This window comes from Notolepis coatsorum (assembly GCF_963971535.1).
Source record: "Notolepis coatsorum genome assembly, chromosome: 10".
In the NCBI taxonomy this organism is placed as follows: domain Eukaryota; kingdom Metazoa; phylum Chordata; class Actinopteri; order Aulopiformes; family Paralepididae; genus Notolepis; species Notolepis coatsorum.
In genome coordinates this window covers 40,880,773-40,952,861 of record NC_140174.1, presented here as the reverse complement: position 1 = coordinate 40,952,861, position 72,089 = coordinate 40,880,773, and the positions used below count along the sequence as shown (strand labels likewise).

The following is a 72,089-nucleotide window of genomic DNA, read 5'->3' as shown; positions in this document are numbered from 1 at the left end:
GCAGTAAATAATATCAATCAGGTGAGTGAGCTGATGCCAGATCTGCCAGATCTGGATCAGCCCACCGGTTGGCAATGTTGTATTATGAAGGGGTGTATGGAAGGAGAGTTGAGACGGTCCGACACCTGGATCAGTCGAACAGGGAGAAGGGTTGCCGTCCGGTCCCGCAGGACCAGGGGAACTGTTACAAGGCGGTAGTGCTTTAGCACGCGTTTTACTAAAAACGTCCGCCAGGTCCCAATAAATCTCAGGCACGCCTGCTAAATCGGGATTAGAAGCTATGAGAGAGTCTGCAATGCTCACCACCATCCTGGAGAGAGACAAGGGAGACAAAAGAGAAGAGGGGGAAGGGGCGGGTGAACTCTCGCCTGAAACCGACTTGACGCCGCTTCCCATAGAGAGTTCACCCGTAGCCCAATTAATACAGGGATTATGCTCTGCTAGCCAAGGGTGACCTAAAACAATGACAGAATGAGGAGACATGACGATATAAAATTGTAAACATTCCCACTCACTACCAGCCACCTGAATACGCAGCTGCACTGTGCGCTGGGTAATGATCCCACTACCCAGTGGTTGACCGTCCAATGACTGAACCGGAATCGGTACCTCCAGTGTCTCCAACGGGACCTCCCACTCAATTGCCAAACCCACATGAATTAAATTAACCGCCGCCCCCGAATCAACTAATGCCCTGGTCTTCCTGAGAGAATTCCCCCACCCAACAGTGACATCAAAAAAAGTATGTGTATCATCAATGACAGGGGAGAAATGCCCACCTGCTAAAACGTTCCCCAAGTTTAGCAAGCCCCCCCGTTTCCCGAGAATCCCAGACAGTTAACGAAGCGATGTCCAGTGTGACCACAATGGAAGCAATGCTTCTGGTCAACTCGCCTCTGTCTCTCCGTGTCAGACAGGCTCAGAGCGCCCAGTTGCATTGGCTCGTCACCCAATCTCTCTTGTGAAATGTAATGCTGGTTCGACACCGGAAGAAGGGCGGAAGAGTACCTGTGTCGACACTCCTCTCTCGCGTTCCCTCTCCCGGTGTCGATTGTCCATCCGTATGGCCAGGTTGATGACGTTATCCAGTTGTTCGGGTAGCTCCCGTGAGGACAGCTCATCCTGCATCCGCACAGAGAGCCCTTGCACAAACAAAACACAACATGGTATTTCCGGCCAGGCTGCCTCCTGAGCGTAATCTGCCACAGAGCGAATGCCTTGCCGGCAGGAGGTAAGCCGCCTACCGGCTTCATAGATGGATATCACCCGGGAGGTGTCGAACACATGTCGCAACTCCCGGGTGAAGGCATCCGCGCTGCGGCAGATCGCTGACCCATTTTCCCATTCTGCTGTGGCCCAAGAGAGAGCACGACCTGTGAGGGGAGTGATTATATAAGCAACTCTGGACATATCAGTAGGGAAAGTACGAGGCTGTAATTGAAACACAAGAGAGCACTGGGTGACGAACTCCCGACAACCCTCCGGAGCTCCTCCATAACGATCAGGCGGCAGCTCCGTCAACCCAAGACTGGAGGCAAACGACCCAGCTCGACGCTTACTTCCAGCTGGCGTTCGACGACGACCCTCAGTTGGTCCCTCTGAGCCTCCATTTCCTCCCGAAATCCTTCTGTGGAACTCATGGTTGGTGGGAACTTCTGTTACGGTTCAAGGTAGGAATTGAGTTCCAATAGTAGAAGGAATAAGGAGACAGAGATGTGGTTGCTCTTCTCGAAATGTGTGTTCTTTTTATTATAAGAATCACCAGAGCAAGAAACTGTAATGATAACAAAAACAGACACCAGGCGCAAGGACGCGGCAAGGGGGGGTGCGGCGGGGGCTGCAGCACCCCCTGCTGGCGGGGAGTGTAACTGCAACTGCAAGGTTGTTTTGGCCTTTATTCCATTGTAATACAGACGCTACTCAATGTCACAGAGCGAGCGGCACTGCAGATTTACCCTACTCTTGGAATTCATTGCCAGATCCTCATAGGGGCGCTGTCTCGATAATGCAGTGTTATTAAAGAAGCCGCAAGCGTGTAGCCGACGCATGAACCAGTTGGGATTCGAATAGACGTAGCCTGGAAGCCTGAAAGCGTCAACGTGGAACTGGAAATCCGTTGGTAAAAGAAATAGCATGACCCCCCCTGGACCCCCTGGAATAGTTTTTGGGACAATTCGCAGTAAAGGAATATATCTGTCGGCGATGTTGTATGCGGGAACGAATTGCAGAGAGGGAGGACTGACTGAAGTGGAGAGTGTGTTTACTTGTGTCTCAGAAAAGAAATGTCTCAAAAACGAATATCTGATTTCTTTAATAATAATAACCTGGACTTGCTGCATATGCATCAGGATATTCTGGACTCACTGGACATTCATGTTGTCATGAAGGAGTTTATTTCCACCACTCCTGAACGCAAGACCACCTTCTACCGTCTTCGGAATAGGTAATGTGTGTTTATTATCGCTCCTGCGGGGATTGTTGTTGTGACAGTCAGTGACACACACACACACACAGATCCTGTGCGGTGTGCGAAACGAAAGTCCAAACGCTAGTTGTTGCCGCTTGCGTCTAAATCGACAATAAATCGTCTTCTGATTAGAGAAAAAACTGCTGCATTTCGTGTGTGAACTGTCCACATGTTGGTGTTCAAGTTTGTCTGTTGTAGTGTAAAATATTGATCTTTCAAATGAATGGAAAATCACGAATGATGCGCTTGCCACCCGCTTCGCGCATGCATTTAATATGACGTTATTATTATTATTTCTCTCTGACTCCGACCGCCGCACCCCCAAGTTTGACTCACTTCCCGCGTGCCTGGCCAGGCGTCAACTGAGGATATACTTAAGGAAGAGAATTAAATCATAACAACAGCGACAAGAGGTTCCAGCACTTGTCCTGTGGCCGACTGCACGCAGGTTCTGTTTGAAGATCCGACAAAGAGACAGAGAACATGAGATTACTATATGGCCACATTCCCAGCATACCACACTCAGCAATGAGTGACAGCAAATCACAGGTGACAGTCAATCAGTGCTACAGAGAACAGGGTGACGTACATCAGAATGGCGGTAGGGTTCCCAGTCCTGGAAGAGGACAGAAACCCAGAACGTTACAGGAAGCAATCTTCTGCACACTTGAATAAGAGTCTTGGAGGAGCAGGTGCTTTGGAGAGAGACCACTTTTATTGGGACAAAGAGAGTATTAAGCTTGCCACTAGAACTTGTTTATTGAAAGGATTGAAACATAGGGGTGGGGGAAGAAATCGGATACAGCATAGTATAGTATCACAATGTTTTGCAAGGCAATAAATATTGTCAATCTTTTTTTCACTGCAATAAAAATTATTGAAGAGAGGTGAACAGACTGAAAACCTTATCTTACCTTACCCAATGTGCAGGCAAGGAGACACAGTAGCAGGGCTTGAGACTAACGATGTCCCGTCGTCCCCTGGACGATCAAATATTGATTTGGGACGAACAGAAATCTTTGCCGGGACGCAAACGGGACGAAGAGGATTTTTTTTTCTCTCACAGCCACACTCTGCTGCTTCTGCACTTCTTGCCCCTCCTCCTCTTCCCCCTCCCAGACCCGTGGCATGTCAACAAATCGAGTGGATGAGCACCGTCCTCAGAGCTCCTCTTTCAACATAACAAGCATTAAACAAAATGGCCCAGTCATCTATTCACTTTTGTTTAATACATGAGGCGTTTTCTAATGTTATCTAGCTACTGATAGCTCCTGATATCAACGTCTGATATAATCAGTTTGGTATTCATTTTGCAAGTGCTGGCTAGCGTTGGCTAGCGTTGGCTAACTAGCTATCGCTCGTGAGCTAACGTTAGCTACCGAGCTAACGTTACTGTTTAAACAAAACTACACAGTCAACTATTTTTAGGCATGAGGCATTGTCTAACTGGCTAGCTACTGATAGCTCCTGATATCAACAAATGCGCATTTCAGTTTAAGAATGATAGGGATGCGCCAGCATGAGACCTAGGTAGCTAACGTTAGCTTACGTTAGCTCACTGTTTTAACGAAATGACCCAGTAAACTAAATAGTTCACTTTATTTAATACATGATGCATTGTCTAATGTCATCTAGCCGGCTAGCAGTAGCTACAGATAGCTCCTGATATCAATGTCTTATAACATAATTGACATTATTCGTTTTTGCAGCTGAACATTGGCTAATTAGCTATCATGCTCCATAACAACACTGCGAAGATGGAACATAGGACCCGGGGAACATAGGACCCGGGGAACATAGACATGCTCCCATTTTGACTTGTTGCGTGGTGGCGATGTCTCGCAGATAATACAACTACAAGTATAATTATATAATATATATATTTATAATTAAAAGAAATTACCAACAGGGAACTGCATCCAACAATACAACCCCTGAGTCTAAGGTAAGGACACATTTAAATCACAGAAGTGTAATGTTAGTCTATTGGAACTGTATGTTATCGACACGTTCTAGTTATAGCTGCTTATTATCTTTGTGCTTACAATAATCAAAAGGTACGGTACACAGTTGGTCTCACCCTCTGTGCCATTATCAGCACAAAATATGTCCCCATATGATCAAATCGACGTTGATATATTATATATATATTTTTCTTTTTGTATTTCTGTATTTCGGGACGGTTCTGGGACGGTGGTGAAAAAAGTTAGTCTGGAGCCCTGCACAGTAGGCAGAACTGAGCAAAACCCAATATGGGTATATTTAATAGGGTGGTCGAATGTACAGGCATGGGTCGGTACACAGGGGGAATTCTCGTAGTGTCCAGGATATAGACGGGGGCATGAATGTCATACAGATGGGGTGAAAAGCAGGAGCAGTTGTCGTCAGCCGGGCGTAGGTCAGAGCAGTACTTTGTGAACCAGGCCAGTGTCTCCAGGTCTTAGCCGCCAGGTCAGTGGGTCTCATTCTCCAACGGACTTCAGACCAAAAAAATTTGCTCTTAGGGCCATTTAAGACATTTTAGATTTTGGGATTCCCCAACCGTCCCTAAGCTTGGATTTTTTTTTTTTTTTTTTTTTTTGCGAATTTTTTTATCGTACAAATATTGTCATATTTATTTAAATTATGATTAATTAATTCCAAGGAGGCCTGTAGAGTTGACATGAAGGAATCACTATGATTCCTCCCAAATAAAGCCAAATCCAAGCTTAGGGACGGTTGGGGAATCCCAAAATCTAAGATGTCTTAAATGGCTTAAAAGAGCAATTATTTGGGGCGGCTACGTGGCGTAGTGGGCAAGGCACTCGCCACGAATGACGGAGACGCTGGGCTTGCCTGTTCGAGCCCAGCGCTCCACATTGCTTTCAGTTTAGCTGGTCGTTCATACTAATACACATTGGCCGTATTAGGGGGTGGGAAACTGATGGGTGGTGATCGGGCGTTGTGGACAGCGACTCCTACAGGTCGGTTGGTGCGCCTGCGCAGTAGAATCAGGAAGTGTCGGGGGCAGCGTGAGCCTCCCACGCGTTACTCCTCGCCACTGGGAGATCGAGCTGCGCAGGTGAAAAGATGCGACTGCTGTTACCTCAAGTACCGGAGGGGACTTGTGCTATGTATGACTTAGTCCACATTGCAGCCGGCTTGTGGGAGGCAAGAAACAGCGTTCGTGACAGGGGAGGGTTGAATTGGATGATACGAAATTGGGATGGGAGAAAATATAGAAAATGGGAGAAAAAGTGGATCAAAAAAAAATAGCAATTATTTTTCCTTAACTCTGTTGGAGAATGAGACCCACATGTCCCCAGGCTTCACCATGCAGGCTAGGAGAGAGGATGAGAATAGAGAATAGGTCAAGGTCGATGAACAAGAGATCCAGGCGAACAACTTAAGCAACAGAGTAAAGACAAGCACATATAACATGACTAACGTGGTATGAGAGTTTACGATCTGACAGCTTCTTTACGTTTGGGGCGGGTTTATATATCCAGATGCACTCTGCCTCCAGACCGTAGATCAGCTGTCTCGTGACACACCACCTGTGACTAGTTAACGATAATGAGAGCAGTAGAGTGGGGACGAGAACAGAGAGAGGCAGGAGCACTGATATGGTAGGACCATGACAATAATATTGTATAGTGGGACCTCTGACGATTCCCACCCCTGAAATGTTGGCTTTCAATGAACAAAATTGTAGTTGCAAGCTTAAGACACTGTGCAGGCTTTTATCACTTTGTCCCAAGTGTTCCAACATAGGTGATTTGATTTGCAAGGGCAGGGCTGGTTAGTAGAACTGATCTGCAGGGCTGGTTAGTAGAGGTGATCTGCAGGGCTGGTTAGTAGAGGTGATCTGCAGGGCTGGTTAGTAGAGGTGATCTGCAGGGCTGGTTAGTAGAGGTGATCTGCAGGGCTGGTTAGTAGAGGTGATCTACAGGAGCAGGACATTTATTTTATTTTTCATTTATTTTATTTCGTACATGGGGGTACAGTTCATCTTTGCACAATATCACCAACATCTTTTTTTTTGATGGTCGAAAAGGAGCAGGATGAAGAAAACATATATGTTCACATATAAACTTCATATAAACTTCATATATATTTTAACATAATGGTCAGCTCAAGTGCACCTTACAGCTTCATACCATAAAATAATAATAATAATAATAATAATAATAATAATAATAATAATAATAATAATAATAATAATAATAATAATAATAATAATAATAATAATAATAATAATAATAATAATAATGATGATGATGATGATGATGATGATGATGATGATGATGATGATGATGATGATGATGATGATGATGATAATATAATAATAATCATTACCATAATTATAATAACAATAATAATAATGATAATATGACCATTAATAATAATAACAATAATAACGGTAATAATAATAATAATAATGATAATATTGCTAGATACCCAAATAAACTAAAACTAAAAAGAAAACCTGCATCATGAGCCTCAGATGCATAAAAAATAATAATAATCAGATACAGAGACATTTATACCTGCTGTTCATATGGTCTCATTGTTCTGTCTTTTTTAGTCATCTCAGCTGTGATTTGCCACATTTTCTACCTGCTCCTCTTCGATTCCCTCCAGCGTGGTTTAGGCCTCTCTTAGACACCACACACTGTCTGTGTTGAATGATCACAGTAAACGATCCCTAATAAACACAGTTCGATTTCAAGTAGAACTGGGCCGGACCGCTGTGTGCGGTACCACGGGAGTCTGGGAGAATTGAAGGTGAGGGGAATATATAGGTATTTAGGTACTATAAGAGCAGGGGAGGGGGGGTTGAGGGAAAGAGAGAGGTGAGAGGGAGATGCAGACTGAATGGAAATCTTTGAACGTGGCAGCTCTTCTGTCTCTCTGGACATCTGAGGTTTCACCTCCTGACCTCTGCGTCGTTTATACGATACATACATAGTTTATCATGGCAAGCAAGGCTTAACCTGTTCCACACAATGTGAAAATCCGCATAAAATATATACCTAGGTAAATGGAATATTGCTCCACTTCTACAAGGGCTATTTGCATATTCTTGGTATCTAGGTACATCTATGGACCTCAGGGAATGTATTCACAGTGTCAGAAATATTGTGTCTATTACTAGGCTTGCTTAAATTGTGATGAAACAAAGGAGAATATGAATTATGATTTTTCTTTGCATCTTTGACAGTGAATAACACCATGATAATAATAATTGACATAATAATAATAATAACCTTGTTCAGTACCCTCTTGAGATCATGTGTACAAAAAATCTAAGGAAAGTAATAAAGGGAAGATGATAAAACCGAAGGTTCTGTAGATACAGTACTGAATTCTCCCATCCGGACCAATGCAATTTGAAATATTATTATAGAATATAGAATAGATGCTTATACATTACCTTATTATAGCTAATTCGCACATTTATATATATATACATATATTATCTTTCAAATGCCCAAGTTCAATTTAGATTTAGTATCACCAGGCGTGCATAAGAACAGATAATGATATCTACTGTAATCTAGTGTACTTTTTTATTTTCCCCACAGTGCAACCGTTTTGAAACTAATTTCAGATCTAATTGTTCCTACATGCTAACAATAGGGAGGAGAAACTAACTGCGTTTCAATATTTGTCAAAAACGTTACCTTTTGTGGCTTATTATCGCGAATAATAACAGTTATTGACATATTCATAATTCAACTCTGAACTTTGAACCCCCATAGAACTTGAAGGGAAATGTAGTTCGGAAAAATTCCAACGCTGGTCGACAGCCGTGCATGTCCTCTACGAAATGGCAGCAAAAAGACTACAATTCCCATGGTTCATAATTTTTTATTTTTTTTCAAGCTTGGAATGGCGATCGAAAAATCACTCTGAAAAATATGGATCTATGATCATAATGTCATTTAGGGGTCGGTACCGACCCTGGGGGGAGGAACAGGTGTTTACAGAAATCAAAGCGATCTACAAACCCACAGCAACAAGGGACATGCAGGTGTTTTCCGAATCAAGGACCTTAGTCCAAGTCGATAGTCCAAAATAAACACAAAACAAGGATTATCTTTTAAACTGAATTAAATTGTGGGTTATCATTTAATTTGAACCAAACTCAAAATTTTGTTTACAACTAAGCAGTAGTCAATTTAAACCTCTCTTTAAATCTCAGCTTTTACAGTAGGTGTTGTTATTGTTAGTTACTGTAGGTTTTTCTGTTTGTTTGGCCTAAAAACCCATTCCTATTTCAGAATCCTATTTTAAATGACTCCATTTCAACCGGCAGGTATTTCAAAGCATAATTTGATGGATAAATACTATGGTTTTGCATTTTTGACAGAATAAGTGAAGCTCGAGGATCAATAAATAATTTTCCAGTCAATCAAATGGATTATGAATATTCATATTCTCTAGAGCCACCATGATAGACACGCTGCAATTACATGTACACAACCTGGCCGTGGCCGTGTACACATCACTCTGGTTGCAGAACGACATAAGAACGTCCCAAAAAAATCCAAATGAAGACGTAGGAGTGTGAATGGGTTTAAATCCATAATGCAGATATAGGAAAATGTCTGAATGTAGTGAATGGTTGAAGTGTGTCAGCTACGTGTGAAAGTCACATTGTTTAGCACTGCGGAGGCAACACATTATCACCCATGAGGAGGAACAATGTGTGACCTGAATATAGTGACAACAGCTGTGTTGTTGACTTGTTGTTACAAATAAATGGAGGTTTTTCAGGCTGCATACCAATTTCCCACGCCTATGTCCCTCAAGCGCATAGTCAACGTTGTACTGTAATTTGGGGCAATTTACTTAGGTCATTTTAAAGGTGCTGTAAGTTGTTTGTTAAAATAAGTGGTCTACATGTTAAAATAATAGCTCCGACAGCCACCACTGATATAGTGTCTGGTCAGTAACATGGGTCTCCCAGTCCCTCCGCTCTACAGTAAACACAAAATAAGTTTCTTTTGCATTTTTGCAGTGTGGAGTTCTCTCTCCTGATTGGATAAAGTTGGAACGGGATACCAGAAAACGTTTGTGTTTACTGCAGAGCGGAGGGACTGGGAGACCCATGTTATTGACCAAACACTCTATGTCTGTGATGGATCACGGTTTATGTGGGTTTTATTTTAGTTTATTCTAAGGTGCTTTGGCTTTATTTCGTCTTTCTGTGAGGGACAGCTGTCAATCACTGGCCTCTGCAGTTAATTGCCATGTGGCATGGCAGGTGTGTGGGCTTGATTGCCACCTGATTGGTGTCAGGTGTTCAGTGCCTTTAAGTAGGTTTGGTTGACTGTGTTTGGATGCTTGTCCATTTCATGTTTTTCCCTCAATAGTAGAGGAGTGTCCCAAGCTCATGCTTCTAGGGTTTTCTCTGTCATAGTGCTATTGTTTTTCTTGTTGTTTTCAACTGCTAGGCAGTGGTGGTTATTTGGGGATTTTTACCCAGTTATTTTATACTGGTGTTTTGTGTTTCCTACAGTTTTTATCTTTATTTATTTTATTCTTGTGTTTTCCCCCACCCTCTCTCATCGCTCAGTGGTTCCAGTGGTGGTTACCCCTGGTAACTTTAAGATTCCCCTTTTTGTGTGTGTCTCCGTGTGTTTCCTACACCCCCCCCCCCAAAATCCTGACAATATCAGTGATGGCTGTTGGAATGTAGAGCTATTTTAGAGCTATTATGTAGAGCTAACACAAAAAAAAGATATATCACTTACAGCTCCTTTTAAGTGAGGGAAAATGTTTTTGCGAAAGTCCTTCTATTGACTCCAGAATATAGGCATACTGTTTGGTGGAGAACGGTTTTTAATCTCACAGTTAACCAGATGATTGCAACAATTCAGTTATATTATCGTATAGCTTACGCTCTGCTCTATTGGAACTATCCCTTTATCTAATCTAATAATGAATACTTTTCTCCACATGCACACACCCATCCGCCTGGCCACACCCACATCCGCTCCTCTACATAAGCGGGGTCGTGGCCACACCATCAGCTCCTTCCCTATTTTCACCACCGAAAAAAGTGTCTGTAACACACCACTTTAAGTTTAGTGCCGAAATAGTTGTTGGAAAGGAGCTACGTTGACATTGTATCTTTGTTTTTTCTCTCTCGCAAATTTACGAAAAAACTAAGATAATGTCTTCACCGTCAGAGGGTCTAGACGCTCACAACGTTACCCTCCACCAGCGCTTCACTATCGCAGCGTCCTCCGTGCGTCGTGGGGCGACTCTGGCTCCGCGGCCGTGGCAGCCAGGTGCGCCTGGGCGGCGCCCGGTGGTGAGTTTGCCTCGCCGAGGGGCTGTTGAGCCTCCATCTCCTGTGAGATGGCCAGGTTCCAGTCCTGGTTCCCCCGCCAGTGGACAGGACGCCTATTGCTTATTAACAGCGGAGGAGTGCTGCCGAGTACTTCCGCGTTTTCCCTGATTGGCTGCGACACGCCCCGCGGCAGGCGCGGCAGCCGCAGAGCGGAGCGGCAGAGCTTGCGGCATTATGTAGCCGTAATCCGCCATGATTTTCATTCGAAGCTTAGCTCACCTGGCAGCGCTGCGGTCCTGCGATCCTGCGGTCCGTTGGTGACAAGTTCGAATCCCATAATTTTTTTTAACGTGTATTCTTTCGCCGGTTAAGGTTAGGCATGGTTAAGGTTAAGGTTAAGGTTAGGCATTGTTTCGGAGTTGGTTAAGGTTAGAAGGGTTAAGTTTAGGCGCTGTTAAGGAGCTGGTTAAGGTTAGAGTTTGTCTTAGAGAATGGCAATATTCTTTCTATGGTTAAGGTTAAGGTTAGGCACGGTTAAGGTTAAGGTTAAGGTTAGGCATTGTTTCGGAGTTGGTTAAGGTTAGAAGGGTTAAGTTTAGGCGCTGTTAAGGAGCTGGTTAAGGTTAGCGTTTGTCTTAGAGAATAGCAATAGACAGCCTATTTCCGCACTGCCGCTCTCTCGCGCTGCCGCGGTCACATGGTCACATTGTCACATTCTTGCACTCCTCCGCTGTTAAAAAGCAACACGCGGACAGGACTGCGGTTCAAAAGATACAAAAGGGGGCGTGGCCTAATAATCAGGGTGAATCCCCTGAAGGGGAGGAGCCGAACCATGGGGGCGTGGTCAACATAGACCAATGAAAGAGGATATCCCTACTGATTATGATGTCATAATAGCACATTCTAGAACATTTGTGTTCTATATATATAGAACAATTCTAACAATTCTCTCAGAAGATCTCATTCTGAAGAAGAATCAGGACTGACACATAGACTGAAGCCTGCATTTCTCAAACAAGATGCCTAAGGTGAGTGTCCACAATGGCTAGCTAGCTGTTCTACTTGAATACTGAATGTTAATATTGAATCAGACACTATTGAATACTGAATGTTAATATTTAATCAGACAATATTGAATACTGAATGAAAAAAGACTAATTTAATCAGATGAATCACTTTATTTGCGGATATTAAAAAATTTATACTTTTTAATTTTTTAATTTTTTTTTATTAAAAGCGAAGGTTCGAACGTCTGTTTAATCAGATTAATCACTTTATTCAAATTGAGGATTTAGTTTGAGGATAAAAAAATTAAAATAAAAAGTATATTTTTTCTTTTTATTTTTTTTTTAAATTAAAAACGAAGGTTCGAACGTCCGTTCGAAAAACCCTGACGAAGTTTGAATCCCAAAAACAGGCTTCGGGGACAGCCTTACCATACATAATTATTTATATTATTCAAATGGACCTCAAATATTCCGTTGTGATGTCACAGTATGATGTCATAATAGAACATTCTATAACATTTGTATCTATTCAACAATTCTCTCAGAAGATCTCATTGTGCATCTTGAAACAGGGACAGATACACTAAACAACACATAGACTGAAGCCTGCATTTCTCAAACAAGATGCCTAAGGTGAGTGTCCACAACGGCTAGCTAGCTGTCCACACGGGGAAATTGTGAAAGTGTGGGTGATGCCTGTGCACCTCCGGCCAACGGGAGAGGGTCTATGAATTGTTGAATAGATACACAAATGTTCTAGAACAGGGGTTCTCAACCTTTCTGCTGCCAATGCACCCCTGTGTTCAATAAAATATTCCAGGGCACCCCTACATACGATAAAGACTTTTCCGGTCCTGTCTTTTTTGCTACAATGATGACAAAAGTGCTTGCTTTCAAAATAATGTTTATTTAAGAAACCGGGAAACACATTTATGTGTATATGCAGGCTATATAATGCATTATTAACACTTTCAGTGCCCACAACGTGATATAACGTTTTATCAGCCCCCCCCTGAATGCCCACGATGACAATTATCGTTTTATTTTTTTATTAGCGATCTGAATTCATATTTCATCAACCGAGTCTCCTGTTGGTACACCAGCCCCATCAGCAGCTCAGAATGGAAAAAAGCGCCCCCTATCGTCTATCCCTGGAAACTGCACGTCAGTCGCTTAGACTGACCTTGGATCAGTGATATGTAGAGACGGGGCCAGCTGGCTCCCTGAGCTGGCGAGACGTCTGCTCAACATGGAAGTTATCGCGGGACGGGAATCAGCCTGGAATATATAGTATTGATCGATTTTTGGAATGGCGATCAGGAATTGGAATGATCTTTTTGGAGAACATCTGATCTGAGGTAAGGAATCTATTTTACCAGTCTTGGGATAATCAGAGTTGTATTTGCTGAGATCTCAGCGTTTGCCCTATGTGTGTGTGTGTGTGTGTGTGTGTGTGTGTGTGCGCGATCGCTTTGAGGAAATCAGAGAATCGATTTTTCCATTTTCGCGGCCCCAGCGTGCATACGTACACATATACTATCGATAATCTAGCGTTTATTTGAAAACGATTCATAAATAGGCCGAAAAATGACAAGGTTTTTGTGTATTCTAGAATATTCCAGTAAACGTCTTTTATCATGGAACATTTATATTTTCCTTGAAAACTAGGGCTTTTCAAAATGCTATAAAACGAAAATGAACCGATAAAAAAACAATCCGCTTCGACAATGTTGACTGGAAAACGAGTCATTGATAAGCGACGGGCAGATTAGACACATAGCCATAATTTAAAACATAGATTAGGCGTTATTAACGCCAACATTGAAGTGGATGGTGGGCATTCAACCGGTAAATCAAGATTAAGCTTGGGCTCTGAAAGTGTTAACAGGTATTTCAGGTCTAAATGGCTTACTACTGTTGAGATTACACTGCTTGTAGTAGTAAATCAAATAGCATATTTCTTTAAATAAAATTACAGAAAATTATCACTAAAGTGCTATCTGTTGCAGCTGCACACTTTTCCATAAAAATTGCATATTTGGATAAGTGTGACCATTTCTCAAAAACTGAAAATCATGTATTTTTTTTTAAATACAGAAAAGGATCTCCAAGTTACCATTTCTCAAAAAATATAAATAAATACAGAAAATAAGCACTCGTTCACTCAGTGGACATTTCTAGCTCAATGCGAGGTCTGCTGCTGCTGGCTAATAATACGCGGGGAGATCTTTGACATGGCAACACGCATGTCATCCTCAAGGCTCAACTTGGCCCTATATTTTGTTTTCAGAGCTGTCATGGATGAAAAGCCAGCTTCACACAGATATGTGGTGCTGAATGGTATGAACACCTTAACTGCTGCATCATGAGATACTTGGTACTCAGCACCACACTCTGAAACTAGCTCTCCAGGTGGTATCAGATGAGATTTCAATGAGTTCTTCCAAGAGTTTGGATGGAGATGTGTCAGGAAGCTTTGTCTCAATGTTGTCTGTAAATTGTATCCAGAGTAACTTGGTGATCCTTTTCTGTGTTTTAGTAAATAATGATTTTCAGATTTTGAGAAATGGTCAAACTTATCCAAATATGGTATTTTCATGGAAAACAGTGCAGCTGCAACAGATAGCACTTTAGTGATAATTTTCTGTTATCCAAAAGTAAGAAAAAAAATAATAAAAAGAAAACTTTATTTTTAATTTTCTTTAATCTCAAGGCACCCCTGGTAGCTCTCTGCGGCACCCCTGTTGAGGCTGTTCTAGAATGTTCTATTATGACATCATACTGTGACATCGCAAATGTTCTAGAATGATCTATTATGACATCATACTGTGACATCACAAATGTTCTAGAATGTTCTATTATGACATCATACTGTGACATACACAAATGTTCTAGAATGTTCTGCCATTCATTCCTTATGACCAACATTTCCCGTTTAAAGTCTATTTGTAGCCAAACGGTGCGGTGAAACTTTCCAAAAAGTTATAGCAACTTTCGAGTTGAACCAAGCCGGTCGTTTCTTTATTTTTTTTATCCACATTTTCTCCCATTTCTTTTCTATTTTTCTCCCATCCCAATTTCGCCTCGCCAATTCTCCCTTCAATTCATCCCTCCAATTCACCCCTCCCCTGTCTCGAACGTTGCCAGACCATGCCTCCCACTGGTCGGCTGCAGTGATGACGAAGCCTTGCATCACGTGTCCCCTCCGGTACACGAGGAGGCAGCCGTCGCATCTTTTCACCTGTACAGCGCAATCTCTCAGTGGCGAGGAGTAACGCGTGGGAGGCTCACACTGCCCCGGATACTTCCTGATTCTACTGCGCAGGCGCACCAACCGACCTGTAGGAGTCGCTGTCCACAAGTCCGATCCCCACCCACCGGCTTTCCCACCCCCTAATACTGCCAATTGTATTAGTAACGACCAGCCAAGCCGGAAGCAACGCAGAGAGCTGGGCTCGAACCCAGCATCTCCTGCGTTAGTGGCGAGTGCCTTGCCCACTGCACCACTTAGCCGCCCTCAAGCCGGTCGTTTTGATACCTTACACTTGTGTGTGGTGTGAAAGCTCTGGCAGGAGTTACTGGACAAAAAACGGCGGAATAAATAAATAAAAATAAATAGTATAGATTACAATAGTGTGGGTGGTCACCTCACTGTAATCAATGTGGACTGTAGTGTAGTATAGTTGTAGGGAAGGTTTTGCCTTGGCATTGAATGCACCTTCTGTACATGCATTCCATATCACTTGAGCTGCAGACACAGGACTCAACTATTTCAGTTGTGGATGGTGTGGCAACAATCCCAAGCTGGTGAAGCTTCTTGATTTTGAATTGGAAATTCTTGTGGATTTTGCAGGCACAGGTTTCTCTTTGGGAAACGTTGGGTCTCATGGTCCAAAAGGGCTTCAGTCTGCAGAACTGAGCCCTTGAGAGTTTGTAGCGAGGATGATGACTGAACATTTTTACATGTAGTCTCTCCATAGTGTCGGTCAGTGCCCTCTTCCTGAACACTTGTCCTTTCTTGCGGACTTCCCCTGTTTTGCCATTGATGATGGTTGAGTTGTCATCCTGGTGCAAGAAACGACTCACAACATGTCCCATCAATCGTCTTTGGCTGTTGTTGGGCAGGGTCTTGGGCTCTCTCCGGTGGGTGGCTCTCTTCTCAATGGTGCCTATCAAAGGTGCTGGTCCTTTTTTGTTTTTTCTTGTAGCCTTCTAAGCTGCTTCGTTAGGTTAGAGTATTTCCGGGACTGGATTTCCAGTTGATCTTTTGTCGCGCCCCCAGTTTTGACCTCAGTGAGGTTATGGTTGCCATCCTTTTTCTTCCTGCTTTGGGGGTGGAGGTCTGCTCTGGTATTGGGCAGTTCAAAGGTGGCTCGGGAGGGCTTGGGACTACCTGGACATCCTGCATCCTCCTTTTTCTTCTTGCTTTGGGGGTGGACGTCTGCTCTGGTGTTGGGCAGTTTGATGGCAGTTCTGGGGGGCTTGGTGGTAACGGTATAGGCCTCCATCTTGCTCCGGTACCTGTGCTGCATCTGGCTCATTGGTGGAGGGAGGGGTCAAATCCAAGATGGCATTCAGTGTTTTCTTTTTAGCATAATGCCTGTTTGAATTTTCTCTCCATTGTTTTTGTTTCCTTTCATATTGTTTGGAGGTAAGATCTTCCATTTTCTTGATCTTACCATTTTCCTTTCGTTTTTGATATCTAGAAATGGAAAGGAAGCATACCATAAAATTAGGAAAAACATATATGGACAGACCCTACACTAGTGTGTGTGCATATGTGTGTCCTACAGTAGGGTTCTCCCTGTGTGTGTGTGTGTGCGTGTGTGTGTGTGTGTGTGTGTGTGTGTGTGTGTGTGTGTGTGTGTGTGTGTGTGTGTGTGTGTGTGTGTGTGTGTGTGTGTGTGTGTGTGTGTGTGTGTGTGTGTGTGTGTGTGTGTGTGTGTGTGTGTGTGTGTGTGTGTGTGTGTGTGTGTGTGTGTGTGTGTGTGTAGGTGTGTGTGTGTGTGTGTGTCTGTGCCCGCCCCGGACTGGCCATCGGGAGCACCGGGAGTTTTCCCGGTGGCCTGGCCTGCACAGATTAAAAAAAATAATAATTATATATTTTTTTTATTATAATTTTTTATTTATTTTTTGGCCAGGCCATTGTTTCTAGTTGTGGCAGCGGCGCGGCGCGATAGTTAGATAACCTAGGTGGGTGGGGAACAACCAGGATTTCACTGTCTGCGACAGAGTTGGAGAACTATCTGACTCTCTATCCCTCACGCGGATCACACACACACAATGGAGCCGTGCTGCCGCTTGTGATTGGTGGAGGCGGGACCAGGCGATACAACTGATTGACAGCGGAGGCGGCGAATGGAATGGCAGATGGCACACTCCCACTTTTCTGAAAGGAGTTGTTAAATCTGACATTACAAAAAAACATATGTGGTGGTTATGATTGGGGCTGAAGTTGAATAAACAATTTATGAAAGAGAAAGTCAAAATAATTCCAAGATAATTCAAAGATTACACACCTTTGCCACATTGGTTACAAACATAATCACTGCAAAGTTATCAAAAAAATAAGAATCTGATCAGACACAAGGGTTGTTGTCTAATTTCCTCAAAAACATCTAGTCTAGTTAATGTGATCAATATTATTTGACAATTGATGCTTTTTGTTGGACATTTCAGTCAGTGAGCTCATACTTTGAGCTCATTTTATAGTTAAAATGATTGAGACAACGCAATCTTCTGTCTTCGTTGTGTGCTCACCACACGCGATACATGTGTCACTATTCTGGCAGTGGCTACTGTTATTATAGTATTGTAATGAAAGGTCTGTTATTTAATGTTTGTGTAAAGGGCTATTTTAACTGTTGATGGGTAGTGCATCAGTAAAGTGAATATGGTATTGTGCTCTTACTCTGTTTGAATAGGTGGAGAGAGTGGTTAACTGTATTATAATAGTAAATAGAAAAATATGTTGTGCTCTTGCTTTTTTCTTTTTGAAGGTGGAGAGAGTAGCATTGCTAGTGCCACAACAGTTTTATTTGAGGTTCATAACAGTACATTGTACTAAGCAATTGTTGGCTCATTAGTTTATGATTCACATGCACTAAAAATCACCAGAATGCAGGAAATTAAGTCTTTGTAACAAAAAATTTCCGGGTGGGGGACCCCCAGACCCCCGCTTAAAAAGTGGCCTGATTGGGGCTATATTGCATCACGTGTCCCCTCCGGTACACGAGGAGGCAGCCGTCGCATCTTTTCACCTGTACAGCGCAATATTATATATTATTGTGTGTGTGTGTGTGTGTGTGTGTGTGTGTGTGTGTGTGTGTGTGTGTGTGTGTGTGTGTGTGTGTGTGTGTGTGTGTGTGTGTGTGTGTGTGTGTGTGTGTGTGTGTGTGTGTGTGTGTGTGTGTGTGTGTGTGTGTGTGTGTGTGTGTGTGTGTGTGTGTGTCCTACAGTAGGGACTGAATGGCTTACAAAGTGCGAGTGTGTACACATCCTCTAGTAAGGGCCAGAAAGCTGGACATCCTATCAACTAAATGGCTTGTATGAGGCTTCCTATAAACTAGCATGTTTGCTAATGACCGTACCATTTCCAACCCCCCTAACCTCTCTCTCTCCTTCCTTCTGTACTCGTCCAGCAGGTCAGGGTTGTTGTAAACCTTTTCTCTGAATTTTGCTAGCCTTTGCTCATGCTTTCTTTTTCTCAGTGGCTGACTGTCTGCAATGAAACAGGAAAGTTAGTAAATTACATCAAAATGAACTGTTGATGATACACATTTTATTATTACTATGTAATTACAACCTTATGAACACTTAATGTGTGTGTGTGTGTGTGTGTGCTGTTCACCACGAACCCCTGCAGGTGGCGAGGCGGCTGTGCTTTTCTCCTCACCTGCGGTCGCTGCATTTCAATGCCCACCGAAGCGCACTGGTCACTGGCACACTCCCAGATTGCATTCCACGTTTCAATGTTGCGTTTCTCGTTGAGGGCATAAATCCACAGGACCACCAGGCCTTTTGCCACCAATGACGGCAGATATGGTAGCCAACGGTATCTCTTCTCGCCCCACTCCACTCTCATTGTCATTATCCGCGTCTTCTGCCGAAGATGAACCCTCCGCGGGCCTCGCCACTACCCGTTGTTGTTCTTCCTCTTCTTCATCATCGTCCTCCTTGTCCTCGTTATCTTCCATGGTTGGCATCACAATGTCCTCCACCACGTTAGCATTTCCATTGCTGGAATTAGGAATGTGGATCTCCAGCCATCATCATCCACTGCTCTCCCTCGCTTTTTCCCGATAACAAACGTAAACCTAAAGCGGTCCATAATTTGCTTAATATAACACACAATTAATTTCCAAACGTATTGTATTTCACCTAAATGTCACCATATATGGACAGACCCTACACTAGTGTGTGTGCATATGTGTGTCCTACAGTAGGGTTCTCCCTGTGTGTGTGTGTGCGTGTGCGTGTGTGTGTGTGTGTGTGTGTGTGTGTGTGTGTGTGTGTGTGTGTGTGTGTGTGTGTGTGTGTGTGTGTGTGTGTGTGTGTAGGTGTGTGTGTGTGTGTGTGTGTCTGTGCCCGCCCCGGACTGGCCATCGGGAGCACCGGGAGTTTTCCCGTGGCCTGGCCTGCACAGATAAAAAAAAAAAAAAAAATTATATATTTTTTTTATTATAATTTTTTATTTATTTTTTGGCCAGGCCATTGTTTCTAGTTGTGGCAGCGGCGCGGCGCGATAGTTAGATAACCTAGGTGGGTGGGGAACAAATACAAATTATTCATTATTATATTGGATAAAGGCATAGTTCCAATAGAGCAGAGCGCTCGCTATACTCATATAACTAGGGTTATAGAATAACCTGACGTTCAGTTCCCTTTGCATCCAAATCCAATGAAGCTATGGAAAAGTTTGTGATGAGATTTCATTCTGGACTCAGCAAGAATAATGCACTCAGTGGAGAGAAAATCTCCACCAGGTGGTACGCCTAGCCTATATTCTGGAGTCAATGGAGGGCTTTCGCAGAATGTTGAGAAATGTTACTCATGTTGGAAGAAACTATGGTTGCTATGTGAAAAACAACATAGTTATTTATTATCTAGTCTGGCTAGATTAAATATCCAGTCAGTTTGTTAATTGTGCCCGTCTCATCCTCTGAACAATATCCAGTCAGTTTGTTCATTGTGCCTGACTCATCCTCTGAGCATCACAGGGTGGACACAAAACGGCACAACAAGTAGTTCAACAGACCTGGCAGGTGCAGGAGCCACACATTTCCTAGCTTTCTCACAGAGCAAACAAACACACCTACAATATAGAACAAATACAGAGACCATCTATTACCATTATGGGTGCCGGCCAGAAATCCGGAAAATGACTGTGGATTGCCAGCGCTATTTGTCTATGGAGAAATTCCCCTTCTTTGCAGGGCTATAACTTTTTAAATTCTATTGCTACATTGCCATTATTAGGGCCCATTCAAAGTCCTATATGTATTGTTCATTGTGTAGCAACGTTAAACTTTTTCATTCACATATTCATAGTAAAGTATGGTCTAATGTATAAGTATGTTTTCATCTCTTTCTGCAGCTTTCTCCAGAACGTGATATATAGCCCCAAATGCATTATATTGATGATGAAATACAGTTTGATGGCAATCGGGGCGATATAAAAAATTTCAATTGGACGTACTTCTAGAATGATCTACGTATGATCTGATGATGACCGGATGGGCGGGGGATCGTTTATAATTCCGTGGGCAGCGTTATATCATTCATCTAGTGTGGGTGATATGTTCATCATAACAGTTTATATGGAATACGATCAAAAATAACGCTGAATCTTACCGTATCCTCCTCGCACCGTTGGGCGATGAGCGTGGAACAGTCATTTACCTATTATGGTATGTAGAAATATCGGGTCCATTTCCAGCTTGTATAATAGTATATATGTCCAAATCATGTTGTTTATCGAGTTATTGGCAATCGATCGCTATGTATTGTGTCGAGATCGAGTCCCGGTAGCCAAACAGAGTGCCCGGAAGTAATTTGGCCGACCAGCACAACCTCCATAGCACTTCCTGTTTGGCGATTGCGCCGATCGGCCACCAGGTGGCGCTCCTGAACCGCCAGAGAGCTCAGTGGGTCCTCCTGGTGGATCTCAGGCCAGCGGAGGGGAAATATGAATCTGATCGCAGATTTTTGAAATATTGATATAAGGACGCTGTAAAGCGTCCTCCGGCAACTTGAACATGGCCGGGAATGACGTGTTAAAGCGTTTTCCGGCAGTCAAAGTGTTATAATTACCAGTATCCAAACACGCGCACAACATACTCAGAGATCGTCCCTTGTTTGCTGGAGTAAAGAAGGGGGGGAAAAGCCCAGCTGTTTTGACGAGTCACTAGCCTACCAAGGAAGGACAGCTGACAGACAGTAGCCTACACCAGTGGTTCTCAGTAATAATAATAATAATAATAATAATAATAATAATAATAATAATAATAATAATAATAATAATAATAATAATAATAATAATAATAATAAATTGGATTTAAAGAGAGAAGCGCCTTTCTCAGACTCAAGGACACTGTACAAGGAGAGAGAAGCTATATAAAAGAAAGGGTAAACAAGTTTGTTGTTAGATGGCATGCTTTGTAGCACCTCCCTCTGCTTCAAAAGGACACTGTCACACGAAGCGATTTCACTGGATGTTCCGGACACAATGGAAGTATAGATATATTCTTCGGCACGGTGGTGTAGTGGTTAACACTGTCGCCTCACAGCAAGAAGGTCCAGGGTTCGAATCCCGCTTGGGGACCAGGTTTCCATGATGCCAGTTACCCAGGTGGGGTATCTCCCAGGCCTTTCTGTGTGGAGTTTGCATGTTCTCCCCGTGCTCGCAAGGGTTTCCCCCCCCGATAAGATAAACCCAATGGAAAAACATGCACAACAACAAGATCGCTAACGCTGTGGCGTCCTTGACGAAGACGGACAGGAGCACTTGGATTGGTCCCCTGGCGCGGCTCACGTGGCGCCTGTTTGCTCCCGGCTGCCCTTGGGGGGGAAGGACGACGGGATGGGTTAATCGCAGATACGCATTGTATGCATGGTTCGCATGTGTGCCAAATGGTGACCTCGGAGCAGGTCCTAAATTATTATTATTATTATTATTATTATTATATTCGTAACTAATCATTTAAAAAAGATACAGTCAACTGGAATATGTTAGTTGTTTACACATATGTTGGATTATGTAATTGGTTTGTCATGACCCATTGTCAAAACAATAATAAATTGCTGGATTTATATGAAGTTTGTTGTTAGATGGCATGCTTTGTAGCACCTCCCTCTGCTTCTAGACACGGAGGCAATTTTTTTTTAGTTTTTACCTACTTTTTCTGTGGATGGTTTTGTGAATAAATCTCCATTATGCTTCAATTACTGTGTGTTTATTGTATAGCAATACGGTTGGGTGAATTCGGCCATTGTATAAAAGCATTACATCACTTGAAGTTGTGTGTTATACTCATTAGATCACGCCTAGGGGGGTCTAACGACCCTCCGCTGCGCGTCGGGCCTAACAACCACCCCTAGGTGTGATCTAATGAGTATAACACACTCCTACGCGTTATGTAATGCTTAACTGCAGCTTTTTTCTTGATGAATTGAAAATGGAGGACCCTTATGTAAACAAGACGAAAGTATTTTTCTGGTCTTCATCCTCTTAGCAGTTGTTTGTATTGAGCTGTACTGTATTGTACCCATTCTGCAATATGTTAATAAAGTTTTCAATCAATCAATCAAAGCTGGTGTGTGGTGTTCACTTAGTCACTTGTATTATGCTGCCACCTGGTGGTGATAAAAAGTTATTCCAAATGGGCGCACATGGTCATCGTTCCCGATAGCTCTTGGTCGGCCAGGCTGGTGGAGTTAGCACTCGATTGGCTACTACAGGACAGGTCCTGAACAGGTCTTGAATCACCAAAACCACGAGAGGTCCTTCCTCATAGAGTTATGATAATGCACAAAAAAGATTAGACTAATCTGCTCTGTAGTTTGCGAGCTACACACACACACACACACACACACACACACACACACACACACACACACACACACACACAGGTATATAATTAAGCTTGCTGCTCTCACGTACTGTAGTGTCACCCCCCCCCCCCCCTCTCTCTCTCTCTCTCGCTCTCTCTCTCTCTCTCTCTCTCTCTCTCTCTCTCTCTCTCTCTCTCTCTCTCTCTCTCACACACACACTTTATTTCTATCGCTCTCTCTCTCTCTCTCTCTCTCTCTCTCTCTCTCTCTCTCTCTCTCTCTCTCTCTCTCTCTCTCTCAGTTGGTTGTTGCCTATAAGCAAATGTGTGCATATGTTTGATCAGGCAACCTTTTTCAGTCACTCACTGTGTGCTACTCTCTCCATGAAAACAGGCAGTTAGCGAGTGGGTTTCTGCTGATCAGTGAATGACCAAGACTATGAAACAGGTTCCAAGGGGCTGCTTGTTTGGACAGGCTGTCGTGTATCCTTTATCCTCACTCAGCATTTACATGAAGACCAGTAACATGGGGAATAGATTGCCTGGGTGGGTTTGGACACAACCTTCACCATATGGGCGGCTGGGCCACTCCATTATTCTGATGTCAGCCGTGGACTCAGTCACAAAGTGATGACAAAACCTGCCTTCGTTTCTAAGTATGCAATCTAATATGTAATACGTAAATGCACGTCTCGTTTCCTCCATTACATTGAATGGGGGGAAATGCCAGGGATTATTTACATGGCGTTCAAGGGTTATCCCAAAGTGGGAGCCTGTCACTATGGTAACAGTAGCAGATGGAAATGTGGCCAGGCAGGTGGACAGACAGACAGGCAGACAGGCGGACAGACAGACAGACAGACAGACAGACAGACAGACAGACAGACAGACAGACAGACAGACAGACAGACAGACAGACAGACAGACAGACAGACAGACAGACAGACAGACAGACAGACAGAGTTATGGAAATTATTAAAGACAAAGGATGAGCCGTTGTGTAATCATTCTGAGTCGAGTTATTAAAAATTGAAACATATAACTTCCGGTTTGCGACGTTCTGGTGAGCAGCCACATGAAAGAGCTCCCGGTCAATGAATATCAAAAAAAGGAAGTAAAACAATTCAAAACTAAATAAAAAGAAGATTCGAGGACAAAAGAAAGAAGGAAGAATGAACAAGAGGACAAATGAAAGAAAAGCAACCCCAGATGAAGTAAATACACAGATGGAAAAGACTCAACACGAGGCAATGATGCAACAGGTAGAAGAAGCTAGCGGGACGCTGAATGTCAATGCAGAGAAGCTACAGGCTAACATACGAACTAGCTAGCTTACAAGCTAACATAGAGGCTAACCAGGCCACCACGCAGATTGGGTTAGGAGCAATGCGGAGCATACAATGTAACACTGAAAAATCCAACGGAGGTGGCAATGAAGCGTCGGAGCTATGTAGAAATAAAGAAGACTCAAAAGAAAGGAACCAGGTCCCGACAACGTGCAGGAGGCGGCGAAGGGACATGGCGCGGAGAGGATGGAAGGTGCCGGGAGGGGAAGGAGAGAGGCCTACGCTGACACAGAGGATGGAGAGGGCGCGCAGGTAGACCAGAGCCGAGAGACGAGGATGAGGAGAGGAGGACAGGGGGAGGAAAAGAGGGGACCTGAACCGATTCAAAGCGAATCAACTATGAAGAACGACAAAGGGACACGGGAAAGGGGTATGAAGGGACACGGTGATCCAAGGAAAGACAAAATCAACGTGGAAGAGTACCCAATACAAACATACACACGTGGGACCTGGGGATGAGAATAGATACAACAGAGGAAAGATAATTGAACAGTTACCCCAAGTAGTATAAAACTATAACACCAGAATTTAGAATAATTAACACTATGATTAACAATGCACACGTTATAGGCAAACGATTTGAAATTTATTTAAAAAAAAGGGACACGCTGATTAGGAAACATGTTGGGGAATAATACACAATGGACTGGTATGAAGGAACTACAGGATTACATGTGACACACAATACAAATGAACATGTGCATAAGAAAGACAAATTCAGAAAATTGACCGGGAGCTCTGAGGCCGTCCACAGAAGGAATGTTGGACTTATAGTGCGCATTTCCCAACTAGCTCTCACTAGGAGAGCCATTACTCCTCACCCTTCCAACGGGGAACAGAGGGATACGACTAAGATCCTCTAACACAGGGGTCTCAAACTCGCGGCCCGCGGGCCAATTACGGCCCGAGGGATGATATTTTGCGGCCCCCTACTTGACATCAAAGTTTAGTATTAATGCGGCCCGCGCGCAACTGTTTGCGCAGTCGTTGCGCGAGAGTTGGACGTTTTATTTATTTTATCACTTGTAGGCTACCATAGCGCAGGCTCATGTCAGCAACGTTACGTTAGTGACTTGGTTGAAACGTGATTCCGGAGTGATATCAAGTAAAGTGGAAGGCAAATGCATCCTCGCTATATCCTCTGCGACTGCGAGCAGTGCTCTGCATGTCCGGCTGCACTGCCACTGTCTGTCTGTGTACGGGTCTGGTCCAATCACATTCAGCGTCCCGTCAGCGGTTTTCCCCCTCACCCACAGTCTGCGAATCAGAGGCAGAGTAGGGGAGTAGGGCGGGTCTTCACGGACTGCATGTCGTCTCTCTCTTTCAGTAATAGTCAGAGCAGAGTTGACAGCGCATCTACAGTAAACTCGCTCCCAGTTTTATCTCTGTGAGATAAATGTAGCTACTAGCCTATTTTCGCCAGCAGGCAGCCAGCAGAAAAATATGGCATTTTCAAAGATGGTCAGTAAAAGAAAAGTCGACTGCAATTCAAAGGTGAATGGACTGAAAAATATGCGTTCATCCTGAGTCCCAGGCAACCAATGTGACTATATGCCAAGAAACGGTAGCTCTTGTGAAGGGTGGCAATTTGAAAATAATGTATGACTGAAGTGATGGAGACCATGTTTGAAGGCAAACAAAAGCAAATCCCCCTCAGATCACACAGCAACCAGAATAACTGAAATACTGGCTGGTGATTTGATTAAACAGCTTTGTGATAGAATAAAAAAAAATGCTCAGTGCATTTCCATAGCTGTGGATGAGTCCACTGACACCACTGAGAAGCCTATGTTATGGGGGTGGATGGCGGGAGGGGGGGTCCCCCTTATGGGGGTCTGGGAGGCTGAACGCAGCCATATTCAAGGGGCCCATGTTAGTGCATTGTTGTGTTATGGATGTCATTGTAAGTATTGTCTAAGTGTTGTTTGTCTATAAATGTTAATACAAATTTAAGTTTAAAAAAAAAAGCTATAGAAACATAGTTTATTTCTCTGTGGCCACAGTGAAAAGTGATCAGTTTACAGACAGACATGTTAACACACAAGCGTCTGACCAGAAAGTGACCAAGAGGTCTGGTCAGACGTACATTAATACACAATTGAAAGACGTAACACTAGACATTCAGATATGACTAAAAGGTAAACAAAATGGGCCCAGTTAGGGGAATCAATAACAAGACTTTATTATGGCTTGGCTAGGGAGAGAAAATAACCTTGGCACATTGGAGTCCTTTAAAGAGACACACACAGACTGTAGCCTAGTTGTCTGGGCTGTTTACTAGTTGGTCACTTTACTAGTCAAACTGTACAAAGATATAATATGTATTTTCACACAGATGTAACATTACCATAACAACAGACAGGCAGACAGACAGACAGACAGGCCCGTCGTGTTCCACCATCTCCCTCCATACAGAAGCGGCTCTGCTAGATTCACTCCGCTATACCAACAACACACATCCCTTATTGACAATATCAACACCACCACACAGACAGAGGAATGGTGTTTGTGTTTGTGTATTTCTGCCCGTGTGTTTGTGAGCGAGTGGTATTATTTGTTTTCCTTTTATACATAGATGGAGAGGTGGAGGGACGAGTCACCGGTCCTCAGACTACCACTGTGAGCGTGAGGACGTGGCAACAAGCACCCGACCAGGCAACACAGTGTGCCGACCAGGTAACCAGCTTCTCTTCTCCTTCCATTCTGTCACCCGCTGCGTGTTATACGCAATGTGGATGTTTTTGTTCTTAACATAATTCAATTGGGCATAGAGTCAGATCAGGGGGGAAAAGTTACTATGTGTATAAGATGACTTCAATTTGGAAAGAATTTGCAATGACGTCCTTTTGTGTTGCATCGCGTCCAAGTCGGTCAAGTCAGTGTGTGTGTGTGTGTGTGTGTGTGTGTGTGTGTGTGTGTGTGTGTGTGTGTGTGTGTGTGTGTGTGTGTGTGTGTGTGTGTGTGTGTGTGTGTGTGTGTGTGTGTGTGTGTGTGTGTGTGTGTGTGTGTGTGTGTGTGTGTGTGTGTGTGTGTGTGTGTGTGTGTGTGTGTGTGTGTGTGTGTGTGTGTGTGTGTGTGTGTGTGTGTGTGTGTGTGTGTGTGTGTGTGTGTGCGCGTGTGTGTGCGCGTGTGTGCGTGCGTGCGCGCGTGCATGCGTGTTTCATCATTGGCTTTCCTTTCCTTATTAATGCTTTCTGATGGTTTAGCTCATCTGTCCGAATGACAGACAATCGTTACACATGAGACTTATTTTTGTTATTATAAAGCCTATCGATTGACTCGGGAAACGGAGCGATGTCATCCGGGACATTGCGTCCTTGTGTTGTGTTAATTACAGCTCAATGAAAGGTAGCAGCCTCTCTAAGACAAGGTAATGGTATTACTATATTTTCATCGACATCATTTCATGGAGATGTAATTAACACAAGACAAGGATTCAATTCCCCCCGATGACATCACCGGTGGCCATATTCAAACTCATTTAATCTCAATAACTGTCAATAAAGTTTTTGGATGTGTGCGAGATTATGTGAAAAATAAATCAGCATTGTTTTTTGGCGAAGTGCCCCATTAATCATCATTACAAGTAAAGCGTCACCATAAACTGCAGCATAATCATCATCAACTGGTAACTTCAGACTGCAAACCAAGATCTCTCTCGCCTCTCCTTCTTCCCAACTCTGTGTCTCTGTGGAGGAGAGGATAGTGTCTCATTGTTATTCTGTGGGGGGGGGGGGTCGACTTTAAGTCACGATGTGCTCTGGCTTCGCTGGGCTGCCTTCCATTGGTGCTGGGGAATTTGACTGTGTCAAGCCTGGGGAGGGTCATCTGACGTGAAGAACAAGCAGCCTGACCCTGAAGGGAGAAAGCAACAAGCCGACTCTCTGTTGGAAAGTTATATTAGAGAGCAAAGTCATTTGGTCGATATGTCCTGGTATATGAAGTAACCCTATGGTTCCTGTATTTTTTTTGTTTTTGTTTTTTAAGAATTAAGAAAGGGAGCTTTTCCCACAGCTTTTGAATTGATATGTACACCGGGATTCTTGTGACTGACAGAAAAAAGGGGAAATCCCCACATGCTGTCTTCACTTTCAACACAGGTCACAGGATCTTCATCTGGCATCTACCAGTTTCAAACAATTTTTTCGATCTTTTACGTGCAAGATGCACGTAAAGCATTTGATTACTTACTAACACGATGTGCAACAATGGGCAACAATGTCTGCCTGTGCATAATAAAAACCTATTTCTTACAATGTGTCCTTTGTCCCTGCAGCTCCCAGACAGGCGGAACTCTGCTGCAGGGGAGGAGGACAGACCTTTAAGCTGGCATGCCCTGAGGAGAGGGACCATCAACAGGGTGTCGTCTCTCTGTGGGGGAACTCAACCCCATGACTTAACCACAGGGACAACCAATGTCGAGCCATACCAGTCACACCATCCTCCGTACAGGACAGCCAACACAGAGTCCTATAGGACACACACACCACTGAATAGGACAGACAGCACAGAGTCCTATAGGACACACACACCACTGAATAGGACAGACAGCACAGAGTCCTATAGGACACACACACCACTGAATAGGACAGACAGCACAGAGTCCTATAAGACACACACACCACTGAATAGGACAGACAGCACAGAGTCCTATAGGACACACACACCACTGAATAGGACAGACAGCACAGAGTCCTATAAGACACATACACCACTGAATAGGACAGACAGCACAGAGTCCTATAAGACACATACACCACTGAATAGGACAGCCAACACAGAGTCCTATAAGACACACACACCACTGAATAGGACAGACAGCACAGAGTCCTATAGGACACACACACCACTGAATAGGACAGCCAACACAGAGTCCTATAAGACACACACGCCACTGAATAGGACAGACATCACAGACACATATAAGACTCACACACCACTGAATAGGACATACAATCCAGAGTCATATAAGACTAACACACCACTGAATAGGACATACAATCCAGAGTCATATAAGACTCACACACCACTGAATAGGACATACAATCCAGAGTCATATAAGACTCACACACCACTGAATAGGACAGCCAGCACTGAGACATATAAGACTCAGACACCACTGAATAGGACAGACGTCACAAAGACATATAAGACTCAGACACCACTGAATAGGACAGCCAGCACTGAGCCTTTCCATTCATATACTCCTCTGAATAGCATAACTAGCATTCAGCCCTTCACTTCACATACCTCTCTGAACAGGGCGAGCAGCGTCGAACCCCTCAGGTTACCTGCTCCTCTGCACAGCACAACCTGCGGTGAGCCCTTCAAGTCACACACCTTGCTGACTAGGACCAGCAGCGAGGAGCCCTTTAAGTCACACACCTCGCTGACTAGGACCAGCAGCGCGGAGCCCTTCAAGTTACACGTTCCATTGCGGAGGACGACCAGCGTCCAGCCTATCAGAACAGCTGTCCCCCTAGAGAGGACAGAGAGCACCCCACAGCCCCTGTCACACGTAGCGACCAGCTCCTCTCGGAACGGGGCCTGCTCTCCCTCCATCACCGTGTCCTCCGGGACGCTGTCCAAAGTGGCCAGTCTTCTGCCCGGCTCCGTCCACCGTGGCCCCGGGGCCTGCCGTCACTCCGCAGACCATAACCTGGTGACTCTGGAGAGGAAGGCGACCGTAGTCAAAGTGACCGAGCAGAGCATGACCTCCGACCCCGCGCCCCCCCGTGTCTACGTGTCCGAGAGGGACCGGTCGTGTCGCCGCCCGCCCGGCGACCAGGGCCCCGACACGCTGGTCCACCGGAAGAAAGCCATGATTATCAAAGTGACGGAGCACAGGGAGAGCTACACCCCCGCCCACCAGGGAGGCTGCAGGACCGGGGACCCAGAGTATAGACACAGTTATACCCAAGGAGTCTACAGGGAAGACAGCCTGTGGCAGCGAGGAGCCTCCACTCCCTCGGAACACGACGCCACTCCTTCATATCATCCACCGGAGACAGAGGAGAGGACTAACTATTCCCTGACGTGGAGCCCGTCGACTGCGGTCGTGCTCAGAGGCCCGGAGAAGAGGGGCTGGGCCGTCCACAGGTCTTCCCTGAGTCTTTACGTGAGCAGTGCAGCCCCCCCTGCCTCTGATCTCTGCCCCGTGGCTGTCGAGGAGAGACCGGCCAGGCCCTCGAGACCCGCGAGCTGCTATGGCAACCTGTTTGGACACACGGAGCCGAGCAGGGAGAGTGTGATACAACCCGCTTCGACCGGGAAGTGGAGCTTTGGGCTGCCCCGGGAGACCCGCATCGACCCGGTGAACACTGTCGGCGGTTACCTGGGTCCCAGGACGGCGGGTAAAGAGCCCGGCCGGCTGGCAGCGGAGCCCCCGCAGGTAGACGGAGAAGAGCAGGAAACTGAGTATCTTACTCTCATCAAGGCCCCAGGTAGGCGTGCGTGCGTGCGTGTGTGTGTGTGTACGTGTGTGTGTGTCCAAAATGTGTGTGTGTGTGTGTGTGTGTGTGTGTGTGTGTGTGTGTGCGTGCGTGTTTGCGTGTGTATGTATGTGTGTGTGTACTGTATGTATGTGTGTGTGTGTGTGTGTGTGTGTGTGTACTGTACGTGTGTGTGCGTGCGTGTTTGCGTGTATGTGTATGTACTGTATGTATGTGTGTGTGTGTGTGTGCGTGCGTGTGTGTGTGTGTGTACGTGTGTGTGTGTCCAAAATGTGTGTGTGTGTGTGTGTGCGTGCGTGTTTGCGTGTGTATGTATGTGTGTGTGTACTGTATGCATGTGTGTGTGTGTGTGTATGTGTATGTGTGTGTGTGTGTGTGCGTGCGTACGTGCGTGCATGCGTGTGTGTGTGTGTGTGTATGTGTGTGTGTGTGTGTGCGTGCGTGCGTGTGTGCGTGCGTGCGTGCGTGCGTGTGTGTGTATGCGTGTATGCGTGCCACTGCATTGCCTCTTTCCTTCCCTGAAGTTATTATAGACACTCAAGCTGCCGGCGCTGAACTGTGTGGTTTTGATTCTGCTTCTCAACCTTTGATACATTATTGATGGTTTTATTGTAGTGAACACCAGGACCTTCTTCTTGATGCTATTGGACTTTAATTGGAACACATGCCAGTTATCTGCACTGGCATCTCTGTCACATAACACCACCTAGAATCAGAAACCCCCACCATCACCCACTCTCTCTCTCTCTCTCTCTCTCTCTCTCTCTCTCTCTCTCTCTCTCTCTCTCTCTCTCTCTCTCGCTCTCTCTCACCTTCTTTCATTTTCCCACGCATCTTTCTGCATGCATAATCTATTCTCTCTTTCACAGGCAGTCCAGGCGGTAGGGCTTCCTGGAGAATCAAGAAGAGCTGCTAAATAAAAAATGCTGAAAATAGTAGAATTCATCCTGGCTTCCTTAGGCTGTGATACAGATATGCAGAGTCTGTTTGTGCGTGTGTGTGTGTGGTCGTGTGTGTGTGTGTGGTTGTGTGTGTGTGTGTGTGTGTGTGTGTGTGTGTGTGTGTGTGTGTGTGTGTGTGTGTGTGTGTGTGTGTGTGTGTCAGTGAGAGAGAAAGAGAGAGAAAGAGAGAAATAGTTTGTATGTGTGTGTGCGCATGTGTGTGATTTTGTGTGTGTGTGACTTTGTGTGCGTGTGTGTGTGTGCGTGTAACTTTGTGTGTGTTTGTGTGTGTGACTTTGTGTGTGTGTGTATGTGTGTTGTGTGTGTGTGTGTGTGTGTATGACTTTGTGTGTGTGTGTGTGCGTGTGACTTTGTGTGTGTGTGTGTGCATGCATGCTCGCCCACACAAAAAATAAATCACTGAATTATGTAACATCCTTGTTACAGTAAATGCAAGCTGTTTTTTCCAGAATGCTGAATTTCAAATGTCACCAAAAGGGAAAAAAACTACTTCAATTAGTAATACGACAAGAGAGCTTTCTGCTGAGTGCATGTTTTCTCATCTCTGATGTCATCATGGTTGTGTGTGAAATTCTTAATTACGATTTAATCACGTTCATTAAGTTCATTTATGAATTTATATGGCCCGGGGTGTGTCATTTAACTTGAATATCTTCTTAAGTCTACCTTCCAAATGGGACATTGTGAACATTTTATTATGGTGGACCATTCTGTCATCTATAGGACCTCTATGTTAACCCCCCCCATGCCATTTCTAATCAAGATTAACTATAAATAATGATGAACATAATTATGGTGACTTAATCTATGAATTTATTTCCTCACAGAGAGAGGTGTGTGACTATCATCATTCATTATAGTTGAGGAACGTATAGCATGAAGTGAAGTTGTATTTTGTCCTGCGAGAAGAACTTCTTTGAAATATGTGATTTCGTCCTTTGACACTTTCACTATCACACTACAGAAGGTTAACCCTTTCACTACCACACTACATAAGGTTAACCCTTTCACTACCACACTACATAAGGTTAACCCTTTAACTACCACACTACAGAAGGTTAACCCGTTCACTACCACACTACAGAAGGGGTTAACCCTTTCACTACCACACTACAGAAGGGTAATCCTTTCACCACCACACTACAGAAGGTTAACCCTTTCAATACCACACTAGAGGTTAACCCTTTCACAACCACACTACAGAAGGTTAACCCTTTCACAACCACACTACAGAAGGTTAACCCTTTCACTACCACACTACAGAAGGTTAACCCTTTCACCACCACACTACAGAAGACTTAACCTTTCACTACCACGCTGCAGAAGGTTAACCCTTTCACTACCACACTACAAATGGTTAACGCTTTCACTACCACATTACAGAAGGGTAACCTTTCACTACCACACTACAGTGTGGTAGTGAAAGGGTTCAATCACACCGCTTTGCACAGCTGTCTCTGATGACGCAACCCTTTCCACAAGCCCCCCCCCCCCTCTTCTTGCAGTCATGTTGGAATCGAGCACACAGCCTCATGACTGCCCGCTTTTGTTTCAGACTCCAACTCGCAACAGTCTGCGGAAGACGTCCTTGTCCTCAACGCAGCTGCTGTCATCGCCAATATCAAACTCCATAGACAGCTGAGTAAGAAGAGATCACTGAATGGCATTTCTGGAGGGGATTCTGCTGCCTCACCGCCAGGAAACACAGGTGTTAATGTTTTTCTATTTCCACCTACACTGATTATCCCATCCTACATTAAACATGGGTCTTTGGCACAATGAACTGAATGTTGCAAGCCTAACATTCAAATGTTACAAGTCTGTTTTTAGGGGCTCTTCTTGGGGAAAATAATATTATTGTACACCTGGCGGGGAATTGAGCAACTCTACATATTGTTCTCAACAGAGCAAAACTGTGAACGTCAATGATCAAACCCCAAGCAATCCGATTATCTCTGTCCTTGTAGTGAGGGATGACGGGAAACATGAAACGCCACACAGTGATCAAGGCGCAGTCCAACACTGGCATGATGACAGTACAAACACCGCACACCTCTCCCCGCATCATGCCGGGTTTGTTCCGCTCGGCCACGACTCCGACTCGGGGAAACAACCGGCCAAAACAATTTCCATCAGGGTGAGCTTTGAACTTTTAATTTTTTATTTATTTCATTCAATGACACCTTTTTGATGAAAGACTCAGGCTGGAGGCTTAATGCTCTCGACAGGAACGTCAAGCTCTCGGAATATTCAAAGCAGAATTTCATGCTGTGATAGGCTGTGAAACAAGCCACAATGTCAATGAGGAGGAGTAACAAAATCAGAAATGAACATGCTCTATAGCTTTGAGCTTCCACACACAAGGTTCTAGCCAGAAATTGTTCTCTGTGGGATGCCTCAGGGGTGCATTCCGGGGTCCTTGTCAAAGTGCTCTCTCGCAGGGTGTATGCTTCTGTTTTCTTGTTGTTGTTGTTGTCAGGAAGCTCTAGAGAAGTCCAGACCAGACTTCATCAGTCGCTCCCTGGGCAGGCTGAGAGAGCTGGAGCTGCGGACGCTGCAGAGGAAGGAGATGGCTGATACCTTCGATGTCACAATGAGGCACAAGAGAGGACACTGCACCCAACCTACCTCTCTGAGTGGTACCGTACCAGCAACTCTGTTCTCATCTCTCTCGTCCACTGTGCCACCCTTTGTCCTTCTGCAGCTGCAGTGGCTGCCACACACAATCTCTCTCTCTCTCTTTTTCTCTGTCTCCTCTATCTATCGAAAGCCCATACACACACACACACACAAAAACAAACACACACACACACACACTCACTATCTCATACACACACACACACACACACACACACACACAAACAAACACACACACACACACACACTCACTCTCTCATACACACACACACACACACACACACACACACACATGGAGAGACAGAGAGGAGAGAGAGTGAGAGAGAGAGAGAGAGAGAGAGAGAGAGAGAGAGAGAGAGAGAGAGAGAGAGAGAGAGATTTCAACACTTTGGCACACAGTGCCACACACACATTGGCTGCGGATAAATAGCTTACAATAAAAGGCAAAATGGCAGTCATCTGACGACTGTTGGCTCTCACAGATTCATATTTAAGGATCTATTCCTCCGTTGAACAATAAGAATGATAGCTGGCATCAGAATTTGGCAGAAATATCCCGGCGACCTTCAAACGTGACATTGTTTATCTCTCTATGCGGTACTTTATCTGCTGAGAAGATTTCCCTGCAGACTATGAGGCCTGACGGTAAACAGTGAGACACTGCTCCACTCCACACACATTTCATAGTGCTCGCTGCCCTCTGGTGGCCATGACTGTAAACTACACCAGGGGATATGTGACGGCAAAGGAAAATGCACAGCTTCAATCAATTCCGTTGGTAAAAAAGACAACAATCATATCACATCATCATTGTTTTGAAAACAGTTAATCGGAATTCTAATTACAGTCACAGATAGCTATTGTTGTCTTACCTGCCAGATATCTTTTCTCAGCTCTCGCATCATCGCATGGCAAGTAATACAGAAATACACTTAATGAAATGACTTGAAATGGTACCAGAGCAATGCAAGCGATGCTCCTGATCAAAATGTGGTCTGCAGAATAACTCCCTGCGGAGCTGCAGAATAACGCAGTGTCTCTGCAGTGTGATCTCTCAATGAGAAATTAGTCAATCTTTTCAGGGACCAGGAGAAGTCTGAGTGATCTGCTGCCAAACCTTTGAGTCTTCAATTCAATCAGTGTGTGTGTGTGCGTGTGCGTGCGTGCGTGCGCGCGCGTGTGTGTGTGTGTGTGTGTACTGCATGCACTTCCAGATAACCTTTTCAAACCAAGAGGTCGAGCCATAACTGGGAAAGAAATGCATCTCCGATCCAAGCGGTGAGTCTCTATCATGGCCTCTGTTTTGGAATGTGGTCAGAGCGCTTTCTCTTCGCATCCAGATACCCATACATCCAGTGGTGGAAGAAGTACACTGTTCCTTTACTTAAAGGAACACGCCAACATTTTGGCAAATTAGCTTATCGTCTTCTCCAGAGAGAGACAAGAAGATAGATACCAGTTTCCTCTCTGTGCGTTCAGTAGAAAGCTATCTGGCTGCATGTTTAGCCTAGCTTAGCACAATGAATGCAAGCGGACAGTGGCGGGTAGCCTTCGGGAGAGGTGTTAGTTGGACAATGCCTAGGCTACCCGTCACTGTCCGCTTCCATTCATTAAGTAAAAGTAGAAATACCCAGATGGGATAGTACTCTGGTAAACAGGTAAAAGTAAAAAATATATTTACATAACTTGCTATTGAAGGTATTTACATATCAAATGTACACATTCTATATGACGTGTGTGTATTCCATTGCGTTGGGAGTTATGGTAAAATGGTATGTGGTCCAGTTACGCTGCTCTGATTGCATCCTCTTGAAGTTGACAGGCTTCAAATTTGAAAGTATATAATCTTCATAGATCTTTACCATGTTTTCAAGACAAAATATTTTTCTTCAAACGAACTAGTAACTGATGGGTTCATATACGTAAGAGTACAAGTTCCATAAAATGAAAAATACTCAAGCAAAGCACAAGTACCTTGAAACTGTACTTTAAGTACAGTATTTGAGTAGAAACACTTAGTTACTGTCCACCACTGCGTGCGTAGGGGAGAGTGGGGTGAGTAGTGCCAAGGGGCATGTAGTTCCACCCCTGTTATCTAGAAAACCATAGAAGAAGTTGGTCATGTGACAACATATTTTTGAAGAGGCATCCATTTCACTCAACCTGCAGAGAAGGGAGACACCTGGCTTGAGAGGTAAGCACATTTAAGTTCAAAAAACTGTTTTTTGCCCTCCAAAGTAAAATTTGTATGATCAAGGTTTTTTGATTGCTGTGTTTGAACAATTATAGACAACTTTGAAAACAGTTCACACATGTTTTAGTGCTTTAGTAAGCTACACCATGAGTCTATACAGTTAGCATGATGCTAGCTCAAAACAGCTGGGGGATGCATTTTTTTCAAAATGGTAGGCTTGGGGTGATTTGTGCCAAAGGGCCTGGGTTAAGTTGTGCCAGATATTCTCTTTGTTAAGTTGCCCCAACTTATAATTATTAACTATATATATTACTTTATTGTATTTTATTGTTATTGTACATTGCATTCTTGCATTTGATCACTAAAACTATGTGATATTCTTAATTTTAGACCAAAATCCATCATGCCACGCAGATATACAAACGGAAGACAGACAGGGTTTCAACTCCTCTTGAGAAGTTGGAAAGAGCAGTGAAAGAGGTGCAACAGGGGAAGACTATACGTCAGGTTGGAAAGGAGATGAAGATCTGCAGGATGCTTTTACGGCTTTTGAGATTAAAATGATCTGTTTTACGTAAAATTATCAATGGCACAATTTACCCCAGTGTATTCTCTCTAATGTCACAACTTACCCCGCACCGTGACCGGGGGCAAGTTGTGCCACAAAACCACTTTTTTTTCTAAAGCTATATTTCTGAAACAGTTTATTTAAGATCCAAAGTGATTGTCCCCAGGGATGCACAACATCCTAAACTATATGTACATATTTGCGGCTAGGTGGTGTAGTGGGCAAGGCACTCGCCACCAGTGTGGAGACGCTAGGATTCGCGTGTTCGAATCCAGCTCTCCACATTGTTTTTCAGTTTGGCTGGTCGTCCGCAGTAATACACATTGGCCGTATTACGGGGAGGGAAAACTGAAGGGTGGGGATCGAACGTTGTGAACAAGCGACTCCTACAAGTCGGTTGGTGCGCCTGCGCAGTAGAATCGGGAAGTGTCGGGGGCAGCGTGAGCCTCCCACGCGTTACTCCTCGACACTGAGAGATCGAGCTGCGCAGGTGAAAAGATGCGACTGCTGTTACCTCAAGTACCGGAGGGGACTTGTGCTATGTATGACTTAGTCCACATTGCAGCCGGCTTGTGGGAGGCAAGAAACAGCGTTCGTGACAGGGGAGGGTTGAATTGGATGATACGAAATTGGGATGGGAGAAAATATGGAAAAATGGGAGAAAAAGTGGATCAAAAAAAAAAAACTATATGTACATATTTTAGTTGGGGGCATTACAGTAATCCCCTTGCTTTAAAGGCACTTTAAGTAAAAAGTGGCACTACTCACCCCACTCTCCCTACAGCTTTATCGCCCCATCTCTCTCTCAGACCGTTACGTCAGGGCCTGGTATCGCTAACATCTCCATTAAGAAATATCTCTGTAGTTTCTCTCTGCCAGGCCTGTTGCTCTAATTGTGTTTGCCTTGGTTGTTTATTTTTTGGCGCTTGGCAGATCCTCCTCATTGATTAGCCGGTGTTAGATTGTCTGTGGTTAAATCAGAGGATATTGTGCCTCAAGCCCAGTGATCCATAGCTGAATGGGATTTTATGAGAGAGAGAGAGAGAGAGAGAGAGAGAGAGAGAGAGAGAGAGAGAGAGAGAGAGAGAGAGAGAGAGAGAGACACACTAAGCCGGATGTTTCGCGGGTCTGCCATGACAGTAGATAATGGTGTTATGATGATGATAATGGTTTGTTGACATTTTGCTGATGGTAGTAGAGACCTAAAGGCAGTGGTGGAGAGTAACCAAGTATTTGTACTCAAGTACTGCACTTAGCTGCTGGCCAAAAACACATTTCCTGGAGTTTTAAGCTAGTTTTAAGCGTTCATTTGTGCTTAACTCATTCAGCGCCAGTCACGAGAAAAGTCGGGTTAACTCGCCAACCGTTCAGCGCCAATCACGAGAAAAGTTTTTTTTTCTTTTTTTTAAATAAGCTATATGGTTAGCACTTTTTGTCCCCATTGGCGGTTTGGAGGGGAATCAGCTCTCCTATTGGAGAAGCCCCCCCCCCCCCTAGTGACGGAGTTACCCCCCAATGGAGATTCTCCAAGCCTCTCTTCATGTCCAACGTTTTTTAATTCTTGTCCTTCACAAATATCCATGTGCACATTTAAAGCAACTGCTATTCTATCATAACTCAAATTCTAACATAACTCAGAGAAAAAAGACAACATTTGGCGCTCCCATGGTGTTAGAGGATCTTAGTCGTATCCAGGGAGCGAAATTAACTTTTTGACTCACCGGCCAGTGGCGGGTAGATGGGAAGAATCTACCCGCCAAGCATATTTCTTACCCGCCAACTTTTTTTTGATAACATTTTTTTTTATTATTATTTTATATAGATTTTTTTTTTAATAAAATATATATATTATATAATCATACTTGTGATTGTGTTATCTGCGAGACATCGCCACCTCGCTGTCTGCAAACAGCTCCACTGTCTGTGTGTATACTCGAGTGGCCTCCAGCTCCAGCAAGGATTCTCCGGGGGTGCAGCTGGACCCTAAACGCTACATTCAGCATGCAAAAGAATTCTCCGGCGCTGCACCTGGACCCTAGTCAGCAGCCCTCACTCATGCGATGTAAACCAGGGACTCGAATACGCATGTTGTTGTTGTATGTTGTAGGTAGGGCTGTCTTAAATGCTTCGAAGCTTCGAACGTTCGATTCGATGGCACAAGCTTCGAACATTAAAAAAAATATCGAAGTTAAAAAAAAAAAAAAATCAATTTTTTTTTTTTTTTTTTTTTTTACTTCGATTTGTGTGTGTGTGTAGGTGTGTGTGTGTGTGTGTGTGTGTGTGTGTGTGTGTGTGTGTGTGTGTGTGTGTGTGTGTGTGTGAACTACCCATCCCAGTTAGGACAGCCGAATCCCGTCCAATCTTTCGCCATCGACTAAAGAATCACTTCTTCAACCATTATCTGAAATGATAAAAAAAAAAAAAAAAAATCTAACCGTGACTAACCTTACTGTCATGCACTTGTCCTAATAAACTAACCTACACTGTAACACGCAACACTTTGATGAACATTGTTACTCAGCTGATAGAGTTGTACCCTTCTTGCTGTCTTGTCGTACAGAACTTGTAAGTCGCTTTGGATAAAAGCGTCAGCTAAATGACTAAATGTAAGTGTGTGTGTGTGTGTGTGTGTGTGTGTGTGTGTGTGTGTGTGTGTGTGTGTGTGTGTGTGTGTGTGTGTGTGTGTGTGTGTGTGTGTGTGTGTGTGTGTGTGTGTGTGTGTGTGTGTGTGTGTGTAGGTGTGTGTGTGTGTGTGTGTGAGCGCACCTTGTAGAATTCCACACATAAGAAAGAAAGATACTGGGATGAATAAACAAAATAGGAAATAAAATGTAGAAATGCATGCAATACATAAATAAATATGAATCTCCATATATGAAATATAACATTTAGATAAGGTGCTACTGAGATGTTTTGGTGAGTTCTTTGTTTTTTTGTGGAAGTTGCCCTTCTTAAAAATGCATGAACATTCACTGATAATTGGTCTGTAGTGGAGTCTACAAGGTCTACATTGCCGGACCATGTAGAATCCGGACCTTGTAGACTGACATAATTCTGTGCATAGTTTAGTCTACACAGGCCATATTTCAAATAATCAAAATCTTACTTCATTCATCTTAAACATTCTTGATTTTGGGGATTGGTAGTTCCCATGAAATCTGAAGTTGTTCAAACGACAACAGCGATCCACCTTGAATTAAATCACACAGCCGAGTGAAACCTTGTTGGATGCGTCAGTCACGAAAGGGGCTACTTAATTAATTAATCCAACCCACTTTATTTATAGAGCACATTTAAAAACAACAACGTTTACGAAAGTGCTGTACAAGTCCCACAACATAAGATAATTTTTTTTTTTTTTTTTAAGCTTCGAATTAAAATCGAAGCTCGGCCCCGAAGCTTCGATTGCCAAAAAAAGCTTCGAAGGTCAGCCTTAGTTGTAGGACATTGATGCCAAGAGCTATCTGTAGCTACTGCTGGATGGCGTTGGGACAACGCCTCAGTGAACTATTTAGTTTACTGCGACATTTCGTAGTGACTAGTTACCTAGCCAACGGAGGTATTATGCACTGGACTATTGCTGGAGGATTTGTTGATGTCGGGAGCTATCCGTAGCTAGCCGGCTGGATAACGTTACACAATGCCTCGTGTATTAAACTAAGTGAATAGTTGACTGGGTCATTTTGTAACGGTAGCTAACGTTATCTCACGAAGGTCCCACACTGACTAGACTAACGTCACAGTGAGGCAATAGCCTCTGTTTACATGCAGGCATTAGCAGCAGCAGCAGTGCTAACTAACGTTACATAGTTACAGAAACAGGTGGGGAGGGGGTAGCAGCAGCAGTGTGCGGTGCGCGCTGCATGTCTGTGCTGAGACAGCGAGTGAGAACTCCGCTAAAGAATTGGATCATGATTTTCGGTTTTCACATGACTATTTGATTGCCCGTCACACGGCGCTCAGACGTCTCAGTGGGAGGCGCCAAACGTAAAAACTGAGCGCAAATGGCGGGTGGTGCTCTCTAGTTTCGGTCCCTGGTCGTATCCCTCTGTTCCCCGTTGGAAGGGTGAGGAGTAATGGCTCTCCTAGTGAGAGGGCTCCCCCTAGTGGCGAAGTGCGCACTATATAAGTCCAACATTCGTTCTGTGGACGGCCTCAGAGCTCCCGGTCAATGATCTGAATTTGTCTTTCTTATGCACATGGTCATTTGTATTGTGTGTCACGTGTAATCCTGTAATTCCTTCATACCAGTCCATCGTGTATTATTCCCCAATATGTTTCCTAATCAGCGTGTCCCTTTTTTTTTTTAAATACATTTCAAATCATTTGCCTATAACGTGTGCATTGTTAATCATAGTGTTAATTATTCTAAATTCTGGTGTTATAGTTTTATACTACTTGGGGTAACTGTTCAATTATCTTTCCTCTGTTGTATCTATTCTCATCCCCAGGTCCCACGTGTGTATGTTTGTATTGGGTACTCTTCCACGTTGATTTTGTCTTGTATCTTTCCTTGGATCACCGTGTCCCTTCATGCCCCTTTCTCGTGTCCCTTTGTCATTCTTCATAGTTGATCTGCTTTGAATCGGTTCAGGTCCCCTCTTTTCCTCCTCCCGTCCTCCTCTCCTCGTCCTCGTCTCTCGGTTCTGGTCCACCTGCGCGCCCTCTCCATCCTCTGCGTCAGCATAGGCCTAGGCCGTAGGCCTCTCTCCTTCCCCTCCCGGCACCTTCCATCCTCTCCGCGCCGTGTCCCTCGTCGCCTCCTGCGCGTTGTCGGGACCTGGGCCCTCATTCATCAACGTGTTCTACGCACAGATCTGTGCGTAACCCGTGCGTACGATCATTTCTAAGCAAAGAGTGGGATTCATCAATTTGAACTTGAACTTGACTTTGTGCGTACATCTACGCACAGGTCAGACCTGGCGTACCTAGCGCCCAGTGGTAGAATATATTATTACAACAAGGAAATGAGCTTCTGTGCATAATAACACTGGCACGTTCCGTACGAACCGTAGTTCATTATAGTTCATTGTAAAATAGCAACAGTAGTGTAATTATGGTCAAAACCCTATAAATAGCATTTGGAATAATAGATCTTTCTCTCAGAATGAATGCAGCATGGTTTATATAGCGTTATCGGAATATACGGGGTGTAGGCTACTGACTGACTGCGCTCCGCGTAGCTTGATTGATTGATTGATTGAAAAGTTTATTAACAGATTGCAGAATGGGTACAGTACAGTACAGCTCAGTACATACAATTGTTAATTGGGGATGCAGACCAACTTTCGTCTTGTTTACATCAGGGTCCCCCATTTTCAATTCATCATAAATCATAAAGCTCAACTCGTTATTATTCTGCGCAGACCGCAGAAACACGGGAACGTTTTGATTATATTTAAAAGGCTTTACGTTAAACGAAACAAGTGGAACTTCGAAGCTGTAAGCAGAATACAAGTCATATGAATATATAGTGTTCTTCCCCCTTTTTACTGTATAAGAAAGAATAGAAAACGCATTGCAATGACACTATAGTGGACAGACTATGTATATGATGGGATTCAAGTTCGCGTTTTTGTTGCTCATAGGCATGCTGTCAGAGTATGATATCTTAATCAAACATTCTAGAACATTTGTCGTCACAGATCATGTCCTAATAGAACATAGGCTATGGCATGGATCGTGATATTGTGTGGACTGTTATTATTACTGTCTGTACCGGTACCACCCTTTGTGACAACAGCCTTGTGAGTCCCGCACACAAACATGATGGAATTCAAGTTCATGTATTGAAAGGCAGGCTATCATACATGCAGTGAGATTCATTGTTCTTGTATATGCTCTCGTATTATATTGTTTATATAGGCTACCCAATACTGACATCAAAATAGATTGTAGTATGCCTCTAGAAATCATATGCAGCAGGTAGAAAATTGACGGGAGATCCATCGCGATTTGGAATAAAATTGAGGAGAACTTTAATCCCTGGGGTATTAATCAAACCATATATGGATAATCATGCACGAGCATTGACGGTAGAACAAAGTGGTATTCATCAACACGGAGGACCATAGAGCCTGCGTACGCACGTGTGATGAATGCCGACTTCCCTGTGCGTGCGCTAGTTCTACATTCCGTGCTTACGTGTGGAAGTAGGTCAAGTTCTACGTCCACGTTGATGCATGAGGGCCCTCATGTATCAACCTGACTTACGCACAGATATGTGCTTAAGCCGTGCGTACGACCATTCCTAAGCAAAGTGTGGGATTTATCTATTTGAACTTGTGCTTGACTTTGTGCGTATATTTAAGCACAGGTCGGACCATGCTTAGCTGACGCCCTGTGGTAGAATATGGGGACTGCAGACGGACGGCATAGATCAGTTGCATGCATTAGTTTCAACGCAGAAATAAGCTTGACTGACGTGTTCTGTATGACCCCCGTAATTCATTATAGTTCATTGTGAAATAGCGATATTAGTGTAATTATTGTCAAACCCTAAATAGCATGTGGAATAGGTCTTTCTCTCCGAATGAATGCAGGTTTATATATATAGCGTTATCGGGTGCACTGACTGCGCTCGCAGGAACTGTTTTCAGAGATAGCATCAGATAGGGATGAATGAATGAATGAGGGGCAGTCTAATTGCAGAGAGAACATAATATTAACTAGAGTCCACTACCCGAGACACCTCCTTCATTTGTACCGCAATTTGGGACCCAAATTGGAGCTATAAGCTTAAAAGCTTTTCCGTGCTTATTTGAGAAGGTCCAGCTGCAGAGCCGGAGAGACAGACAGCAGAGAGACAGACAGACAGACAGACAGATAGACACTGTTCCACAGTGTGTGTGTGTGACCACTCTCCTAGTAGAGACCCCCCCCCCCCTCTGGACCACCTCCCAGTAGAGACCCCCCCCCCCCCCCCCCCCCCCCTCTGGACCACCTCCTAGTAGAGACAAGTTTTCTGAAATGTATGTTTATATATGCAAATGAGGCACTTCCCCATTAAATATGTGGACATTTATGGATGCAATAAGGCAAAATGAAGTAAAATAAACAACTAAATGTGTGTTATTGACGTTTTATTGTCACTAGTTTCATAGAAGACATGTTTAGGAAGCAAAATATAACAAAATCTCAAAATCAACAAAAAAAGTATATTTGCCTATTCACCTGCAGTGTCTCGCCTTAATCCTCATCTTCGTCTTCTTCCTAGAGAAGTCTCTACTAGGAGTTGGTCCAGAGGGGGGGGGGGGGGGGGGGGCTGAGTCTCTACTATTAGACTAGTAGTCACACACACGCACGCACACACACACACACACACACACACACACACACACACACACACACACACACACACACACACACTGTGGAACAGTGTCTGTCTGTCTGTCTCTCTGCTCAGTCTGCTGTCTGTCTCTCTGCTGTCTCTCTCAAAATAGTATAAGTGCTATCTTGGCCCTGAGAGTTGCTCTCCGGCTCTGCAGCTGGACCCTTCTCAAATCAGCACGAAAAAAGCTATAAGCTTATAAAACGATTTAATATGCTAAACTTCGTTTTAAATTATTTAATTCACTTTTGTTTATTTCATAAAGATTTTCCCGACATAATGCTACCTGCCCCGACCAGATCCGTGACTCTGTTGCGATACAGATGAATTATCTACTCAGAAAGCTTATAAAACGATTTAATATGCTAAACTTTGTTTTTAAATTCTTTAATTCACTTTTGTTTATTTCATAAAGATTTTCCCGACATAATGCTACCTGCCCCGACCAGATCCGTGACTCTGTTGCGATACAGATGAATTATCTACTCAGAATAGTATTATAAAGTGGCTATCTTTTATGCTGTAGATCACTGCTGGTATGTGCGTGCAGAACCTTTATTTCAGCGGGGACTGTAGTATTTATTTGACGTTACTGTACAATATATGTGTATTAAAAGACGGAGCTGTCTTTTATTGTATTATAATAATTATTAATATTAAAAATAAATTAAGAAAGGCATTCTTATTCCAGCATGCATTAATGACACTAACGGCCCGGGCAATGGCAAAACAGTGGTTAATGGTCTTTATTAGTGTTTGCGGTGTCCAGGCAGCAATGGTCTTTTAGGAAGTTAATAGATATAATATCCGACAGTGTACAACACCCTCGGCTTAGTCCACTTTTCCACATTTCATGGGGGTGGTCCATTACCGTATATGGTTAATCGGGGCGGTTCTGGTATGCAAATACGTGAAAGTGTGCACGAGCCTCGGCGTAGGACCAAGGTGATATTTATCATGACAGGTGTGCGTAGGACCTGTGTACACACGTGTGATGAATCCCGTTTTTTTTGTGCGTGCACACATTCTAAGATCTGTGCTTAAGTATGGAAATAGAACATTTTCTACGTCACGTTGATGAATGAGGGCCCTGGTTCCTTTCTTTTTCTGAATTTTCTTTATTTATACATAGATCCGACGCTTCATTGCCACCTCCGTTGGATTTTTCAGTGTTACATTGTATGCTCCGCATTGCTCCTAATCCAATCTGCGTGGTGGCCTGGTTAGCCTCTATGTTAGCTTGTAAGCTAGTTTGTATGTTAGTCTGTAGCTTCTCTGCATTGACATTCAGCGTCCCGCTAGCTTCTTCTACCTGTTGCATCATTGCCTCGTGTTGAGTCTTTTCCATCTGTGTATTTACTTCATCTGGGGTTGCTTTTCTTTCATTTGTCCTCGTGTTCATTCTTCCTTCTTTCTTTTGTCCTCGAATCTTCACTTTTTATTTAGTTTTGAATTGTTTTACTTCCTTTTTTTGATATTCATTGCCCGGGAGCTCTTTCATGTGGCTGCTCACCAGAACGTTGCAAACCGGATGTCGAAAAGTCTGGTTTTAATCGTTATTTCTTTTATTAGCTATATCCATTCATTTTTCATCCATCCAGCCTGATGTTATCATTGGGAATGGGTCTGAGCTCGCAAAAGGGCAAATACCGCCACCTACGCCTTCCAGCTGGTATTGCACTCCATTAGAAATGGTGTAGTTTCTTTTCTGGGACGATCTGAGCCGTGCGGGCGGGGTTTAAAGGGGAACTATCTTATAAATGGCCTTTTTCAGTGTTTAGCATTGTTTCCTAGCTATGTGGACTTATATTAATATGATCTATGTCTCTAATTCTCATATTGGCGCATTCTTCCAATTCTCCTCTCACAATATTCACCCTCACTGAACTGAGTCATCTGAAAATGTGCTGATTTGTGATGTCAGAGAGACTCAGCTGCATGATAATGTTCAGGCGAGGCAGTGGTTTACCATTGTGGTTGGAGCCCAGGCTCAAAACGGCTTAAGATCTTGAGGTAGAAAAATGCTGTTTTTGAGGACTTCATTAGAAATACAAAACAATGAATTAAAAAAAATAAAAAATTACAGAGGTGTTCCATAAACTCACAGGAATTGTGTAAAAGTGCCCAAATAGTGAAAGAAATAGTAAAATAGTTCCCCTTTAAATACTCCGGCAGGACTAGCGTTTACAACGTTACATCTGCAATGCTGCCCCCCCCCCCACCCCACCCCCCCCCCCCCCCCCTTCATATGCAATGCCGGACAGTGTGGGACGGAGCTCTACAAGCAGTATTTGGAATGGCGATCAGATAATTGGATTATTTCTTTTGCATTACATCAGAGATAAATCTTGCGTTGATCTGATATTTCTTTCTACCGTGATCAAAGCTATCTGTGTGTATGTGTATGTGCTTTTTATCGTTGGCTGCAGTGGGGGTGGGGGCGAGCGCCCCGCTACGAGGGCCATTTCATGTATGCACGAGGAAGGACAATAATGATAATCTAGCGTTGATTTCAGGAAGATTCGATAATCAGGCGAAAAATGACAACGTGATAAGTGTATTCCGCTAAAACGCTATTATTGCGTCTTTTCCTGGAATTACTCAGAAGCACCCAAACTATATTCATATTCAAAACGGTATAAAACGGAAATGTACAGATGAAAAAACAATCTGTTTTGTGCATGTTGACTGGAAGCAACTCACTGACAATCGACGGGTGTATTAGACCCATAGCTATAATATAAGATATATTTTAAGCACTCACAAATGTCACAGTCTCCCCATTGATTAAAGCGATGGCGTTCTAGCGCCCCCTGGCTCATTAAGCGATGCCGCTGAATGAGTTAAGCTAGGCTAGCTTGCACCCGGATAGCTTTCTACTGAACACACAGATAGGAAATTGGTATCTATCTTCTTGTCTGACTTGTCTGTCAGATAAATACAATACCAAATACTTCTTTACTTTTACTTAAGTAAAACCTTGAGGATGAGGTACTTTTACTTTTACCAGAGTACTATTTTATCTGGGTCATTTAAAAAAGAATACCGGTATATGTTCTTTTACCTAAGTAAAGGAACTGTGTACTTCTTCATTACAGGAACTACAACAACCTGCCAGAGGTGAAGAAAAAAAAGGAGGAAGAGAAGAAGAGAGAGGTCTGCTTGACCAACAGACAGCGAGCAGAGCTCTTCAAAAAGGTACATGAACCCAAAAGCTGGCAAATGCATATCAATACAATATAAACATGCAGAGAAAACACCAAATCGGACCGTCGAAAACACTTCACCAAATCGGACCGTCGACTAGCGACGGAAAAGTTAACTAGGGGCTTTTTCCTCGAAAGGTAATGCATCAAACATACGCACACAGAAGACGCACACTACCCAAAACCGTGAAGGAATGTGAATCACTACCCCCCCCCCCCACCAATGTATAGTTTCTTCCCTTCGGATGTATATATTTTTTATGGTCTCTTTTTACTACACAGTTCTGTATATCCGTTTGTCGTGTATGTCATAAATGTCATGATGAATTGAAAATGGGGACCCCGATGTAAACAAGATAAAAGTATTTTTCTGGTTTGCATCCTCTTAGCAGTTTGTTTTGTATTGAGGCGTACTGTATTGTACCCATTCTGCAATCTGTTAATAAAGTTTTCAATCAATCAATCAAGCGGAAGAAGACGAATGAATAGCTGGTGAATACAAAACAATACAACGTACATTACGAGCGGGAACACTTTATCATCAAACCGCTGAATGGAGGCATATCTAGATGTACAAGAGAATTGCTTTTACTTTCAAAGCAGTTTATCGGGGGGGTGTTAACAGCTGAGATCGTGAGAGACTGAACAGCACATTAGTGTGGGTATGACCCTCGGGCAATTGAGCAGAGGCAATAACACACCTTTCTCCTACAAGCTCAATTAAACCTTGCAAAGGGCGCAGCATTTTTCTAGTAATGGCTTTACAGTAAAGAGCTTGAACGGTAAAAGATTTTCCTCTCTTCACGGCAGCACAAATGTTCAAAATAATGGTTGTAGATTGCCTGGAGACTATTACGGTTAATTGAACACCCTGGCATTATGTGCAGGGGGGGGGTCAACATCATGTAATTAACGCGGGTCAACATCATGTAATTAACGCAAGAAAACAACAACCTGTAAATTGAAGGGGGTATTCTGTACATGTACGTGTTTTACGAGGTTTTGATTCCTGGATATGTATTATAATATATTAAAGTAGCATTACGCTTCCTGGAGAACGTTTATTAACCTTTTACTGTCTTTTACTAGTATGCATTCTGCTACTAAGGAATCTACCTTGCCTACATTACTACCTACTATGCTAATATGTCTTTACTACTATGCACTCAAGACTGTAGTACTCAAGACTATAGTACTCAGGTTCAACACTGTTTGACAAGCAATCTTACTTACCCTTAGCTGCCAGAGTTGTACCCTTCCTGCTGACTTGTTGTACAGAACTTGTAAATCGCTTTGGATAAAAGAGTCAAGCTAAATGACTAAATGTAAAAATGGCCTTCCAGCACAGTTACAGCACAGTCATCTAATGCTGATTTAACTTTTTTCTTTTCATTTTTATTGTAACTTGTACTTCCTGGTTTATATTATTCGAAAGAAAAGGCCCAAATCAGTGATGCAAGTGTAAACAAATGGATCCTCCCCACATATTTTCATCCTGTGTGACTTTAGATTTTAGTGAGCTTTGAGAACTACAATGCATGGACGTTTTTAATTGGTATTTTGTGGTTCTGAAAGTTTTGTTTACATTGGTAAATTTTGTAAACATTGGAGTAAAAGATTCTGATTCAGAATGGGTTAACAAAGTTCCAAGAAACGTTTATGTCTTCAAATCAAAGTCTCCAAGAACGTATGTGGATATAACACATATTAATATGGTTAAAAAAAAATACATAAAAAATAAAAAAATAAGTTGTTGGGCCAGAAGAGGTAAAGAGGTTAAAGAGGCTTTTAGAGGAACTCTACTGAAACTCAGCAGACATCTCGACCAGATGCACTGACTTTAATCTTCCACTAGAGGCCACTGCTAACAAAGCATTTTATTTCTCTCTCTCATAACTTCAAGAGGATTGATATGTGAGGCTATTCTCACATTTTGTCCATAACTACAATTCACGGGGACAATAATTTTGACTCATAGAAGGAAAGATGACGATTCATTTAAATGTCCATTTCTTGTTCATGCTTGTTTGCATGATTTGTAATGACCATCTTCTGAAGTATCAGTATGGTATTTGGGTCGACACCCTTATCTGTCGCTGTCTCTCTCTCTCTCTCTCTCTCTCTCTCTCTCTCTCTCTCTCTCTCTCTCTCTCTCTCTCTCTCTCTCTCTCTCTTCTCTCTCTCTCTCTCTCTCTCTCTCACTCTCTCCATTTCCCCCCCCCCCCTCTCTCTCACTCTCCATCCCCCCCCCCCTCGCTCTCTCTTTCCGGGGCACTGTGACACTGTGTCATTGTGTGTGAGTGGTCCATATGAGGCCCAGTGTTCCTGTCAGAACAAAAGGGCCTCTTCAGTGGGAGTGCTACAGCTCCACTGCCGTCACCATTCAGCCGTGTGCTCCGGTGCTCCCACCACACTGCTGCAGGAGCGGAGGACATGGGCCAGGCCTCAGCTCCACCACACTGCTGCAGGAGCGGAGGACATGGGCCAGGCCTCAGCTCCACCACACTGCTGCAGGAGCGGAGGACATGGGCCAGGCCTCAGCTCCACCACACTGCTGCAGGAGCGGAGGACATGGGCCAGGCCTCAGCTCCACCCCCACTGCTGCAGGAGCGGAGGACATGGGCCAGGCCTCAGCTCCACCACACTGCTGCAGGAGCAGAGGACATGGGCCAGGCCTCAGCTCCACCCCACTGCTGCAGGAGCGGAGGACATGGGCCAGGCCTCAGCTCCACCACACTGCTGCAGGAGCGGAGGACATGGGCCAGGCCTCAGCTCCACCACACTGCTGCAGGAGCGGAGGACATGGGCCAGGCCTCAGCTCCACCCCACTGCTGCAGGAGCGGAGGACATGGGCCAGGCCTCAGCTCCCACCACTGCTGCAGGAGCGGAGGACATGGGCCAGGCCTCAGCTCCCTCAGCTCCCATGTAATAAAAAAAGTCAATCAACGAACTCGATTCTTGTACCGGATCTCCTCCCTGGTAAACAAGAATACCCTGAAGACTCTGGCAGGAGCACTCATTCAAGGGTACTACGACTATGCTTGCACCTCATGGTACCAAAGCACCTCAAAGGCACTAAAAACCAAATTACAAACATCTCAAAACAAACTAGTCAGACTACTGCTTGACCTGACTCCTAGAACCCACCTCACCCCTGCACACTTTGCCAACCTAGGATGGCTTAGAGTAGACAACAGAGTACAGCAACTTGCAATGGGCCTGGTCTACAAGATACACTACACGACCAAGGTACCCATGTACATGTCAAAATACTTCCCAAAGGTCAGTGAATACCACGATCACAACACCAGAGGGAGCTCCACAAATCATGTAAAACCCAGATTCGGCTCAAACAAGGACTAACACGTTTCGCAATTATGCCACAACAATGTGGAACGCCCTACCCAAAGCTGTAAAGGAATGTAATCACTACCCACCTTCAAAAACACTCTCAAAGAACACCTACGGGAGACTGCAATTCAAAACTGGCCCCTACAAATGTCCTAACCCAGTTGTACAATAAAGACCAAGCATGGCTTTGTCAGTATTCCAATGTACAGCCCCACCCAACCCCACCCCACCTACCCAACCTCCTCCAATGTACAGTTTCCATGTCAAATGTATGTCAGTATTCCAATGTACAGTGTCCCCCCCCCCCCCTACCCAACCCCCCCCCCCCCCACCTCCAATGTACAGCCCCACCCCACCTACCCAACCTCCCCCAATGCACAGTTCTATGTCAAATGTATATACTCTTCTTCTGGATTTTTTTAGTATCACAAACAGTACTGTATTTGAAAATCTGGTATGTCATAAATGTATAGATGTAGCAGTACTGTCTATCTCAGGGGTCGGCAACCTGCGGCCTCGAGGCCGCATGCGGCTCTTTAGCCAATCAGCTGCGGCTCCCTGGCAATTTTTTTTTTTTTTTTTTTTTTTTTTTTTTACTTTTTTTTTCTTTTTGGAGATCGATGTCATACTGTGACACTGAAATGAAAAAATATTTCATCAACTAAGATATTTAGTCAACAAAAGGCTTGCCTGTATGCCTGAACATTTTACTTTAATTGATTTTCCACAAATAAGGGAAGGACTCTAATAGAGCTGCATATAGTTCAGGGTTTTATTTCAAAGTAGGTCTACAGATGTCAGTGTTTTTTCTCCTTTTCTGTGTTTTATTTAAAAGTAGGTCTACACATGGTAGTCTTTTTTCAAAGTGGACTACTTTCTATTTGATAAATGTTCCACAAATAAGGGAAGGACTCAAATATACCTGAATAGTTCAGGGTTTTATTTCAAAGTCGGTCTACAGACACCAGTGTTTTGTCTCCTCTTCTGTGTTTTATAAAAAAATAGGTCTACACAGCCAGTATTTTTTCTCCTTTTCATAAGAGTTTGAGGTTTTCCTTTGTTATAACAGGTAAAAACAGCAATTAAAAAGTCAATATTTTTCTTTTAGTTGCCTTATAATCCCATTAATGCAACAAACTGTGTGCTATAAGTATAAAGTATAATAAATCGCAAAATTACTTTGGGTATGCAATTGTCAGGCATTTTATGCTAAATGTGGGGTATGCTTGGGGATATATAAAACGTTATACACTGTGTTATCTTCATTTTAAGGGTAAATAGGTTGTGCGGCTCCCTGAGCATTTTATTTTGTGGGACGGGGGAAAAGTGGCTCTTTTGATACTAAAGGTTGCTGACCCCTGGTCTATCTGTATGTCATGTGTGTCATATGATGAATTGAAAATGGGGGACCCTGATGGAAACAAGACGAAAGTCTTTCTCAGGTCTGCATCCTCTTAACAATTGTATGTATTGAGCTGTACTGTACTGTACCCATTCTGCAATCTGTTAATAAACTTTTCAATCAATCAATCAATCAATAGATCCACAGGAGATGTAGTAACCTGAACGATGAGAGAGAGAGAGAGAGAGAGAGAGATAGAGAGAGAGAGAGAGAGAGAGAGAGAGAGAACCCTTCTAATCTGTCTGTCTGCTTACTGGAGCTATCGATTTACATGCAGCTGAAGCTCAGAGGAGATAGTGGGTCTTATTCCCAAACGAATTTATGACAAAAAATTTCGTCTTAGCCAGATTTCGGCCCATTTAAGACATATTGGGGCTGGGAGTGGGAGTCCCCAAATTTTCCTGAGATCAGATTTGATCGTGGCTGAGAGCAGATTTAAGAGTGCTGAGGAGAGGAGCACTCTTAAATCTGCTCTCAGCCACGATCAAATCTCATGATTGATTGACTAATTTAAAATTGTATTAACTTGACAGACTGTGTTCTCATAGTGATTCCTTCACGTCAACGCTACAGGCCTCATTGGAATTAATTACTTAATCATAATTAAAATAAATATGACAATATTTGTACGATAAGAAATTACGCATTTGATGTCGGAAAAATAAATAATATGGATTCATCTGATCACAGGGCAGCTGCTTAACCATATCTGAACCAGCTATTTTGGACAAATGTATAATTACTTTAATTACTCAGATATTCAAACACAATTATGCAATTATTGTGAAATGATTGAAAATAATAATTATTTAATGCCTTCTGTGGAATTTGTATTTCTTATTTGTTACACATCTGTTTTAATGATTAATTATATACATTTGAAAGAATGCAGGTCAACATGCAATGTATCCCATTGATTGGTATACAATGGGACAGACCTTTGATTGATTGATTGATTGATTGATTGAAAACTTTATTAACAGATTGCAGAATGGGTACAGTACAGTACAGTTCAATGCATACAATTGTTAAGGGGATGCAGACCAGAGAAAGAATTTCGTCTTGTTTACATCAGGGTCCCCCATTTTCAATTCATCATAACATATATGACACACACAACACAGATAGACAGTACTGCTACATCTATACATTTATGACATACCAGATTTGCAAATACAGTACTGTTTGTGATACAAAAAGAGTCCAGAAAAGAGAGTACATTTGACGTAGAAACTGTTGGAGGAGGTTGGGTAGGTGGGGTGGGTGGGTGGGTGATAGACTTACACTGTACAAGCAAAACTGTACATTGGAATATTGACAAAACCATACTTGGTCATTTACTGTACATTGGAGGGGGTTGATATAGCTATAAACCTGCATTCTTTCGAATATATCATTAATCAATTAAACTTATATTGAAATACACTATTATAGCCTATACACCAACACTGAAATTACAGTGGATAAATAAATAAGAACTAAAGCTAATCGGTGGAAATAGACTGCATTAATATTCCATAACAAGTCTTGTGTGCGCCTACGAATGAACAGTAGCCTATAGGCTTAATTATGGAATAATAAGCCATACTGCGTTCATTCATTACGCCCGCCGTAGGCTATATATATTATATGTCATTCATTCATTCATATACAGTACTGCACGCGCGTGTGTGTGTGTGTGCGTGCGCGCGCTGTGGCAGGTGTACCGCGAGCTGTATATGATGCCAATACATTAATCTAATCTAGTTTTGATGGCGCGCAAGCGTGATTACAAAACCTAGCCGCATTTCTCGGAGACGCTCTCTGATTGGCACTGACTGACGCTAGGTTTCATAATCACGCGGCTCGCAAGACTCGCAAAGCACTTCCGCCATTCCATTTTCACACAGCTGTGTCACTAGTTGCCTTATAAGGAGCTCTGGAGGCGTTGTTTTGTATGCAAATGACCTGAATGGGAACGCGCTTTCGAGTTTAAGACAGAATGCCATTCTCCAAGCAGATATCAGATCATATAATTTGTGCGACCGTTTCAGCCACTTAAGACATATTACCAGCACGTTTAGGACTCAGAGTGAACTTGTCATTGATTATGTCTCAGTGGTTCCAAGATAAGTCTTCCAGAATAACTCTTTGAAAATTTTTCGGGAATGAGACCCAGTGTGTTGGGGAAATTGGGGGATGGGGGAGGTGTGGGTATATGGGCATGTGTGTGTGGGGGGGGGGGGGGGGGGGGGGGCATATGTGCACATGTGTGTGGACTGATGAGGTTTGTAATTTATTTGGATTGTATAAAGGCAGTATACATGGAGAGAGGGGGAGAGAGAGAGAGAGAGAATGGAATGACGAACTATAGCGAGATTCCTTTCAGTCAGATCCTGATTATGAGAGTTGTGTTCTTTCTCTCTCTCTCTCTCTCTCTCTCTCTCTCTCTCTCTCTCTCTCTCTCTCTCTCTCTCTCTCTCTCTCTCTTTTTACAGAAACTCTTGGATCAGATTCTTCAAAGGGGCAATGATTGAATGAAGCCAACCCAATGGATCTTCAATACAAGACACACTCTTGCTCTCCTTGCCTGCTGCATCGAACAATAAAGCAGAAACTGATGAAGTGAACCACCACAACACCAATGTGTTGAATATGAGTATAAATAGCTGCCTATACAAGGGTGAAGGCCAAATCACTATGTATTGATGTTTATTGTTATGACTTGTGAAAATGTAATTTTAGCCATCTTAATTGTTAGTTTCGTTGTGTATTGTGTGTTGAGTACTGACTTTTAATAATTCTGTTTTGCAATAGTAATTGTTTTTGTATGTTTTTTTTGTGTGGACCCCAGGAAGACTAGCTGGTTGCCATGGCACCAGCTAATGGGGATCCGTAATAAAATAAACTGAAAGAAAAAAAAACTCATGAAAGAAATTACCATAAAATGAATGTGATGTCATGTGTGTATTTTGTGCCATTTCCACAAACTTTTGTTTGTTCACCAGATTCAGCTGGGTTGAATAATCACCTTATCATCCACAACACCTTATCAACACCTTATCAACACCTTATCAACATCTTATCACCACCTGTAAAAATAACTTGTGAATTGCCATAAAATGTATGTAAAAGGTTGTATCTCTGGCATTTTTTTAACTGATCTGCAAACTCTTGGTGTCGTTATAACTGACAGACAAATACTAAACAACTCCTGTATTGGAAACAAAGTCATGCGAGCAACTTTTGATTTACATGTGGTCATGCATGTATTTTGCACCATTTCCTCAAACTTTGTCTATTGACAGCACCCATGTTTTTCAACCAATTCAGCTGGGTTGGACAGGAAATGTGTATGTATGGTCCCAAAGCATATGCTGCAAGTTTGGTTGAAATTGGTGCAGGAAAAAAACAGTTTTTCAAAAAATGACTGTGGGAAATCCAATATGGCAGACTGTATAGGTTCTAGAGGCTACATTGTTCATGATGAGGAAATACAAAAGTGTAGCAAGTTTCAGATCTACTGTGTGGTTCATGAGATACATATTTGCCATAATAATAATAATATTTATTATTAATGCTTGTTATAGCGCCATCATGAGGTTTTTTTCGTTACACTTTTTTGTGTCATCACAATTTCGCTGGTCTATCACTATATGTCGAATTGCATCAAAAGCAACACATGCATTGAGGTACATGTGGCGGAAGCTGAATAATAAATCCACCAATGACAAGGGTTTAGCCTCTTCTGGGCTTTTATACACTAAATATGCGTTATGATTCTGTATATATAAATATGGAACACATTGTTCTCTGAGAAACACATTGTCAATGAAAATACATGGAAATTATCATCTGAAATCATCTTTTCAATATTCTTAGATATCTTTCTGTATGTAACGTCTGTTATGTTCTAATCAAAAACATGTGGGACGTTGAGTACACATTGAGTATAGTCAGAGCAGTGCCGTCCTACAAGCAGATCTCACACTGTACCTCGGGCCCCTGGCTCCCTCTGGGGGCCACCACAAAATAACAAATAGACCCCCAGTGAATGGATAACTGGAATGCCAAAACATATTTAATTGTCTCCATTTGTTAATACTATGATAGAACACGTGGGTTGAGAGGCAAGAAGGGGACAGATCAACTCTCGCTTAGGACCCCCAAAGGCAGGGGACGCCTCTGATCCACATGCCTGGAGCCTGAAGAATATTTTAATATAGAAAAGCTGTTCTCTTTTGATCACAAAAAAAAGAAAAGCTGTTCTCTGATGTCACGTTCTTTTGACTTGATTCCATTCGCCTTGGCTTTTTAGAATCCTTCATACCAAGACCCATAGTCAGATCTGATTTTCCAGAAGAGTGAACTTTTCTCATCTAAACAATTTTACGTTTCAGAGAAGAGTGTTCATTCATAGTTGATACAGTAGATAATGATCTACTTTCGGGCGATATAGAACGTTCATCCAAAACTGTTGGCAGTTAATACAAATTTTTTTCAAAATTGACTCATACGATGAAACATGAAACCAAAGGAAAAAGAAGCACTTCTCAGATTTAAACCACTGCAAAAGTAGGCAGAAACTACTTTTTTTCTTTAAAGTTACAATTCTTTTAAAAAAACTATGTAGCGACTCCAACACTTTAAAATGTTTGTACCTGCAGTCGGAGTGCATTGGTTTTTCTATTTTTCTATCCATGCTTCTACAGTACATCCTTGAATATATGGATATACACCCTTGAATATATATATATTTGTATAAATTGGGGGTGAGAATCACCAGAGGCCCCACAATACGATAGTATCACAATACTCAGGGTTTGTACGAGTGCTGGAAATCCTTGAAAATGCTTGTATTTCAATGTGGTGTTTTCAAGGTTTGAAATGTGCTTGAATTGTGTATAAAGTGCTGGAAAGTTATTGAAATTGTAATTGCACTGTATACTTTCATAATAAATCGCTATCTGACTTAATAGTTTGGTTTTTAGATAAACAAATTAAATTCGGAGAGCACCTAATTGCTTTCGCCTTTCGCATGCCCGCCCAGCCAACGGCACCCCCCGCCCCTCCTGAAAGCTTGCTTTAATCCCAGTAACGTTAGTGAGTTTATTTATTTGTTTAAAACGTTAGCAAGCTAGTGAGCTAGCGTTGCCACAGACGGCTATGTTTATTATACTTTGTAAGTAAAAATAAAGTATTGCAATTTTCAGTGATATATTGTGATTTATTACCTTTTTTCAACAACCTTTTCAAACTTTGTCTACTGTTGACAGAGTCAGCTATGGAGCGACAATAATATGTTCATGACGACAAGGTTTCTCTTTAGCCTTTGGCGTGGTTTATTTCATATTGCACCCAACAGTACACATGAGACCTTCTCTTGTGAGAGCGACGGAGGAAGAGAGTGAAGGGGGAGGTAACATCTCCTTTTATACTTCTCACCTGGCGTCAGCTACAATAGCTATGCCTATAGCGCCCTCTTGTGGAAACAGTTAGACAGTTACATGCAATCATACATAACATCTAACTTCAACATCTACATCTGCAATAAAGTGAAAAAGTCTGTTCACTTCCTACAAATCAATCTTATTGCAGCAAGAAAATTCTTGCCATCCGCCATGATATGATATATTGCTGTGCAAAATATTGCGATACTATGCTGTATCGATCTTCCCCATCCTTGATATATATATATATTGTGTGACGAGCCTGGTGTTGTTCAAGCTCGACACGAACCAAAACAAACAATTTCAATGTCCACACAAGCACAATTTCAATAAATAAATTATATACATTTTTTAAAGTCCAATGGGCAATAGGCCCAGAAACAAGGCCCAGAAACCAAAAACAGTCCAGGGTAAAAACACGTATCAGGCTCTCAATTGTTGAGTATAGGTGTTGTAAATTCCCCACTATTTGTTATGCTGTGTATTGTTATTTCCATTTAGGCACTTCTTTGATGGCCCAGGGGCCCTATTATTTATAGTCAAGCATCTCTCTGGACAGCCCAGGGGTCCTAATGGGTTTAAATACAGCGGCCATCTTGCCGCCCATGTGTTCCATTGCTGTCTGCTTTCCCAGTGAGAGAGTGCGTTCATGAAATAAGTAAGTCACCAATAGCCTACAAATATAGTGCCTATGGTAATGATAGATACATGTCATATGTAGCCTGCCTTTTACTTGTGTTATGTTTGGTCCATGCGGCCAATGCTAATATGCTAGATAGCATCTTTTCAGTTGTGGGCATTCTGACAATTACTTGTGTTATGTTTGGTCCATGCGGCCAATGCTAATATGCTAGATAGCATCTTTCAGTTGTGTGCATTCCGCCGTTTACTTGTGTTATGTTTGGTCCATGCGGCCAATGCTAATATGCTAGATAGCATCCTTTCAGTTGTGGGCATTCTGCCAATTACTTGTGTTATGTTTGGTCCATGCGGCCAATGCTAATATGCTAGATAGCATCTTTCAGTTGTGTGCATTCCGCCGTTTACTTGTGTTATGTTTGGTCCATGCGGCCAATGCTAATATGCTAGATAGCATCCTTTCAGTTGTGGGCATTCTGCCAATTACTTGTGTTATGTTTGGTCCATGCGGCCAATGCTAATATGCTAGATAGCATCTTTCAGTTGTGTGCATTCTGCCGATTACTTGTGTTATGTTTGGTCCATGCGGCCAATGCTAATATGCTAGATAGCATCTTTGGCTGTGTGTGTTCAGGTTATGATTAATAAGTATGTACCTCTGTTAATTATTGTGTGTTCTGCTTATCTCTTGCAGAACACAACTCAATCAATCTTTGATTGCTCCATCCAGCCCTACAACCTGGATGGAAAGCACTCTTGAGATATTACTCAACAACAGAATCCTTAATAAAATACGAAAGGACTGTTCTCTGTGTCTGCGTCCGCTCTCTGACCGGGGTGTGCCGTTCTGGATGAAGTGGCTCCAGCAAACCTTGAAAACAAACATTATATCTTCAATATTGGTCCTTCGAGCCGGAGAACTTCACCCACAACAGCGCCATGGACACGCAGAGCACAGCAGCAGATGAAGATGGAAGACGAGGAGGAAGGCTGCGACAGCTTCCAGCACACCTGCAAGGCTATCTGGTTAGCTTACCACAGTCCCTCATGCCTAATACTGCACCGCCTCTACCAGATGACAGCGAAGGTGCCACTGCACAGCAGCTGCGGTCACTCAGCCTGCAGACCGAGTTTGCAGCTACAGGTGACCAGCTCCACACTGCGCTCGGGCCCCCTCCCTGCCTCTCATTGCCGGGAGCAGTCGATCAGACGCGACACTGGGGACCTATCACCATATGCTAACACCCGGCCTGACCAGCGGGAAGTGTGTGTGGGGCTCACATCGCCATCCCCATCAGAGCAGAGCCACCCCAGTCGGAGCCTAACAGGTGGCACCTCTGACGCAAGAGGACCTTGCTCTACCATGCCCCTATGCCTTCCACCACCATTGTCACATCGTAGTCTGAGCGTCCCACCCAACCGCTCACCATGGTCGAGCTCGCTGCCACTAATACCTCTGCTGTGCCCAACAACTGCAACGTTACAGTCTCAAGCCACAACCTGTACACCGGGCAAAAGGCAGCAAGCCTACTGTACATGTCGACTCAGTCTCTACCGCCGTTCGGGGCAGCTCCGAGGCCCCCAGCCCCCACCGCGATGAGTCTGGTCATGCCACAGTCTGACTTCCAGGTGATGAAAGCAGTGGGTCACGTGGGCCAGCAAATGCCAACGGTACCGAGTTACCAGCCTCCCTACCAGTCAAACCAGCCTGTGTCATCGACTGTGGAGAGAATGCATGGCAGCACACCAGCGGCCGCACAGACCCGGTATGAGCTTACGCCAATGAGATCTGCATATCAAGTGCATCAATATACTACAGCTACGCCTGCACAGCCTAATTATCAACCTCAGACTGCAACAGCACTCTACCCTGCACGATGGTTACCCACTGCAGCTGCTCTCCAGCCAGTGGGCCAACATACAGCAGGTGCACCTCAGCAGTCTACCTATCAACTACCCTCCTGGACAGCGCCGCCTTCACCATTCACAACCGCTGTCGCAGCAGCGAGGGCATATCAGCCTCCACCAGTATTCCCTGCTCAGCAAGCGTATCAAGCGCTGCCGCACCAGCTGAGCCACCATCAACAATCATCATATCTGCCTCCACCAATCAACACTGCTCAGCAATTGCATCAAGCACTGCCGTACCAGCAGAGCCATCAACAACCAGCATGTCAGCCTCCACAAGCCATCCCTGCTCAGCAAATGTATCAACCATTGCCGCACCAACTGAGCCACCATCCACAACCAGTGTATCAGCCTCAGCCTGCTCCATCTACTCAGCCAGCCTATCAGCTGGTGCATCCAACACCTGGTCCAGCACCCTATCACTCTGTACCAGTTCCACCGGTCCAGTATGTCCGTCAGCCTCGGTATACATCACTACAGGATTCATACGCTCTCCAGCCTCCACGGCAGCCGGTCCCTGTACCTAAACTGCCTAACCTGGTCCATGACAGCGAGAGAGAATTCACTGACCTTAAGATGCCGCTGGACCACCTACTCGATGCCCACACTGAACTTTCTGAGCACTACAAGTACCGTGTACTTATGGAGCAGCTGGTTCTGGATGAGGCTAAGCTAATAGCCCAGTCCTGCAGGCATTACGCGCAACCCTACACCGCCGCCATGCAGGCCTTGCAGCGGCAATATGGACAGCCACATCAGCTTGCACAAAGCGAGATTGCCGCAATACTGAACGCTCCTGATCTAAAAGCAGGAGATACCAAAGCCTTCCAGAGCTTCGCCCTTAGCATCGACTTGCTAGTGGGAATGCTGACATCGCTGGAAGGACCTAACGGGATGGAAGTCATGTCGACCGGCCATGTGGACCGGCTCCTTAGTAAGCTCCCTAAGCAAGTGAGGGACGGCTTTGTGGAGCACCTACTGGCTCAAGGTCGCCTCAACACGACTAGCCTAAACCCGTACAACCTTCGAGACCTCGCCGACTGGCTCAGGGTAAAGGCCGAAGCTCAAAGACTGTCAGAGAGAATGGCTCAGCGCCATCGGATGGAAGGGACACAGTTCTCTAACAGAGACAAGCAAGATCCCCCACCCAGACCTTGCAATCAGCCTTTCTCGGTTTATTATGGCTCCGCCAAGCCTAAACAAGACAGCCACCAGCCTGTTGAGACATCTCAATCAGAAGCCAAGAAGCAGAAGTTCAAGAGGATGTGTCTCTTCTGTAGGAGTGCCGAGCACTACCTATCGCAGTGTCCAGACATTGTCCAATGCTCGCCGGGAAAGGTTGAGAAGTGGATAGCAAATGGAAAACGTTGTCGTAATTGCGGTCGTACCAGCCATGAGCAAGATGCCTGCACCTTGAGGAAAGCATGCAGTGAGTGCCAAGTGGTCCACCTCAGAGTTCTCCACGCCATCGCCAAGCCGGGTCCCCGTGCCTACCTCATCACACCAAAGGATGGTGCCTCGCTCTCCAACTCCAAACAAGGAGGAAAGGTGTACCTTAAGGTGGTGCCAATTGTTATTACTAATGGGAGCAAGTCACTGCACACTTATGCGATCCTAGACGATGGAGCTGAACGCACGATAATACTGCCAGCTGCAGCTCGACACCTGGACCTTAAAGGCGAAGCGGAGTCCCTCGCACTGCGGACGATTCGCCAGGACGTGGCTCGCCTCACTGGCAAGTCGGTAGATTTCCATGTGGCCTCCCTGACTCATCCTTCTGAACAGCACCTGGTGAAGGGTGCCTTCACAGCGGGTCGATTAGCCCCATTGCAGGACTTCAGTCAAGTGCATCCACTACTGCTAATTGGTGCAGACTGCACCCATCTGATCACATCCCAAGAACCCATCAGATTCGGCCCCAAAGGTGGACCCGCAGCAGTCCACACAGCGCTCGGCTGGGCACTCCAAGGCCCAGATGGTCTTGCGTCGCATGCTACTTCATGCTACTTCACCTCTCTCAAGTCTGCACCGGACGACCTCTATCAACACGTTGAACGTCTCTGGCAGCTTGATGTGCTTCTATTTAGAAGTGAAAAGCCAGCAGTAAGGTCCCGTCTGGACCACGAGGCTGTGGGCATCCTGGAAGCACGCACTGAGAGGGTGAAGGTTGGTGACACACTCCGATACGCCACGCCTCTGCTCCGCGTAAAGGACGCGCCACCACTGAAAGCCACTGCCGAAGCAGTCATGCCAATACTCCGTAGCACAGAGCAAAGACTGGTAGGAGATCCAGCTAAGGCTCAAATCACTGGAGCAGAGATCAAAGAGCTCGATGGAGGATGTGTTGCCAAGCTGGGTGTCTCAGAGCTGGAAACCCAGTACTGCCCAGTAGTAAGCTCAGTACGCTCTCACCAGAGATGGATCATACAATGGGTCTTCTCCAAATTGGTGGACGCTCTTGTCACCTGGACACCTCCTGTTCTACTGACATCCACCCCATAGTCCCCGATCCTGGCCATGCAGTGACGAAACTCATCAAGGATGTAGATGCCCGCCTACTCCACCCAGGGCCCGATAGGGTCTTCGCAGAGATCAGGCACCAGTACTGGGTCCTGTGGGGAAGACGGGCCATCAAGCATCATCAGAGGACCTGCACAGGATGTAGGAAGTGGAGGTGGGAGCCGGTGGTTCCAATGGTGGCAGACTTACTTCCTGCCCGGTCGCGGCCCCTTAAGCCGCCATTATGTGTCATCAGACATCGCGGATCCGGACCCTGTGACACCAAATATGTTGCTGATGGGGCGGCGGGACGCCTCCCTGCCACAAGTGTCCTACGCTCCGGACCTACTCACCAGGAGATGGTGGCGGCATTGCCAAATGATGGTGGACCACTTCTGGGTGCAATTCCTCAGAAGCTACTTACCATCCCTTCAAGTCTGCCAGAAGTGGCGACAACACACTGATGGTCTCCTCCAGGACACCGTCGTGATGATTGTCGACCCTCAGCTGCCACGTGCTCACTGGCCCGTTGGGAAGGTTGTCAGACTAAATGCAAGTGCAGATGGATGCATCCGGTCGGCTGAGGTCCGAGTTGGAGACAAGACGTACCTACGACCGGTAGCACGCCTTGTCCAGCTGCCGACTGTGGCACACGATGTCGACAATCCATAGACCTCGGTAGCCACTTAGGGAATTTGACTGTTTACATAATAGCTATGCTATTCTTGGGGCGGCTGTTGTAAATTCCCCACTATTTATTATGCTGTGTATTGTTATTTCCATTTAGGCACTTCTTTGATGGCCCAGGGGCCCTATTATTTATAGTCAAGCATCTCTCTGGACAGCCCAGGGGTCCTAATGGGTTTAAATACAGCGGCCATCTTGCCGCCCATGTGTTCCATTGCTGTCTGCTTTCCCAGTGAGAGAGTGCGTTCATGAAATAAGTAAGTCACCAATAGCCTACAAATATAGTGCCTATGGTAATGATAGATACATGTCATATGTAGCCTGCCTTGTGTGTTGAGATGCTGTGACATGCATGTGTGACTATGATTTGGTTTGCTACGTTGTGTTGATTCATGCTGCTAATTGAGCCATGCTAATGCTAATAATGCTATAGCATCACTTCAGTTGTGTGTATTCTGGATGCCATTGCATTCTGCCAATTACTTGTGTTATGTTTGGTCCATGCGGCCAATGCTAATATGCTAGATAGCATCTTTAGTTGTGTGTTCAGGTTATGATTAGTAAGTATGTACCTCTGTTAATTATTGTATGTTCTGCTTATCTGTTGCAGAATACCACTCACTCAATCTTTCATTGTTCCATCCAGCCTTACGACCTGGATGGAAAGCACTCTTGAGATATCACTCAACAACAGAATCCACAACCTGTACACCGGGCCAAAGGCAGCAAGCCTACATGTCGACTCAGTCTCTACCGCCGGCAGTAACCTCCGCACCGCTGTTCGGGGCAGCTCCGAGGCCCCCAGCCCCCACCGCAATGAGTCTGGTCATGCCACAGTCTGACTTCCAGGTGATGCAAGCAGTGGGTCACGTGGGCCAGCAAATGCCAACGGTACCAAGTCACCAGCCTACCTACCGGTCAAACCAGCCTGTGTCATCAATGGTGAGGAGCAGGCATGGCAGCACACCAGCGGCCGCACAGACCCGGTATGAGTTTACGCCGATGAGATCTGCATATCAAGCGTATCAATATACCACAGCTACGCCTGCACAGCCTAACTATCAACTCCAGACTGCAACAGCGCTCTACCCTGCACAACGGTTGCCCACTGCAACTGCTCTCCAGCCAGTGGGCCAACATACAGCAGGTGCACCTCAGCAGTCTACCCATCAACTACCCTCCTGGACAGCGGCATGTTCACCATACACAACCGCTGTTGCAGCAGCGAGGGCATATCAGCCTCCACCAATCATCACTGCTCAGCAAGTGTACCAAGCATTGCCGCACCAAGTCACATGGACAATAATAGGATTGTTCAATACTCAGGGTTGTCTTCCGGTCCAGGGTCAGTACACAAGTTCTCAACCAGACTAGGGTCCAGTACACAATGAACACCTTCTCGCCTTCACCTCTCCTCTCACTACCTCTCAACTCGCACAACTCCGTCAACAACAATCTCTCTATACCTCGCTCCTACCTCACCTCTCAACTCAACTCTCTCTATCCTAGTGTATTTGTAGTGTGTGTGTCTGGGGTGTGTGCATGTGGGATGTGGGTGATCTAATGATGCACAGGTGTGCTTCCACTCCTCCCGTGGCAGTAACATCTCCCGTCCTTCACATATCCATGAGACGGGGGGTGATATCTGCCACAATATATATGTAACGGAGGTACCGCGAGTATATCCAGTCACGATGGACTTCATGTGTTGTGAAGTGACTGTGGCACGTAGCGGTACTGCAAGTAAACTCACTCCCCCTTAAAAGGCATCCAGACACATTACCAAGAAGTGAATTCACCTCTTGGTATAGTGGTCTGCGATGTCGCCTGCGGTGCGAGAGACCTGGGTTCGACTCCCACTCGGGGCATGTCAAATAAGAAACCGATATAACTCTGCTGCCAAGGTACTTTCAATGTTGTCACTGTGGACTTACATGGTTCTTAGTCTGAAGATTTAATGGAATGAACAGTAACCACAACCACTTCATAATATCCTCACACAATTACCTCCACATGGGTGCATGTGATACGAGGAGGCGATAAGACATGATAACAATGTATTACAAACCCACGACGATTCTCATTGTAACCGATAATAATCTGAGGGGTTCATGTAGACTTGGAAGTGGACTGTCGTCCATTATTCACTCTCCCTGCTATCAACAGGGAGTCGGATGGAATGTGACCCCCTTCTCAGCTTGCTGATGGACAGTGTGGCCGTTTTGAAAGAAGCCTTTTGTGTCCGTCTTTGTCTCGTGATTGGAATGAGCCGCCGCTGCAGATTTAGGTTTCTGTATTATGATCCACGGCCGACGTGCACCGACTACTGAGCAACACACAGTCACATGATGGAAGTGTGCAGAAATAAAAAGTGAAACCTGTGTTTATACTTGAGATATAATGTAATTATCCAACCCATAATATATAACAACACGACAGACCTCCTTTGATTACTTTTTAAATATTTGTTTCTTCTTTTTTCTTTACTCATTAGTGTGCTAAACTGTATAACCCAGTCTCATAATCTGCCTCATCCATCTGAATTTGCCCAGATCCCTTTGAGAAGATGCGAGATTGGCATTTCTTTCTAGACAGGTCCTTTATGTGTGTGTGTGTGTGTGTGTGTGTGTGTGTGTGTGTGTGTGTGTGTGTGTGTCTTTAGGGGAGGGGGATGGGGGGGGTAACCATGAATAACAGCATTCATATTTTATAATAGCTTTATCCTGCTTGCTAAGATTAGTTTTAAATTACAGAAACTGAAATGGGGATGTTTCATTTATGTGCCGACTCCTCCAAGGTTGGACGTCTTCTGTCCTTGTGATTTTGAGCAGATCTGCCTTTATAGGTGACTGTTTTCAAAGAATGTTTCTCTGTGTAATGTATTATCAAATAAACGTGTTCATGTCCTTTATACTTTAAATGTACACATTCTACGCCTACGTTTTTTGACTATAAAGTACAACAGAAAAGAAAGAAGAAACACACTGAGCTGTGGTGTTTTAGGCGTATCGCTTCAGAGCCGTGAAGGAATAACCTCTTTGATGCCTGTCTGTGTTTCATTTTTTATACATTACTGGTAAACAATATCAGGAGGGGCAATTCTACTGCGATACTCTCAGCTTCTACACCATCGTACGTGTTAGGGTTTGCTTTTATAAGGACAGATACAGCCACAATGACTTATCGCAAGCAACTGCCTGTTGTATTTCATTTTATGTTAGCTATTTTTCAACACCCATCATTGGAGCAGTTTTCTTGGGGCTCTGTGTGGAACCTCAGCAGTATAGACCGTTTCAATGGAATCATGTTGCTATAGGGAACAGCTTGGGCCCAAATGTATTCCCTGTCAGTTGTTGATAGCATACAGTATAATGGAAAAGTAATGCACACCCATTATTGTGAGGTGCTGATCACAGGAAGTAGAGTTGAAAGAGAGGAAGAAGTATTGCACAGTCCAACTCCATGATGTGTCACTCTTTCATCAGGTGACCTCTCTGCCCCTCAGGCCTCTTCTTCACGATCTGTTGATGGCAAACACTGCAACAGGAAACAGACTCGGGCCCATTTAGAATCGTTATGTTGTCAGGTTCCCAGGGGATCAAACCAGCAAGAAGAAGTCTTTATTTGTCATGCAGATTAACACAGAGTTTCCAATGAAATGTATCTCTGCATCTTTCCCATCCCGTCGTCCTTCCCCCCCTCCCCCAAGTGCAGCCCGGGGACCAATCCAAGTGCTCCTGTCCGCCTTCGTCAGGGACGCGGCAGCGTTAGCGATCTGTTCTGAATGTTTTTCCATTGGGTTTATCTTATTGGGAGGGAAAACGCTTGCAAGCACAGGGAGAACATGCGAGCTCCACACAGAAAGGCCCAGGCAACGCGGCAACCTGGTCCCAAGCGGGAATCGAACCCAGGACCTTCTAGCTGTGAGGCAACAGTGTTAACCACTACACCTCCCTCACCAGCCTACCAACTTGCAGCCCCTCCTTGGATCACAGTGATCAGATTTTCCATAGCCTGCTGTTAGCCTACGATAGCATGCGGAGCAACACATGGTATTTGGAATTTGGTATCACGGTATTTCCATAATTGTTTGGTCACTACCATCATGGTACCATTGGAATATACCATAAAACGGAATATACCATGGTATTATTTAAGGACACACCATGGTTTATCCACAACGTCTACCGTGGTAAATTATTTACACAGGTTGCGGTGCCACAGTGGAACTGAAAATAGCCACCATCAATCTACCGTGGTACTTTTTTTTTTGTAAGGGACGTGTTCTTTTATTTTCATTCATATTTCATCCCGACCGGTGAGCTAGAAGTTTCTGCATCACAACACCGGAGAGCCGGGCCACAGCTGCCCGCTGCAGCCCCTGTTTCAGGGCAGATGGAGGGGCCAACATTATATGAGGTGTGTGTCTGTGTGATATAGCGGAGGGCCTCATTACGGGAGGGAGAGCCGCTGAATTGCTACACTTTGATTTTCTCTCCTGGTTGGGAGAGAGAAGCGTCTCCATGGACATCTGCCTGCTTTCCGCCTGCATTCCCTTTCCAAAGCAGTTGGCCATGTGGTACATTATGCGCCGTGCAGACACAGAGGCAGAGAATGAAACGTATCCATGGCGTTTGAATGGGCCGCACTCGTGATGATAGAGAGAGATGACTGTCGAAGAGACACGGCATTAATTCACAGCTGCGCACCGCGGTGCCTCCATGAATAAAATAAAAATAATGACAAGATAATTTAGTGGGTTTGTAACCTGCATTTTTACAGATAGCATATTCCCAAAAGAAAGATATTATCATAATGCTTAAGCCAACATTACCGTCTTTCAGAGCCTGTAGTGGGGCTTAGTTTTAAAGCTACATGTAGAGTGAAGATACCGGTATCATATGAAGACGACCTAAGGAATTGATACCATGTCATGCTAGCTCGTCAGGAAGGCGGCTAATGCTCCAAAGTTAGGCAAAATGTTGGCTAGGGAAAAACTGGCACAGCCATTTTGAAAGGGGTAGGGCTGTCCCCGACTAAGGATTTGGATAGTCGACTATGATTGGCCAACATTTGCCGTTAGTCTACTATTAGTAAAAAAAAAAAAAAAAAAAGTATAATATTCTTTTTCATTTTTTTTGTATCATTCCATTTGGGCTGTGTGGGGTGCTTAATGTCTGAAGGAGTCGACTGAAGGCTTCTTGTCCTCTGCAAAAGCATGCAATTGGTCCACTGATGGATACATCTTGATATTTGTCTAGTCTAGTCAGTGTGTTCATTAGATGGGTGAAATCCTCTTTCAGTGCCTCTGTGCCTGTTTTCGTAGGCAGTTAGCCTCTGGTATGCGTGCCATTAGTGTTAGCCACGCTTCTAGGCCTCTTTTCTTTTGGAAAGAATATTTTTTTTAATATATATTAAATATTAAATTAAATATATTAATATATATATTAAAATTAAATAAATATTAATAAAATTAAATAAATAATATATATATATATTTTTGTATTCGACTAAGAGGTTGGCAGTCGACTACGGCTCCTTTCGACCGATTAGTCGACTAATAGGGGTCCCTTGACCTCTCACCTCAATATATCGAGTCTCCCCTTTACAGACATGCCCATGTTAAACTAATCCCATGCAGTTTTGAGTAATAACTGTGCAGCTCTTTGCATGCAGTACAAACATTTTATTCTAAAAAGAGTATTTGATTATTTCTGTATACTGGTTGGTTGTCCCTAAACAGTCTTGGAATTGCATACATTGTCAACGTGGTTTCATTGCTGGGTTAAGTACTTCTATTCTATTCACATAATATGCTTACTTCATATATCTACTCTATTCACACATATGCTTACCACTTGTATCTATTGCTATGTCCGCCCACTACAATCACGCGAGCTGTCTAACGCCTGTCCCGTCTCCCTGTGAGTTGCTGTCCTGGAGTGTTGACCGGAGTGTCGGACGTCCTGCGATGAAGGCCGGGAGGATGCGACCCTCTCTGCGTGCCCTCCTGTCTCCCTGCCTCCGGCAGTCTCGTAGTGGTGACCGGAGTGCTGGACGTCCCGCGATGATGTCGGGGAGGTTGCGACCCTCTCTGCGCCGCCCCCCCCCCCCATCTCCCTGTCTCCGGCTGTCTCGGAGCGATGACCGGAGTGTTGAACGTCCCGTGATTATGACGGGGAGGACGCGACCCTCTTTGCGTCGCCCCTGTGCCTCAAATAGATTCGCTATCAGCTCTATCTTTAATCTCTCAAAATGTTCAGTTGTTATCACTATCAGCTCTATCTTAAATTTTTCAAAATGTTCAGTTGCTATTGCATGCACTCATCTGTGTTTCACTACACACATGAGTGCATGCTTACCAACTGTTTTTACTGCAACACTACTATCACCGACATCTAAGAAGGGAGATCCCCCCTTGAATGGCCCTTCTAAGGTTTCTCTCCTCCACACTGCCTGTGGAGCATGTTTTCCCTATTGTTAGGTTTTAGTGAGTTTTTCCTTACCTTCGCGTGGGGTATGTCTGGGAGTGCTTGCATTCTATTATTTATTTGCATTTATTTTAAATTTGTTGGACCTTATGGTGTTCTTGTTTTGTTCTTGACTTATTGTGATGTTTCTTCTTGACTTGTTTAAAGAAGACGTGTCCGGCCCATGGGGACATTAACGTGTGTTGTCGGGCCTTACAAATACATTTGATTTGATTTGATTGGGTATGACTGGAAATCTGACACTCTTGTGGATCCAATGAGCCCAATTGTATTAATTCGCCGTCGGTTGTGTGATGATAGTAAAGGGTTAACCCTCTGTGTATTGTCGCAGTGAAAGGGTTAACCGTTTGGTAGTGCGGCAGTGAAAGGGTTAATGTGTGATGATGTTATTTATTATATAGCTACGGTTATGTCTCCATAGTAGCCATTTCATTGTAGTGACAGCATTGTTCTTCTTTTTTTATTATTATTATTATTATTATTATTATTATTATTATTATTATTATTATTATTATTATTATTATTATTATTATTTAATTTTTTATTTTATTTTTACTTGACCTCACTGTATACAATGACATATTGTGACCTCTAGGATAATCACAGCCTCATGAAACTTTACAAACACAAACTACAGTAGAGACCTATGCCATTCAGAGTAGGCCTATGTGTATAGCTTTCCTAATGTAGCGAATTCAGGGGGCAGACAGGAATCTGACCCTGGTTGCCCACACCACACACTTATCTAACCAATCAACCAAAGGGTCTGACCCATTAGCCAAGGGCTAGTGAGTTTGATTGATTGATTGAAAACTTTATTAACAGATTGCAGAATACAGTACGGCTCAATACACACAATTGTTAATGGGATGTAGACCAGAGAAAGACTTTTGTCTCGTTTACATCAGGGTCCCCCATTTTCAATTAATCGTAACATTTATGACATACAGATATACAGTACTGTTACATCCAGACATTTATGACGTACAAGATGAATGAATGAATGAATGAAAACTTTATTTAACAGATTGCAGAATGGGTACAATACAGTACGGCTCAATACATACAATTGTTAAGGGGATGCAGACCTGAGAAAGACGTTTGTCTTGTTTCCATCAGGGTCCCCCATTTTCAATTCATATAGACATTTATGACATACATAACATACATGACATTTATGGCATAGGGACATATAGGTATTTAGTACTGATACATTTGTGACATAGGCGGTATTCAAATATACAGTACTGTTACCCCTAGATCCTGACAGAGTATATACATATGATGGGGAGGGGACTGTACATTAGGAGGGGGTGGGTGGGTGGGAGGGGAATATACATACGGCGGGGAGGGAATATATACATGCGGTGGGGAGGAGACTGTCTATTAGGAGGTGGTGGGGGTTTTGGGCATTTACGGTGGCCAGTTTCGAATTGCAGCCTCCCGTAGGTGCTCTTTAAGGGCGGTTTTGAATGTGGGCAGGGATTCACATTCCTTTACAGCTTTGGGTAGGGCGTTCCACATTGTTGTGGCATAATTGCGAAACGTGTTTAGTCCCTTGTTTGAGCCGAATCTGGGTTTAACATGATTTGTTGAGCTTCCTCTGGTGTAGTGGTTGTGGTATTCACTGACCTTTGGGAAGTATTTTGACATGTACATGGGCACCCCGGTCGTATAGTGTATCTTGTAGACCAGGCCCATTGCAAGTTGCTGTACTCTGTCGTCTACTCTAAGCCATCCTAGGTTGGCAAAGTGGGCAGGGGTGAGGTGCTCCTGCCAGAGTCCTCAGGGTATTCTTGTTTACCAGAGAGGAGATCCGGTACAAGAATCTAGTTCGTTGGTTGACTTTTTTTATTACATTGGATGCCATTTTGTCACAGGAAAGATTTGCCTCTAGGATGGAACCCAGGTAGGTAATTTCGTCTTTCCTTGTGACAATATTGTCACCCACTGTAACTGAGAAGCCGTCGGTCTTGCTGAGTTTGTTATTTGAACCGAAGAGAATGGACTCTGTTTTGCCCATGTGTAATGATAGTTTGTTATCAGCGAGGGAAACTGATATACAAATATACAGTACTATTTAAGTTACAGAGTTTCTAAAAGAGAGTATATACATTTGAGGGGGAAGAAACTGTACATTGAGGAAACTGTACATTGAGGGGGGGGGGGGGGGGGGTTG

The 72,089-nt window shown here is 44.1% G+C and overlaps 1 protein-coding gene across 1 annotated transcript; it reads left to right on the top strand.

The window, feature by feature from the left end:
• Positions 1 to 26,743: 26,743 nt before the first annotated feature.
• On the top strand, positions 26,744 to 55,188 carry cUnh10orf90 (chromosome Un C10orf90 homolog). The gene is made up of 8 exons (XM_084322704.1): positions 26,744 to 26,831; positions 28,432 to 30,598; positions 33,125 to 33,277; positions 33,537 to 33,706; positions 34,049 to 34,208; positions 35,421 to 35,484; positions 47,397 to 47,496; positions 54,735 to 55,188. Exons 2-8 carry the CDS (start codon positions 29,866 to 29,868, stop codon positions 54,771 to 54,773), a joined length of 1,419 nt encoding a protein of 472 aa, XP_084178830.1. The 5' UTR covers positions 26,744 to 26,831; positions 28,432 to 29,865; the 3' UTR covers positions 54,774 to 55,188.
• Positions 55,189 to 72,089: the final 16,901 nt, after the last annotated feature.

Coding starts and splice junctions, on each gene's coding strand:
- cUnh10orf90 (XM_084322704.1), top strand. CDS start 29,866: ATGACCTCCGACCCCGCGCCCCCCCGTGTCTACGTGTCCGAGAGGGAC. Junction 33,707..34,048: donor CCAAAACAATTTCCATCAGG/GTGAGCTTTGAA, acceptor TGTTGTTGTCAG/GAAGCTCTAGAGAAGTCCAG. Junction 47,497..54,734: donor GAGCAGAGCTCTTCAAAAAG/GTACATGAACCC, acceptor CTCTTTTTACAG/AAACTCTTGGATCAGATTCT.